Genomic DNA, 72,089 nt, shown 5'->3' with positions numbered 1-72,089 from the left:
ATGCACGCCTCACATCTCCGACGCATGGACATCCGAACATTCTGGAATACTCCAGGCGAATTTCGAATTTCTTGAACAAGAACGCCAAGTTAGTAGGATGGATGATTACACGAACGCAGAGTTAGCCGATATGCATTTGGCGTACGGGGCTGCAAATTGTAGTGGGCCAGCCGCACAGCGTTTGTACGCGGAACGATATCCGACGAGGCGTATTCCCAGTCATAATTTCTTTGCAAGACTGCACCAGAGGTTAGCTGAGAGAGGTTCATTTGAAAGAGCTGACAGGGACAGGGTAAGAACAGCACGGACTCCAGCCGTCGAACAGAATGTGCTGCAGCATGTACAGGGGAATCCAAGAAAGAGTACACGAAGTCTAGCAAACGCAGTCGGGGTTTCCCATTGCAGCGTCTGGAGGATTCTCCGAGAACAAGACATGCATCCGTTTCACGTGCAGCGTGTCCAGACACAGCAACCGGAGGATTATGCACCTCGTATTGCTTTCGCACAGTGGTACCTTGGAAAATGTGCTACAAATCCCCTTTTTCCTGCTCAAGTGTTGTTTTCCGATGAGGCATCCTTCACAAGGGAAGGAATTTTCAACACGCATAACGACCATATCTGGGCGGTCGAGAACCCGCATGCAATACGACGTCGTGCAGCACAGATTCCATTTTCGGTCAATGTATGGGCCGGTATTATGGGAGATCACCTCATCGGACCTTACCTGTTACCGTGTCGTCTAACTGGACCTATCTACTTGATCTTTCTGCAGCAAGTATTGCCACAACTTTTGAGAGATGAACAGATTTCTGAATCGACGCAACAGACAATGTGGTTCCAACACGATGGAGCCCCTGCCCATTATAGCGGAGATGTTCGTAACTACCTGGATGTCACATTTGGTCAACAGTGGATCGGACGTGGTGGTCCCGTGCGTTGGCCTGCTCGGTCACCCGACCTATCATGTCTTGATTTTTATTTCTGGGGTCATATGAAATCGCTAGTTTATGACACCCCTGTTGACAATGCTGAGGAGCTGGTTGCAAGAATCGCAGTAGCTGCCGAAGAAATTCGAAATTCGCCTGGAGTATTCCAGAATGTTCGGATGTCCATGCGTCGGAGATGTGAGGCGTGCATTGTAGCCCGTGGAAGAAACTTCGAACACTTACTTTAATCCATGTACCTTTTGCTTCTTTTCATGTATTATTAAAACGATTTCTCACTTACGGTCTCTTTTCTTTATGGTGCTTCTGTGTACAACACCGCTTCAGGAAAGCATTTCCGACCCCACATTGCTATATGATTTCGAGTTGTCAGGATGTACCCTACCCCTCTTAGAAGTTCTGAAACGTTTAACTGAAACACCCTGTATAGAAGGAGCAGATAATCCTAAGATTTTGTTGAAAGATGCTTAACCATTTCATAATGGATGCCATCTGGTCCAACAAAACTTGCTTTGGAAAGAGTGAGGACTCTTTTCAGTTCCTGTATAGTAAATGCCTCGTTGTAGGGATAGACGCTCTTAGACTTAAAATGAAGTGCCTGTTTTTCCAGTTTATGTTTCAGGACCAGGAACTCTGGGGAATACGAAGATGTTGCAGATATGTTAGAGAATGTTTCCCCAAGAGAATTGGCTATTGCAGTTGGATCGGTAATTGTTCATCCATTATAATCTAGGATTGAAGAAGGGTGGGATGTATATTTTCCCTTCATTTTCCGGATTTTATCCCAGACTACCTTAGAGTTGGTAGACTGGTTAATAGATTTTATCCCAGACTACCTTAGAGTTGGTAGACTGGTTAATAGATGATGTAAAACGGATCCACGATTCCTTTTGACTCTGACGGCGAATGTAGCGTGCTTTGGCTCGTACACGCTTGAAGGCTATTAGATTAACAGTGGTAGGATATCGGCGGAATATCCCCCACGCTTTGTTTTGAGCCTTTTTTGCCTCTGTGCATTGTGAATTCCACCAAGGTTTGGGAAATGGTGGAAACCGGGCAGATGTTTTTGGAACAGCATTCGCAGCTGCTTGGACGATAGTTTCTGTGATGTACGTTACTGCATCGTTGATAGGCTCCTGACTGGCAGTACTGAGGTCGAAATGTGCCTGATGTTGAAAGGCAGACCAGTCAGCCTGATCAATCTTCCGCCGTGGTAACCTGAAAGGAAGACACGGTCTCGCACTGTATAACGAGGTTATCAGAGGGAAGTGATCACTTCGGTATGGGTTCTCCTCCACTTCCCAAGTGAGTGAAGGGAGTAGAGAAGGAGAACAGATAGAGAGATCAATGGCAGAAAACGTACGGGTAGGCATGTGGAAGAAGGTATTTGTTCCAGTATTTAGAAGGGAAAGGTCATTGTCATTTAGCATATGCTCTATGACTCGTCCCCTTCCATTGATGTTAGCACTACACCACAGGGTGTTATGTCCATTAAAATCCCCAAAAAGTAAGAAAGGGGGAGGCAACTGCGTTACAAGATCATCAAGGTCTTCCTGGGAGATGTCAGTCCCAGGTGGCAAATAAATAGAGCAGACCGTTAATAAAAATCTCACTGTAAGGCGAATTGCAACAGCTTCTATGCTAGTTGTAATTAGCAAGGGCTGAACTGGGGTCTGGTTTCCCACAAGGATAGCCACTCCTCCATGAGCAGGACCATCCGCAATTCTATCCTTACGAAAAATTGTGGTGTTATGCATTGTGGGATCATCATTTGCCTTTAGGTAAGTCTCCTGCAAGCAAAAGCAAACTGGCTCGTGCTTTTGCAGGAGGGCCTTGATGTCATCAGTATTTCGCCGGAATCCACGACAATTCCACTGTAGGAATTGAGCCATTATTTTGGCTTGGTCGGTCCATCAGGCGGCTTCCGAGGTGCTGAGGGCTTACTTTTATCAGTCTTGGGTTTATCTTTTTTGGGAAAGAATGGACGCTGTCCCGTGTCCATTTCTTCCTCCGCAAAGAGTTCCAAGACTGAATCTTCGTGTACCTCCTTCTGCTCGACATCCATGTTTTCTTGGATACTAGGGGGGACTTCCCCTTTCTTATTCTTTTCTTTCATAATTACCTTTGTTACTTGTGGAGCATTAGGAGGTACTGATACAGGAGTGGCAGCTGATTGGGTTTTCTGTGCAGGTTTTTGAGAACTTAAGAGATAACGCGCGATGGGAATGAAAGACTCCTTTGGAGGAATGGTCATGTCCGTCTGTGTTCCGACGGAACATCTCCCTGCTACCTTCTGGGCGTAGGTAGGTTTGTTGATATTCAGGGGTTTCACCGATTTCCTTGCCTCCTGGTATGATATGTTTAGCTCTGCCTTCAGCTGTTGAATTTCATTTTCTTCTTTCCACCTCTGGCATGCTCGTGAGTAGGCCGGGTGTTCTCCCTCACAGTTAATACAGGTGGGTTTTGTGGCTGAACATGCGGTTGTTTCGTGGTCCTTTGCACCGCATCGAGCGCATGCAAGGACTCCATGGCAGGCCATTTGAGAATGTCCATACTTCTGGCATTTAAAACACCGTAAAGGGTTCGGAACGTATGGACGGACTGAACAATTGATGTATCCAGCTTTAATCTCATCAGGAGGTTTAGGAGAGTTAAAAGTCAGGATAACGCTCCTGGTTTTAACAAGTTTTCCATCCCTTCGCGCAGTAATTCTCTTGATGGCAATAACTCCCTGTGGTTTTAATTCGGAGCAGATGTCCTCCTCGGTTACGTCGAGAAGGTCCCACTCCGAAATGACACCTATCGATGAATTGAGTGTTCTGTGTGGTGTCACTGTTATAGGTATTCCTCTGATTGATGTTGTTCGGAGTAGATGTTCAGATTGCCTGTCAGTTCTGGTTTCAATTAAGAGGTCTCCAGAACGGAGCCTCTTAACTGATTTGGGTGAACCTGCTAACCCATCTAAACCTTTTTGAATAAAAAAGGGCGACATTTTACCAATCGGTGTTTCATTGGTAGAATGCATAATTAAGAACCTTGGGACAGGTCCTGATGGTAATTCGGTTCGCTGCCTCTTTTTAGCAATACCGCTATCTGTATCTTTCTCATTGATTTCGGATAGGGACCGGGTTGGGGCCCCTGAAGGAGTTAATTTATCAGGATTCATAAAGTTTTTATATGGTTCAGTGCCCGGGCTCCCCACCCACCACGGAGCCCAAAGGGACGCCCACTACCCGGCATGCAATAAATGCGCTCGGGAGTGGAACGCCAGGGCTACCCAGACACCGTACCCGCACCGCCGCCAGCCTGAATCCTGTCTCTCGGACCATGAGGGTAGGGGCGTGGCATTGACAAGGTTGACCCTCGCAGGCGAGCCTACTAGCCGATTGATCCTAGCCGGGCCTTCCAGGACCACCCTTCTTGTCGAAGCAGGGGCCAAAGTGGTGTATTGAAGCTGGGCCCCTCAACCACCAGGCTCCCCCTTTCCGAATTTCCACGGGTCGCAGCGCACGGCAAACACGCCGGATTCCATTGATGTAAGCCTGGAACCTGGGCTGTGGGCGTTGGATCCCAGTGATGCTAGTCTGGAAGTCCAGCAGCGTCACTGGGAGGTCCCCTCACCACGTACAGGTGCCCACGTCGAGGGGTAGTAGCCGAATGGTCAAGAGCGGGAATGCAGTAACACATGCCCTACGGCTAGACCTGGTTCAAGCCCCTGACTGCTAAATAACGTCAATAAGCCAATCCGCACTGGACCAGAATGGCAGATTATGATTCATTTCCCTTAACATGAATCACGAGGAGTCTTCCATCCTGTAATGGATTGATAATGGCTGCAGTTTACTTTTGTACTGAGTTTTTACCGGACATTTGTTTTCGTGTTTTCAGTTAAAATAACAGCGGGTGCAAAAGGCAAAAACACTATTATTATCATATACTTTACTATAGGACTGATGTGGTAATATTACTAAGACTTTTGAAAAAAGAACACAGTAAACCAAGTTACAAATACAGAAAATTTCTTGCTCCCATTTACAAAATGTGATGCTCATTTTTCGGTGAGTGTGGGTGTTTGCATGCTTCTCCTTAGCTAAAGAGTTGTGGGTTCGGGCTGCTGAAAGTGTCTATCGATGAACTCTGAGCCAAAAATAAAAGTTAGATCAACCCCCCCCCACCCTTTTTTGTAGTGTTTCTATCGATATAGTCCCTATACTCATGTTTCATTTTTAGATTGGTGACGAAATGATACTTAAAAAGAATTTGAATGCGAATGACTGGATTTTTAAAATGTTCACCTGTTCCATCTTTAGGTCGGTTTTGGCTTGGCACTTAGCAGAAGATCTTGGCAACTTACCAAGTTCTTTAGAGAGAGCACGAATTTTTCTTTATTTGTAACGTGGTTTGAAGTCCTTTTACTTTTTTCGTACATACTATTATTAAAATAGCTAATTTTAGAAAGCAGTGTTTGGTAAATTGAAAGTATGAATTAACAAAATCTGCGTTTTATTTTATGAGATTTCACCAAAAGTAATATAAATGCACTTAAACACATGACACTTGCTTGATGACAAATGCTTCAGAGCCTGCTTGTGAACAATGAAACACGCTTACTTGCATCACTGCCACTACTAATACTTTCCTCGTGGCATGGGTAGCATACAGAGAAGTAATCGTAGAAGCTACTAGGCTTTTTTATACCGACTAAGAAATACCGTTCAAGGCTCAGACCTAAATAATAAATATTCTGTTTATACTCCGGGACGACCAAACAGTCAGAGGAGTTAACAAGATAGACAGAATACAAGAAACAGCACCGTATTCAGCAGTCACGGACTTTAACCCCGGTCACTCAAGGCACGTGTACTTATGCACCCGTGCGCCTGACCTAGTACTAGGCTACGGTGGCCTTGGTTGTTCGATGGTTGTCAGAATGTAAATGGTTGTCAGATGTTTTAACAATAAGACTCGTCGCACAGAATAAAAATGTATGCGATGCAAATAAATTATCAGGTGATATAGAAGCCTACAGTAGATACAAACTAGTCTGAAATCAGATTACTAAAGAGATTAGGCAAGTTAAAGCAGATTACGGCAAGTCTCGACTCTCTAGCAAAAAATGCAAAGAAAAGTAGCAAGGACTTCTTTATTTATTATCTAAAGATTAGAAGGAAAGAGATGAATCATATTGGTTCACTGGATATGGATGGTTCAAGTGTTCAAGTTTCTGACAGATTTAATACGTATTTTGCATCCACATTCACACAGGAGCATTTTTTAGGGTTGGAGATGCCAAAAGTTTATCAAATTCTGACAGGGAGCTAAATTATTTTGTGACAACCAAGAGGAAACTGGAAGAGAAATTGTTTAAACTAAACATAAAACAAGCACCAGGATGGATAGTATTTATCCAATTATATTAAAGGAGGCTGCAAAAGAGGTAAGTAAACCTTCAGCCATGATCATCAGAGCATCCTTAGATTCAGGGGACGTCCCTGTGAACGAGAAGTGAGTAAATGTATCCTCCATTCAAAAAAGGAGAATAAAACAGTGACTTGACTAATTACAGTCCTGTTAGCTTGATTATATTCCAGGAAAAATTATGGAGTCACTTGTTAAAGAAGTAGTGTATTAATACTGCAGTCACGGCATGGATTTGTTATGGGATAGTCTACCGTCACCAGTTTGATTGAATACTACGATATAGTGACTAAGAAACTGGATGAAATTTTTTTTTTTAAATCATATACTTAGACTTCAAAAAAATAAAATTATGCAGGTATGGGCTGAGAAATGGCAATTGAAGTTTAGCTCTGACGTATGCAAAGTACTGCATATGGGTGGTAGTAAACCCAAATTAATGTACTCTGTGTGGTACATTAATTTGGGACTACCTGCCATTCATGTTAAAGGAGAATTAAATAAACCGGGGAGTAATTGTGCAGTCATATGTGGAATTCTCTGAGCAATGCAGACAGACTGCCAGAACAGCTCATTGAGTTTTGTCGATCATAAAAGAAATTTTGCCAGCAAGAATACGGAGGTGATTATCCCATTGTATACGGTAATGGTTAAGCCACATCTCAAGTATTGTATAAAGGTCTGAAAGCTTCGTCAGGAAGGGTGTGAATTAATTGGAAATAGTGCAGAGAAGAGCAAAGAAGATTAGTGAGGGAAACAAAAAGGTTTTTCTTACCAGGAAAGGCTTCGGTTCTCAAACTGCAGCGTCTGGAAACTAGATACTTACAAGGAGATCTGATTGAGGTGTTTAAGGCTTCGAATGGATTGAGTACGGGTGAATTTCATCAGCATTAGCTGGTGGAATCCTTCCTCTTGCCCAGACTACACACATGAGAAAGGATTGTTGCAGAAATTTGCCTTTAGCCTTCGGGGTAGTTGATTGTTGGAACAAACTTCCACCTAGTGTTGCAGATGCGGGTAGTTTGAATAAATTCCAGGAAGAACTAAACAAACTATTAGAGGGAACGGACATGGACAGGCAATATGGGTAGTTTGTTTGTTTGTTTTTTTATTTCTGGCTGATGTTGCATAAGCTTGCTTTCCTCCACCATTGCCACTGTTATTACTTTTCTCGACTAAACATTCTGCAACTTGGCTGGAGATTTTTTTTCTTTTATTTACCCAGAGGTTTGTACCAGATGTAAACGAGTAACAGACGTCATACATTTATAAATTGGGCGATTTCTGCTGATATATGTGATGATACAAGTTATGATACACGTAATCAGATGCTTGAATAAAGCGTGTTTGCACCAGTCAGTATTGGTTTTTGATTTTGTGCTTACATGCTTGTGCCTATTTAAGCATTCTTTGTCATTCGTTATATTTATAATTTCAGGCCAAAAGTCTAGCCGTATATGGTTTTTCTCCCTACTCTTAATATTTTAATATTTTATATTTTTATAATTTTTATTTTTGTGTTTGCGCACTTTCAAATATTTTTGAAGGACTACAAAGATCCCTGCTTTGGAAAAGTTGTGTTCGTTTATTGGTTATTGTAGTGTAGAAAGCTGCAGCTGCTTGACTCAGCTTACTTACTGGGTTGAGAAGATTACCGAAACTAAATTTGTTTCTTAGCCGCTGTTATGCCTTGTAGATTTTTGTGACATCAGTGGTCGAATTCACCACTTTATATCTTCCCAGGTATTGCCATTTTATTTCATACAAGATGCGCAATTTACTTCGGAATTATATTAGGTAGACCTAATTTTTACTTTCTCTAAATTTTTGATAAACATTTTGTGATAAACTTCAGTAAGATCATAAAAGAGACAGACCAATTATACAGGTACTTCTTTTTAGAGATTTTCCAATCCTGCAATTTCTTATCGTCATTCAGTGCATCATTATTTCAGTATATTCGTAGGATAATTTTTACTTCAAACTTGTTACAGCTGTTTATGATGAACTCTGAGGTGAAAATAAGTTAGATCCCCCGAGCCTCCAATTTTGATAAGCAGTGTTTCTTCCAGTATTATCTTTCCTATACCGTTGTTTCGTTTTTAGATCGGTAACGAAATGATACTTACAAAAAAATTGAATTCAGAATGACTGGATTTGTAAAATGTTCACCGTTCCATAATCAAATTTCTGTAGTTAAAAATGGCATTTTTTTGCATCTCTGAAGTTGGAAATTGCATTTTTTATTATTATTATATCTAAGTTAGTTAAAATGTGCAGTTTCAGGTTCACTGCTCGACATGAAATCGTTTCTAATATCTGTACAAAATCGTTGGCAGCAGTAAATAAAATGACATGTAAACGAAATGGACGATCACGTTACTTGGAAAATGAGTCCACCCGTAGAAACAAACCGGTCTAACGGCGATCTCAGGTTGCATTCATTTACTTGATCACTGCAAGCTGTATTGGATAGAAAACATACAAAGCGCTGAAAGAGTTTAAATGGGTATACAAATCACTTGGGACCTTTTCAAACATTTCACTCTCAGTATTCGAAGCATATTCCGAGTAGGGATATTCAATGTAGTGTTTTCTCACTTCCCATTCTGTTACTGCGTTAAATATTGTTAAAAGCATTTAATTTGTAACAGAAGGAACAGAAGTGAGGATAAATAAATAATGATATTTATTGATACCAGTAATACAAAGGTATGGTATACAATTCCTATTGAAAGGGCGTGGTGTCAAAATTTGCAGATGACATTAAGCTCAGGAGAATAGTTAATGATCAGTGTCAAGCAGCACTTCTTCAGGAAGACAAAAACGGGCATCTAGGATAGTCAGAGAGGCTATGATTTAATACAACAAAATGCAAGGCCTTACACTTGGGAAACAGCAACCCCACAATAACTTATACACTTGATGGGAATGAATTAAAAAAAGTAGATGACGAAAGATATTTGGTGATAACAATGTGGAGGAATGACGTTCGCAGTACAAACAGATAGACGGCAAGGAGGGCCTGGTGTCCTATCAATGATTTATCGAACGTTTACTTAGAGAGACAGGGAGGTCATAATGTAACTGTATAAGTCAGCTGTAAGACAGCATTTGGAACATTGTGTTCAAGTATGAAGACCGCGCCTAAAAATGATATCGAGCTTCTTTAAAGGGACCAAAGATGAGGCAACTCGTCTGGTGAAATCAACAAAACAGCGTTCATATGAGGAAAGACTTCGAACATGGGAGCTACAAACTTGGTAACTATGTGCCTTAGAGGGGAGGGACCTAGTGAGATCTATAAGGTTCTGACAGGAGAAAATAAAGAGGAGTAATTTTCACTCTTATAAATTATTCCGGAACTGGGGGAGGTATAAATTCAAATTATTACGGGAAAGAGGTTTATAATGGATTGAGGGAAGTTTTCTTTTAGTTAGCGAGCTGTTACTTACTGGAATAAGTTGCCTACACGGATGGTTGAGGCAGACAGCGTGGGGAAAATCTAATAATCTAGCTAGATAAGGTACCTATTTCCTTAATGACATTTTCCTAAATGTCATTAAGGAAATAAATGTAACCCGAATATTGAACCCTGAAGGAAGTCACTTCCTACATTGGTCCACCCTGAGCAAGTCACTTCCTACATTGGTCCACCCTGAGCAAGTCTATTTATGACTAGTCCTGTCGCCTACGCTTGAGCCAGCCTTTAATCCAAAAAAGGATCTTACCAATAACCCCAAATTTCTCCTGTAAATTGAGTGTAAAATAGATAAAGTAAAAGAGATGTAGATCTATTTTATTTAACTGTTTTACGAAAGTAAAATCATCTTATTTTATCTTACTTTATCCATTTTATAAAAGTGAAAACAGTAAAATAAATGACTGAGTGCATCTGAAGATATGAATTGCCATGCTAACTGTATAGCGTCCCAACTGACTCACATGGAGGGTAGCGGATCACGCGGATCACACGTTTGACAGCTTGCTTGTCATAAGAGAAAATGAGAAATAAAAGTGGCATTTTTTTAATTAAAAGTCTTCCAATTTTTCAGAATGACATTTACGAACACATGTGAGCCAATGGCACGGTGCAATATCTAGCTGAAAGACACCATCTCTATCAGGAAACAGCAGGAACATCGACATGTGTATGTGGTCGGCACTGATGATGTAATATATCTCTGCCGTGAAACGTGCTTGCACATGTATCAGAGGACCTTTGGTATCCCAGAAAAACATTCCCTATACTTCTGTCGGAATGATACAAAAGAAAACGCGATTCGTTCAATATCACACCTTTCTCCAGTCATCTACCCTGAAACCTCGTCAGCGACACCAGGGGGTTGATATCTGAGATTCAATCAATATAGAATATGGAGTCAGCCGTCTGCTTTGATACTCCATTCGTAAGAGAATACGTTTGGTTGGTTGTTTTGGTGTTTATTGGCTCATTGACAACGGAGATCATAGTGTGCCAGTTCATTCGTTATATTATGTTCTCTGTATGTGTATTTTATTCTCCGTATCGTGATCGAATGCTTGGGGTTAAATATTTTCTGTGGTTATATGCATTATATGAAGAATACGTCGAACAGTCCTGTTGGTAAGTGCTCTAGAGTCTAGACTGCTCACATCGCAATCATATCGTACAGTTGCCTCAAGGTGATAGCCCTATTGGTTTCCACGAGCTGCTGCATTCATCTCTCACCTAGTCCGTTCCCCCACCATCCATCGGTTTCGTGCAAGCTTATTTTTCAAGATTATTTTTATCCTTGTATGCTGCTCCTGGCTGCGCGTATAGCACAGTGGTTATAATCAATATCCTCCCGCGCCGGGTAGAAAATATTCTAATCCCGTCAATGATGAGAGAAATTTTTCATGTTTTTTTATTTTATTTTTTCACTTCGTGACTGAGTTAGCTGGTCTCGGGCGTGGATAGCAAGGATATTTTCTCCGGAAACTGGGGTTTTTCGTCCAACAAAACGAAAAAATCGACCAGCAAACACACGCGATTTATGGACATAATACACATGGGCTGATGAGATGGTTCTCTTGTGACCCTAATATGACAGTTTTTTTTTTTTTTTTTGTCTACAACTCCTGGTACACTCTCATAAAGATAGGTCGAGAACAGTTAACCAGGTGCGCTACCTCGAAGATGGAAGCACTTCTCCACCTTGCACCAACAATCATGCCACAGTGAAAGCACCAACAATCATGCCACAGTGAAAGCCTCGTGTCATGGCTTCTTGTAACACTACGTCCAGCTATACACGTACCCGCGCATCGACTTATAATCCCATATTTCAATAGTCAGTGTATAATAATGTATTTTTCATTGTATGGTCTCCAAAAAAGTATTCCCGCTTACATTCTCTACAGGAATGTTGATAGTATCCCAGAGAATGATTTTCATCGTCCCGCCCCCTCCTTTCAAACACCATTCGTACTTTATTCTATAAAGTACGAATGATGTTTGAAAAACAAGATAAACGGAATAGAAGAAACTAGATGGACACTACAGAAAGTATTTATTCCTTCATACTGTAAGGAAGCTGTAATATGTATATTAACTAATATTTTGCGAATAATCCGCAAAATAAAATAAATTTGTCCGGATTATCCGAAAAATGAAAGTGAAACTGGTACATGTTCAAAAACGTAAATTTATTTATATAAAAATTATATTCATATTTATAAAAGTATACTACAGCATAAGAAAATTTGACACAAATTAAATACTAATATTGTATATAAAATTTTTAAATAAGGAAAACAATGAAGTTCGCTTTTCCTCTTGATGAGAGCGTTGTACTCTCGTTGCCCCTGTAGTCGAGTAGAGAAACATTAACGTTGACAGTGTGGTTCTCAAAATTTGTCTTTACGGAAACAGAGTATGGTATGCTAGACTCAAGTGAAAGATGCAAATTTTATTCTTCGCTTGCCTGTTGCTCATCGTACTTCATATTTTCGAAAATGATAGATTTAAATTCAAAATATTTGTGGATAAACAGACTGGTTTTGAAATTTATGCATTTCAGCGAACTGTCTTTCCTTATTCCACAATCGGAAAAAAACAAAAAAGGATAATGATAAGACATCTAGAAAGTGTAAATACTGGCACGTGGCGAACACATACCATATCTGAAGTACAGTCTTATTTCCTCAGTATGGAAGGATTGCTAAAAGATGTTGGCGAGCTGCCAAAGTCACCAGGGAAAGCATACAAGGAAGACAATTTACATTATAGTAAATAAAGCCGTTCTTTTAAAGAGAAATTATTTTCGCACCGCAATACACAACCAGTCTGGGAGAGAACCTGATCACAGTTTTAAGAACTCATAAAAAGTTCACGGTTTGTATACGCGAATCAAACTAATCTTATTAAGAACTTTATTTAGAATGAGCAAGATCAAAATAAACTGATACTTTTATAACTAAATGTACTTATAGTTTCATGAACCTCTTCGTCGAGTTAATTTTATAACGGATACAATACCTATGTCCTCGATTCTGAGATCAACATGACCTTAACGAATTCTCTCCATCAATAACTGAACTATGAATAAATAGCAATTTGCCAAAGAGTGTTATCTCAGGTTCACTTGGCAGCCCAACAGAATATGGACAATGAGAAAAATATCGTTTTCTTCGAATGATATACAACGAAATACAGCACTGGATAACTCAATGCACAGCATTTTTTTTTTTCTTATTAGGTGCGTTTGCAAATGCGTAAAGCGCTATTGTCATCACCATGTCCATCTCTCCGCATTGAAAAAACTCGGATCCCAGGACACAGACTTTCATAAAGTTATATATTTGGGCATTTTAGAAATATTTATTGAGCCATCCCAATTTTTATAAAAATCAGACTAACAGAAACAAAGCAAAAATAAAATTTAAAAAATAGACAAATTTTATGAAAACAAATTGACAATTTGGTTTCATAAAATTTCGAATTATCTCTCTATATACACTTTAAGGGCAGAATTCATGGGATACCTGGTTCCTGGGCAACGCGACCTGTCACCCCCTCTCGCTAGTGGGCGAACCCACCGCTTGGCAGGTATATAGCTACACTGCATTCACGTAAGACGGGAATTCGATGTCAGTATGGAAAAACGTCATGAGTTAACCGACTTTGAAAGAAGGATGATAGTGGGTGTCCAACAAGAGTGTATCGGGAATACGCCATTTCCGGAATAACATCTCATTGTGAACAGCGCTGTGGGCGTTTTCATTTTTTTTCATTTATTTACACACTCAGATATTATGTACAATCTCAAGAAACATATACAATAATTTATATACAATTTTATGTACTTTTTCATTCTCATATATAATTATCCTAGCATATATATTTTTGTTCAGAATACAGTTGAGGAAATACAGTATAAAACATATGTGTGTGTCCTGGTATCAAGGGTGGCCACTAGGTATAGCCCATCTCCACCTAGTGGATCTGTATTGATTGTAGGACCTCTGCAAAGGAGCAGCCAACACCTGGGCAGCTGCTGCCTGGTGCCTGTCCCTAGGCACGAGTAGTCGGGCCTGGGTTTTTTTTTTATCCTCTTACATGCCAAAGTGCACAAAATCTCGCACCCACTGTGTGTGTGTGTGTGTGTGTGTGTGTGTGTGTGTGTGTGTGTGTGTGTGTGTGTGTGTGTGTGTGTGTGTGTGTGTGTGTCGGGATGGTTCCCAGGCATATGCCCATCTCCACCTAAATCATTCAGATAACAGAAAAACTGTAAAATGGGCCTGATATTTAGCTAAGAAATTAAAAATCCAAAACAAGAAAAATTTTGAGATGGTTACAATTTTTAAACAAATATGTCGAAAAATAATAATTGAAATTTTGTATAAAAAAGATTAAAAATGTATTATAGAAATGTTTGTGTGTTTAGTGTGATGTTAATGTCAGGTCACTTTGCCATCAGGAAGCAGCTGACATCTACAGCTGCTAACTGATGCCGTCCCCGGCACATGGAGCCGGACCTGCTTCTACTAATATATGCTGTAGTGACTAAGCACAATCCCGCACCCAACAGAGGAAGTGCAAAACTGCTGGGTGCCAACATTCCTAGTCTTAGGCCGCCCAAACCCAAGAGCCAAGAAGAGGAAAAAAACCCCACCGTAGTGGTACATGTTGAGGAACCATAGATCAGACATATAGCTTCCTGATCTGAAGCTCCCAACCCAGATGCATTCATGCATTATTCATATATGCTGCCAATTCCACTTCTGATAAATTTCTCAAGATCGTCCTTCTGGCAAATACAGCAGCTGCAAACTTCTGCAAGGCCTGAAAACTGGATGCATCGTTCAGAGGAATCTGCACATTGTCCTCAGTAATATAAGAAACTTCTTCAAAAAAGTCAACTCGGCTCAGATCCGTAGAAAGGGCAAAGAAACAATATGTGTGACCAAGACTCCGCTTCACCGCAGGAGCACCACGGATCAGGCTCCAGTCCTCTAGAATGTAGTTTTTCACGAAAGGACCCATGTCCTGTCAATATATAATTGGTAAACATCGAAGGATGAAACCATGACGACACTGTTTTTGACACTGCAAAGTCTGCTGATGGAATTATCTTCCTTGTTACCTCTCCAACCTCAGAAGAGCTCCACCGATTTCTTCATATTTCCACTAAAGAATTCCAAGTTCTAAGTTTTTCTTCTTTAATACTAGTTGTAAGGTCGATGGAAATGTCCAAATAACTAGTTGGAATTCCCTTTCTCAGCGCATACAGCATTCCCCAATACATTATATATAAGTCCAAAGGAATAGATCCCGCAATCACTTGTAACGCTGCTGTTGACACAGTTCTCGGAGCATGTAACAAAGCCAATAACATTAATCGCTGCAACGTCATAAGCTTGTTTCTAATTCGGACTTTGATCACTGCTCCCATCCACACTCCAGCAGCATAAGTTACAATTGTATTAGTATTAGTATTAGTATTAGTAACGGCCGTATGGTGCAAGAAAGCCTATGGCTTATGCTGCACCAGCCAAAAAAAAAAAAAAAAAAAATCCGAACAAAACAATGATAAAAACAAAAATTAAATAAATAAATAAATAATAATAATTAATAAATAAATAAAAATAATAAAATGAAATTAAAAATTAAATAAAAAGGAAATTAATCCTATCATCATATGCGCTTCCCTCACTCGAAGGTATTATCCAGATGACCTTTGAATTTCCCCAAACTGTCGGCCTCTACCACCCATGAAGGCAACTTATTCCAGTAATTTATAACTCGCTGGCTAAAATAAAACTTCCTGCAGTCCAATCTAAACATTTCCCCGCGTAACTTGAATTTATGTCCCCTAGTTCTAGCATCATTTATAATCTTGAAAATTTTGTCCTCATTCATTTTACTGATGCCTCTCAGAGCCTTAAACACCTCAATCAAATCTCCTCTAAGGTGTCTAGTTTCCAAACTCTGCAACCCACATATTCGAAGTCTTTCTTCATAAGGACGCCCTTTTGCCGATCTCACCAGGCGAGTTACCCTTCTTTGCACCCTTTCAAGAAGCTCGATGTCTTTCTTTAGGTGCGGTCTCCATACTTGAACACAGTATTCCAAGTGTGGTCTAACATAGGCCTTATATAATGGGATTATCACGTCCCTATCTCTACTTGCAAAAGTTCGATAGATCATCGATAGGACACCATGGGCCTTCCTTGCAACCTGTTTACAATGCTCAGAGAATTTCATGTCTGACCGTATCGTAACACCCAAGTCCCTTTCCTCCAGTACTGGGTTTAGTTGAACTCCACCAAGTGAATAAGTTATTTTGGGATTACTGTTTCCCAGGTGTAATACCTTACATTTTGTTGGATTAAAGCACAGCTGCCATTTTTCTGACCATTCTTGAAGTCTATCTAGGTCTCTCTGAAGAAGCTCAGCTTGACAGTGATCATTAACTACTCTACCAATTTTAACATCATCTGCAAATTTAGACATCACGCCCTCTATCCCTTCATCAATGTCGTTTATGAAAATTAAAAACAACAGTGGTCCTAATACTGATCCTTGGGGAACCCCACTTCTTACATCAACCCAATCTGAGGAATAGCCATTTATCACAACCCTCTGCCTCCTGCCCTGAAGCCATCCTTCTATCCATCTAAGGATTTTCCCAGTGATTCCAACCTGTTCCAGCTTATAAAGCAACCGCTCATGTGGGACTGAGTCAAAAGCTTTGCTGAAATCTAAATAAACAATGTCGAAATTATTCCCTAAATCCAGCTCGTGAGTGACCCTTTCGAAATAGCGAACCAGATTTGTTAAACATGATTTTCCCTTTACAAAACCATGCTGAGTATCCTTGAGAATTTCAATTCGATCCAAATGATCCTGAATTCCACCCTTGATCAATGCCTCCATGATTTTCCCTACTACTGAAGTCAGACTGACAGGTCGATAATTTCCCAATTCACTTTTAGAGCCACCCTTATGTATGGGAGATACATTTGCACTTTTCCAATCCAAGGGAATCTCCCCAGAGTCTAGTGATGCTCGCATAACCAGCCTCAGTGGTTCAATGCACTCGCTTGCCGCCTCTCTCAAGATTATAGGGTATATTCCATCAACTCCAGGAGCCTTACTAGTCTGTAGGCTTGAAAGTTTTTTCATTAAATAATCTTGTGAAATTTCAATATCATTAATTACATATTTTTTAACTTCGCTCCCACAATTTCCCATTGCCACAAAAGGCTTTTCATTTGTAAATATCGATGCAAAATAACTGTTGAGTTCATCTGCAACGGCAGCTGGTGTATTTATTACTATCCCCTTTCCCTTACGTAAAGGTCCGATCTGGTTTGTCCTGCTCTTCTTGGCATTTATATATGTGAAGAATTCTTTATCCCCCCTCTTTGCTCTGTTTGCTAGTGATTTCTCATAAACTGCCTTTGCCTGTCGAACCTTTTCTGTGGCTCTATTACACATCACCTTGTAGCTGTTATAGGCTTCAGTACTTTTTATTGCTCTGTAACGTTTCCATGCCACCTTTTTCTGCTCAAGTAATGTGGCAACTTCACTATTCATCCAACTTGGAACCCTTCTCGTGGAGTATTTTTTTAATGGTATATACGCATTCAAGGCATCTGTGATTAATGTTTTAAAAGCGTACCACAGTTCAATTGTATTCATTCTCTGCGCGATATCTACCCAGTTAATAGAGGCCATGTAGTACCTTAAGGCATCGTAATTTCCTTTTCTGAAATTAAAACCCATTCCTTTGCCTTTTACTTCTGCTACCTCTCTCGTCATCATCCACCGTAGAACTCCGTGGTCACTTCCTGCTACTGGTTCCTCTACTGTCAGCCCTGTTATGTCATCTGATTCATGTGTGATGATGAGGTCTAGGATATTCTTTTCTCTAGTACTTTCCCTGACATGTTGATACAAAAGACATGTTGACATGTTGATACATGTTGATTGGTTGAAAGATGGTTTTGTAATACAATGTCATATTTCTTTTATTAAGTCCCCATTCTTTCTTAGAAATTCGTATCACTGAGGAAGTGAATTTCTTAATTTTTTCATTTAGGTGTGACACATGCAAATGAAAACCCATCCTGTCATCAAAAATCACTCCTAAATATTTTATACTTAACACTAATGGAATTTGTTTTCCATTCAACAGTACTCTGGGCGGACGATTATAATCAAAGTGATTCTTAAACACCATGAAGTTGGTTTTCTTTGATGAAATTATCAGTTTGTTCAAGAAGGCCCATGCAGACAGGTCATCCAAAATATCCTGTATTTTTTGCTCCAGTATCATTCTGGATTCTCCAGGAACTCCCACAACCAAGTCATCCGCATACGCCACCTGCAGACATGAAGCGTAAGATCTGTTCAACCACTGGGCCAAAACAGTGTTCCAAAATATCGGACCCAACGCTGATCCCTGTGGACATCCTCGATTAATATATTTGTCAAACATCAAATGCTTCGCACAAACCTTCACCAACCGGTCACTAAAGTAAGAACGTATAACTCCATATATGTATTTGTCACATCCAGACATTCTTAAGGATCTCAACACACTCTCCCACCACACGGAATCAAAAGCACCCTCAAAATCCACAAACACTGCCAAAACGTACTTTTCAGGAGAGGATTTTATATAATTTATCAATGTCAGAATAGCCTCCTCAGTCGAGTGACCCTTCTTAAACCCAAACTGACTATCTGATATAGCATGATTTTCAGTTAGCACTTCAACAATCCTAGGAAGCAACAGCCGTTCAAACAACTTGCTTAGGTTAGCCAAAAGAGAAATTGGCCTATATGCCCCAGGGTCCCTCTTAGGTTTGCCAGGTTTATTGAGGATCTTGAGAAGAGCAATCTTCCAAGATCTCGGAAACTTCATCTCCAGCAAGCACTTGTTGTACATGTTTAACAAGATCTGTGGACAGAGGTCAAAAAATCTTAACAAAATTTTGTTTTCTATCAAATCTAATCCTGGGCATTTTTTGACATTTAGTTTAGCAATAGCTGCTCCAAGTTCCAATAAGGAAAAAAGACTTATCTCCGACAAACCCACATACTCGGTATTTTCCAGACGTATTCTTGACTATTCAGCCGTATCCAGCCCTGGTTCTTTCCCCAGAAAAAGCTCTCCAACTATATTTTAGATGGTATCATACCAGTTGTCAGTTTCCTTAGCATTAACCACGACAGTGTTATAGATTTCACCATGTAAAAGCTTGTCTCTTGAGATCCTATAAATCAGTCCCCAAGGGTCCGAATTGCCCACCTCTTTAACTAAATTATGCCAACACTCAATTTTGTCACAGGTAATTTGTTTATGATATTCTCTTCGTAATTTTTTATAGTTATCACTGAGCAGTTGTATGTCCTGCTCCGACAGATGTCTACTCCGCTGCAGCATTTTCCTAGCTTTCATCGCCTTAGATCTTAGCTCAGTCAAAGCTGGAAACCACCAGGGAACCGGGACCACTCTGAATTGTTTTCTTTTAGCACTTTGTATCATAGCCTGATATAAATGATACTCAACATGGGCTACTAATTCATCGGCATTAAAGTCTGGAGGTGGGCGGAGAAAAGGGGTAGATGAACGTGGCCGTCAACGTCTGTCTCGCATTGTTTCAGCCAACCGGTGAGTGACAGTAGCACAAATCACCGCCGACTTCAACGAGGGAGGTGCCAGAAAAGTCTCCACCAAGACCATCAGGCGATCATTAGCCGCAATAGGTTATGGGAACCGCCAACCCATCAGAGTCCCATTGCTAACACCACGACACAGGACCCTAAGCTTCAACTGGGCGAAAGAACATCGGCATGGATGATTCGAGACGGGTCTCCTGGTCTGATGAGTCCCGTTTCCAGTTACTTCGAGCGGACGGGAGGGTGCGTATCTGGAAGAAACCGCATGAAGCTATACAAACGTCGTGTCAACAAAGAACTGTGTTTGGGCAAGTGGACGGTTGGTAATGGTCTAGCGCGTGTTCAAATGGCACATGGATAGGACACCATGGGCTTTCCCTGCCCGCCAATTTTCACTGCTCAGAGAACTTCATACCACCCGTATCATAACGTTTTTAATTCAATCCAACCAAGTGTATTTTGGGGTTGCTTTCCACAGGCGTAAGATCTTGCATTTTTCTAAATTAAAACATAGCTGCCACTTTTCTTACCATTCTCACCGCCTGTTAATGTCGTCCTGAAGAAGTGCTGCTTGGCACTGATCACTAACTACTCTTCCAATCTTTATACCGCCTGCAAATTTTGATATCACGCTATCTATCCCTTTGTTAATGTTGTTTATGAAAATCGGAAACAACAGTGGTCCATATACTTCGTTATATTAAAATCACAAATGAAAATAATTTAAATTACTAAGTGTAAAAAGAGGAATAAATTTAATGAGTTTTAATGTAATGTTAATACACTGCTCTACAAAAGAAACAGAACACGTAGAAAACGTGGTGTAACTAGAGCAGCTTGCGATGAAGCGGGACAAAATTTGGTATGGTGATGTACCATAAAATAACGATGAACTAAAGAGGCAGGGAGAAATTTCGGACAGATATAAAAGGGCATTTTTAGGGGTTGTATAAGAATTACCAAAAAAAGGTCACATTACAGAAGTCGATATAAGATGATCGAAAATGTGGTTACATAACATCGGTACAGCGTGTGATCCCCTCCTACGGCTAAACAGGCTTGACAGCGGTAAATCATGCTCGATATAAGGGGTGTCTTTAAGAATCTGTGGCAAAAAATCCCATTCTTCCATCAGTGCAGACCTTAGTTCACCATATGACAGAGGAATTGACTATCGGCGTGCAATGCGACGCCCAAGGGCGTCCCACATATGTTTGATCAGATTTAAGTCTGGTGGCCACGGAACTCGTTGGATATTGTGTCAAGCTATTAAAAAATACACTGACAAGACCTTATCCAAAGGCAAATTGCCATACTTTACCCCTAACTCTGAACCAGATTCCAACTTCAGTCCAGTTAAATGGATCAACTATGTAGCCAGATTTCAAGACAACTATATGATTACCAACCAGACTCCATTTCTGGTCCAGATGATGGGCTGTTTTCCATTCAAATCGATCGAAAGCAGCTCTTTCAAGCCATACTGTTGGCGTGGATAAAGTCCCGCATTTCATCGTAAAGTGCCTCAGTCCATATATTCTTGATCTTCCGCTCTACTTGTTCAACTACATCCTCTCTTATAGAGTGTTTCCTGCATCCTGGAGCAAATACGCTCTCGCCCCACTACCTAAAGTTCAACTACCAAGCCAGCCGAAGCACTATAGACAGATATCCACTGCATCTACGCTCCTAAAGGTACTAGAAAAAGTCCTTCTTCCGCATATAACACGCCATCTTCTTCCACAACCACCAAAGCAACACCATTATGTTCTCCCTAATAGATCAACTGTCTCCAACCTTCTGGCAGTCCAAACGGCAATTCTAAATGCATTTAAGGCCAGATCAGAAATGGCGGTTGTTTATGCCGATATCGAAGCTGCTTTTGATAGCCTCAACATCACAGCCCTTCTGAACCTCCTGACCAATTTCTTCCGGATAAAAGGTGACGTTTTCGCTTTTCTGCACTCACCTCCTCTGTAATAGAACAGTGTACCTCACTCATCACAACCTCTCCTATACCCGATCCATCAATACAGGTGTGATGCAATGTGGCGTTTTATTGGGGCTACTTTTTACCGCCCTCATAATTCCGTTTGTAACAGAGATGACGTTATTACCAATGCCGACGATATAAAGTTCCTAACCGATATGATTAAAGCCGGCCCCTTTCAAAATTGACCATATGGTAGGAAATGGCATACCACCACATTATCTGATGCCACAGAGACCACAACAAAAACAACTCCAAAAACTCTGTTAACCAGATCCCGGATGCCACTGTGTGCTCTACAAAATTAAATTTAAGAAAGAAGAGGGTAAACGTGGCCACATGGAATGTAAAAAGTTTAAAAGAAGGCAAGATGGATATGGTTATCAATGAAATTGATAGGTATAAAATTGACATTTTAGGAGCAACAGAAGTCATGTGGACAGGACAAGGTCATTTCAAAAATGGAAATGGGTTTTTGGTTGTTTTTCTGGAAGTGACCGAGTAAAAGAACATGGCATCGCTGTCATTTTGAATAAGGAACGTTCAAGGTCTCTTCTTGGATACAATCCTATTAATAGTAGAATAATGAGGGTAAGACTTCAGAGCCAGCCAGTAAATCTCACAGTTTTAGTTGCATATGCACCGACATCAACATCCACAGACGAATATATGGACGTTTATTATGAAAATCTCCAGTTAGCTCTTGATCTGGTCCCAAAAAGGATGTTTTGATACTCATGGGTGATTTTAATGCAAAAGTAGGCAACACAGTTTCTTCTAATCCGGAATGCGGTAGGTTTGGTCTTGGCACTAGAAATGAGTGGGGTGAAAGTTTAATTGAATTGTTGTCATCTGAACAGTCTTGTCATATGTAACACCTGCTTTCAGCAGCACCCGAGAAGGCTCTACACATGGAAACCTCCTGATCATAAAACAAGGAGTCAGATTGATTATATCCTTATGCAGCAAAGGTGGCGTTCCAGTGTAATCACAGAAAAACACTTCCTGGAGCAGATTGTGGCAGTGATCATCAGCTACTCCACATCGTTCTCAAGCTGAAGCTGAAAAAGATCATGAATAAGATTTTCCCTAGACGATTGGAGGTAGAAAATATTCCAACGATTATATGCTTGAAACATGCAATCGTTTTCAAGCTCTATTAGAACTAGATGACGATATGCTGCCTGAGGAAATGTGGGAAAATACAAAAAGCATTATTAAGGATTCAGCAAATAGACACATTAGAGAAAGGTCAAACATCAGGAAGCCTTGGATTACAGAAGCCACTTTTAAACTTATTGAACAGAGAAGAACTGCAAAAGCCCAGGGTGTACAAGGAAACGAAGAGTATCAGGAACTAAGCAAAGTCATCAAGCGCTATTTAAGCCAGGACAAACAGGATTATATCAATCAAAAGTGTAAATAAATTGAATACCACAACAAACAAAACAACACTAAAAAGATGTATGATGTTATTAAGTCCTTAAGACAAAAGTTCCGACCAAAACTTAATGTAATTAAGGACTCCGTAGGGGAAATTTTAACGGAGGAGAACACAATCAAAGGAAGGCGGAAAGAATACTGTGAGCAGTTCTTCCGAGCACCTGCTGACACTAATGATCTGCCACCCCTTTTTCAAGGGTGTGATCTTGAACCAGTTCCACTGAAGGAAGGAGTCGAAAACGCCATCAGAGAACTAACGTATTGCAAGTCACCTGGAATTGATGAAATCCCAGCGGAATTGATTAAAGCTACAGGTGTGAAGAGTGCCGAGGTTTTTCATAAAATGATTGTAAAAATTTGGGAAACGGGACGGTGGCCATCAGGTTGGAAGAAATCAATTTTCATTCTCTTACCAAAAAAAGGAGATCTGAAAATTTGCTCAAATTACAGGACTATTAGCCTAATTTATCACGCTAGCAAGATTCTTCTTAAAATCATATTGAACAGAATCTCAAGAAAACTTGGAAGAAATGCCAGAAGAGCAAACAGGTTTCAGAAGGGGTAGAGGAACCAGAGATCAGATCTTAAGCCTACGACTGATTATAGAAAAATGCAAAGAATTCAATGTTCCAGTCGTTTTGTGTTTTATAGATTACGCAAACGCATTTGAATGTGTTCAACATGAGACATAGAAAATATAGGAAACAATGACTATTATGGGTTTCTCAATCCACATAATTTAGCTGATTAAGCTACTGTACCAGGAACAGGAAGGAACTGTGAGAACGAACATGGGAAACACGGACTTTTTCACAGTAGGTAATGGTGTCTGGCAGGGCTGTATTTTGTCACCTCACCTTTTTAATCTTTATGCCGAAGATATCATGCGTGAAGCTTCGGAAGATTTAGAGACTGGAATCAAAATTGGAGGACTGAAGATAAATAACCTTCGTTATGCAGATGATACTATGCTAATTTGTAATTCTACGGATCATCTTAAAGAAACTCTGAGGAGAGTATGTGAGGCAAGTAAGAAAAAAAAAGGATTGTTTCTGAATGTATGTAAAACTAAAATTATGGTGATTGGTGATAATGCTGATTCCAGTGTGAGGGTTAATGGCAAGATATCGAAGAAATTGATGAATTTGATTACTTAGGGTCAAGAATAAATAAAAATACTGACTGCTCAAACGATGTAAAGAGACGACAGGAAATTGCTAATACGTTGGTCGCTGATCTGATAAAATTGTGGAGAGATCATGATCATCCCCTAAAGACGAAACTGAGAATCATTAATTTGTTAATTTTTCCAGTTGCCACTTATGGATGTGAAGGATGGAATCTGAAAAGAGCTGACAGGAAGAAAATTGAGGCATTTGAAATGTGGTGTTACAGGAGAATACTGCGCATTCTTACTTGGATCGAAGAACAAATAAGTGGGAATTGAATAAAATTGGCAAACCTAAAATTCTTCTTCATAGCATCAACAAAAGGAAACTCATGTTTTTTGGTCATATAGTAAGATGGGAAAACTTTCTGTTGAAGAATATAATGGAAGGGAAAACAGAGGGGAAGAGGTGCAGAGGAAGACCTGCAACTAGGTGGAAGGATGGGATCAGTGGGCATGACACTTATGGGCATGACACTTTGCGATGCTGCTCGTATAGCATACGATTGATGCAGTTGGAGGAATTTGTTGGTGGCCACAACAGCTCCTCAGGGAGCTATGTGACTGGAAGAAGAAGAAGAACCGAAATACCACCATCAGCCGACAGAAGAGTGATCACATCGGAAATCTGTAATAAGATCATAGCTCTCTCTAACCAACTCAACCATTTCGGTCTTAAACTGAACCCCCAAAAATTCGTTATTATGGTTTTTTCTCTGAAGAAGTGTCCCACAGTCATGCAACCCTCACTGGAGGGCGCAATTATTCCAAGTGTAACTAAACACAAAGATCTCGGTGTGACCTTCGGCCCAAACCTTAGGTTTAACTGTCACATCGAATGTGTTCTACGCAAGATCAGCCGAATGCGCTGGATTGCCCGTCAACATCTTCTTCATAACACAGATGCAAGAACTACAATCAGTTATCTGCAAACCGTTGTGTATCCTACCTTTCTGTATGCCTCTGAAATATGGGCCTCCGCGGTACCTTCTCTCATGAAACCCATCCACGCCAGCGAATACTGGGATACTGAAGGCAACCCGCAAACATCGACTCCCCCCACTAACAGAGGACCACCAGCATGGCCAACCAACTTCAAATCCCACGGCTGCCTTGAATAAACCGCATGAGGAGAATTATGACCACTATCAAAATTCTGGTTGGCAAGATCAACTCCCCTGACTTCTGGGATATATGTCAGTAGCATGTTCCACTACCTTCCCTAAGAGCCACCACTCTTCTTCAGCTACAGCAGAACAGGCTGAAGATCAGTGACAGATTTATACCCGGCCATGTACTTCCTATAATACAAGCCCTGCTAATGATCCGAGTAGACCTCCAGAAATTCGTTCGGATCGCAATTACTGGCGCACGTTGGCCGAACTTTTACCGCTTTTGTTTGGCCCCTGATGTCGACTCATACCGATAACTCCACCTGCTATCTGCTATGAGGCGCAGAACGGCATGTCGCACGCCTGTGAAAACGTCGCACACGCCTGTGAAAAACGGCACGCCTGTGAAAACGTCGCACACGCCTGTGAAATATTCTGACTTTTAAGCATATATGTTCTTTATACATATGAACGTGTATATACCTTGGTGTACTGTCTGCCTCAGAACTATGTATATACTCATATCTATAGCATGGTTTAATGCCACGTTTTTAAGTTAATTTCATATTATGTTATCTTTTTGTTATACTGTACATGTTTTTATATTACCCCATAACCTTGTCAAGCCCCTAGCCTCCTAGGGACTTGACAAGGCTGTGGCTGGCACATTATTGTATTTTTACTGTACAATAAAGATTTCTTCTTCTTCTTCATGATATTTCTCCACCACTTGAGCTCTACGTGCGGTGGCGTTGTCGTGCATGAAAAGAAAATCTGGGCCAACCGCACTCCTAAAAAGTGGCACATAGGGTTCGAGGATCTGTTCTCGATAGCTCTGAGCAGTTGTGGCCCCCCTATCAAAAACATGGAGGGTGGGGCCGTTGATCATTATTTCGCCCCACACGAGAAAACCGCCTTCATCGTAAGTGTACCTTTCTTTCATGTTGGAGGGATTGTACCGCATTTCTGGTTGTCTGCAGATGAAATGACGTCTAGAATCTGTTTGTAGGCTAAAATGAGACTCATCAGAGAACTATGCGCCATTTGTCAGGGCTCCAAGTCACGTGTTCATTGCACCAGTTTCGACGATCTCTGCGGTGGTTTGGGGTTAATCGGATACAAACCACTGGCTTATTTGCCTACAGTCCACTTGAATTGTGCCTTCTTAATACAGTCCGGTTGGAAATGTTTTCACCTGTGGCTGCAACAATCTCAAGGGACATTTGATTACAGAATATTGTAGGGTTCCGTCTTGCTGTTAAAGCTAGATAGCGGTCTATTCTGGTTGACGTAGCCCTCGGCTAGCTCTTCTTGTAATAGTTCCTGTCTCCTGAAACTGATTCCATAGTGCCGAGTCGACATAGTGTGAAATATTAAGCAATGTATATGTATGTGTATATATATAATCTTGTCGTCGGTGGCACCCAGGCTTACGCCTATCTCCACCTCTGTTCAGTATATACAAAAACAAAAGAAAATTCTCAACCGTATTGGCCTGGCCTGTAAGGATATTAGCCCTCTCTACCACCAAGGCACAGCCATCAATTAGACAAACGCAATCTGGCTCCCTTTCCGGGCACAAGGAGCCGAGCCTAGGTTCAGTATCTCATTCTGTGCAGTTAAAAGCAATCATCCTGCACCCACCTATGAAGTGCAAGACTGGTGGGTGCCAGGACTCCCGCTCCCAGGCTGCCCAAACCCGGAAGCCTTTAAACAAAAAAAAAAAAAAAAAAAAACACGAAGTCATACACATACAAACATAATATAACAAATAAAAATAAAAAAATACCTTCCCATTTCACCCATTCGGTCACTCAAAATGTTTGTCTAGTTCAACCTTAAATTTATTTAAGCTATCAACTTCCACAACAGATGGAAATCTGTTCCAACAATCAACTACCCGCTGGTTAAAGGCAAACTTCCGCACATCTATTCTACAACTGTCTTTCCTCAATTTGAATCTATGCTTCCCCCCAGGTTCACACACACACAACAAAAAAAAAAAAAAAAAAAACACAACGTAGACATACACCAACAACATAACAAAATATATATATATAATAATCAACCCCAACCAAAACAAAGCAACAAAAAAACTTTTACCCCATCAAAAAAACTACAGTAAGAAACAGTAACCTTTAGTATTAATGCGTAATTGCAAGGCTAATCTAGTGTCTTCTCTTGAACACTGCAATACAATATTGTTGCAATGCTTCGAATCTAAATTTACTAGACAAGTAAGTACTTTCGTTACCTTGGTTAAAATCCTCAATATCAGAGACATCAAACTTTCTCTTTGCACAGTATATAAATTACAGTCAAAAAGAACATGGCTTTAAGTTTCAGGCAATCCACAAACACACAATGGAGAACTTACCAAATAAAAATAATACAACTTAAAGTTTAACGACCCATGGCCAGTAAGGACATATGATGTTTCCATTGCCGGAAAAAATCATTTATTAATTTTATTAGAAAAAGTAAAAGTGATACTGGGGACAAATAACCTTCGTTACCTCCCCAGTTTCACTAGAATCCCACCTTTCTTGCCATTTACGTATCAACTGCTGTAATACATATATCCTTTCAGGCCGTGGCCAAATCATTAGTTAGATCACAAGTAATGTTCGTGAACGAGACAGTCACACCTTTCTTAATAAAATAATAATAAGCCCGATAAAATATATACAAATCCAATGGTAAATGGCCAGCAAGCAACTGCATAGAATTGGTTGAAACTGTGTTCTATATACCGTACATTCATTATAGAATAAAGCATAGACATCTCAACTGGCAGCAATTTCTGTTGAAACATTAAACTAACGTGCACCTCCGCCTGCGACTGTCCGGCTTCAAGTAGTCCATCTCAAAGATTCATCCAAACCAGTGGCGTCCAACCTACGCCCCGCGGGCCGGATATGGCCCGTGAATTATTTTTATACGGCCCACGCGAAAAGTGAACTTAAACAGCATTTTAAATTTTGTTAATAATCAAAAAAAAAATCTCATTAAATGTTTTGTTCAGTAAATGTAATTATGTATTGTACTTAATAAAATTTTCGAACATTTTCAATTTTAGGTGTATCATTATATTTATTTATTAACCTTAATATTGAAAAGCAGTGATCTTTTTTCATGTTGTAAATTTTCTAAAGTGAGCATTTCAAAGCAAAAGTAAGCAATATTTTTATAATTTTAATAAAATCTAAATAATAAACCACTGAAATAGATTTGTTGCACATAAAAGTGTTGACAATTTGCATTTTTTATATATAGCCTGAAAATAAAAAATGGTAACATGAAAACAGAAATTTCCTTTTACATGTAACAAAATATGGAAAATGTCACACTAATTTTGACAAGAAGAAAAACATTTTCTTATAATAATTTTGTCGAGAACTATATAACGGACATACGAAAGGGTTTTAAAAGAGATTGGTATTCACCCAGAAGTAGTTGTGAGAGAAAAACAAACAACACGTAATACACTTTTTCAACAGTCACCAGACAAAATTACACTTTTTTGTCGCCTCCTAATACACTTTGGCAGACCATTTTGTAGAAGTCCTCTGACTGTCCTTCAAACTACAGCTCGGCACCAGAAATCACCTCATCATCAACAACAGCAAAGTATTTTCCAAGAAGAAAGGACTTCAAGGCAGGAAAGAGGAAGAAATCCGATGGTGTAAGATCGGGAAAGTAAGCAGGATGTGGCGATATTTCAAACCCACATAAGTGGCATACCTCATTGCACCATGCGACGAATGCGCAAGAGCATTATCGTGGAGCAGGACACACCTTTTGGCAGCTTTTTCCATCTTTTTTCTTTTATAGCAGCACATAGCTTCATGAGGAGGTTGGAATAATACTTCGCTGTCAAAGGACTGTACAGCCTTGTACAGTCCTTTGACAGTACAAGGTGATCTCAAAAACTGACATCATCACCACCTTGCCAGCACTTAAATAAATAATAAATAAAATTTCTGTTTATACTCCAAGACGACCACACGGTCAGAGGAGTTCACAAGATAGAGAGAATACAACAAACAGCACCGTATTTAGCAGTCACGGGCTTGAACCCTGGTCAATCAAGGCGCGTGTACTTATGCACCCTCGCGGCTGACCACTCGGCTACGGCGGCCTTAACTTAGTTGCACCCTTGCCTATTTTTTTGGAGGGATTGCTAATCTGCATGCTTCCATTGTTTTGACATTTGTTTAGTTTCGAGATCATAGCGATGGATCCAAGTTTTGTCCATAGTGACTAGCCGTGGAAAAAACTCCTTTTCCTTTTCCTGACACATCGACAACATTTCATGTGCACATTGTGCCCTTTCCTTCTTCTAGTAAGGTATCAGTAGTCTGGGAATCCATCTAGCAGACACTTTACAGTACTTATATGCAACCGTTGATGGATGATGTTCTCCACAGACCCTACACTTATTTGGATCTATGTAGCTAGTTCTTTGACGCTAATACGGAGGTCATCCAGGATTAATGCCTCAATTTTTGCAACACTCTCTTCTGTTACAGCAGGTGCTCGGTGTCCTGGGATTTCTTCATCATGCACAGAGGTTCTTCCACATTTGATGTGTTCATACAAATGTGCAACAACGTTGTAACCTGGGCAGTATTTCTCCATAAATGGCGACCATCTCTTCGTGAATCGTTTTGGGTGTTTTTCCTTGCATACAGAGAAACAAAATCACTGCTCTGTATTCCACTTTACCCACCTCACTTCATTCAGTGCTGAAAAAAAAAAAAAAAAACAAATGAATTGTCAGATCGAAACCAAATTTTCTGTTAGTTGGTATGGAAATTACGTTATCAAAGAAAAAAACATCATATTTCTATCACAACTACTTCTGAGTGAATAAAAATCTTTTTTGAGCACCCCTCGTATATTTGCAGTATAGAAATAAAAAAAAAATTCAATCCCATTCACACCAGAGAGCAAAATCCTATTTCACAGTTACACAACGTGACAGTGCATTGCTGAGACATCTCCTGACAGCTACAGTAATTAAAAGCAAGTAGGAATTTGAGTGTTACAAATAGCATCTGGCCTCTTCTACTTAGAGCTGTTTTATCTAGTACCTCTGGATATATTCACTGCTTGTCATAAAGGTTGTTAATGTTGAGAGAACCAAGGTATGAGTATATTTACAAATAAATTTACTTGGTGGTCTCGTTAAAAAAAAAAAGAAAAGAAACATTATCACTAACAGTATAATAACGTTTGGGAAGCGAATAAAATCTGCTTATTAAAAGTTAACCATCCTGCGATTTTATGATAGATTTAAAAAAAAAAAAAAAACATACCAGAAATGCAAATCATATGATTAACCATGTAACTATGAACCTGTCATCATAATAATAATTTCACTTTTAAGTTATATTATCACCTCTTTCAAAGTAAGCAGACCAATAAAAAAAAAAAAGTGATCATTAATGCTACGGCACTTCTTGCCCAAGGGATGCTCAGAAACCTGATTTGAAAACTTGCCACTAGCGCAGTGCACCTTTTTTCATCCGGCTAAATGCAATAACCACAATCTACTGTTAAACATGTGGGTTGACAGTGGAAAGAAAAGAACGAAAATTATACCGTTACAACTTTGTAGTAATTTTCAGGATTGATGCGATCTAGTTTATTGCATATCCTCTAAAACAGTGGGTGTTACTGTCATCCTTAAGTTGGAAGGGCAAAGTATGATGAGACACAAGGAATTTGACTTGTTTCATCCTCTGTAGCCATTTCAGTTTACCTTGCAGCTATTCCAATATACTTTGTACACTAAAATGACTGCACAGGATGCAACTTATTACAACAGGTTACATACAATTCAGCAAAAGGCGAAGACCGGGAACTGTGGGAAAATTTAAAGGGAAGGGATGTATTTAAAAGTGAAATAAGTTGGCCAAAGATTAAAGGAAAAGAGGAAAATGTGAACAAAATCACCTTCTACAATCATATCTTGAACTTCCTCTCTCTCTCTCTCTCTCTACTCCCCTTCTATATCTACGTTCGTTGTTCCTACTTCCGGTTATATACGAGTTTCTGTTCACTGAACCTGATATCTTAGCTTAAGATAGTTTTTATTCTGCATTTTCCCCGGCTACTTTTCATAAAGGGGTGGGTCAAAGAAAATGGCTGCATTCAACCATGTTAACAAATCTGAAACTCTCATTTATAAATAATTTTGGTACAACACATTACCCGTATTATTACTAGGGTGGTTCAAATATGAATGCCATTTTATTAGCTTAAATAAATAAATAAGTAATATAATTTATTGATCATCAAGCAGCAATGGACAGAGCCAATATCAGGCAGTTCAAAGTAATTTAATAAATTAAATAACGAGTAAAATTCTGATTATTTTTTATTTTTATTTTTAATTTTATTTATTATTTGATTTAAAAGAACTGCTTTGGGCTGCCTAATATTAAGATATGCCCGATATTAAGTGATGCGAAGCAGTGTGATGACTTGATCAGGTGGATGGATAAATATTAACTACAGCACCAGCATGCACTCGCAACAGCATATAAAGTCACTGTGGGCCAGAGACGCGAAATAGATTTGTGTCACAACGGAGATAATACATTTCGTATAATTTCTGCATCCACTAGGGTGAATTAGAAGAAGTACTGGAGATAATATTGGAAAATGCTCAGTGTTACAGCGAATAAAACAAAATCCAGCACAATTTTCTATAATTCCCATATAACCAGTCAGATCGTGTTAGTTCAATAAGTCACTAACATTAGAAATTAATTAATAGTCATTAAAACTCTGTGAATCGGTTACGCCCAAACAGCAATAGTGATTTTACTTGCTATCGACAAGTACGGTTTAATCAGCACTCGCTGTTATGTCTGAAAAGGAAATGCTAAGGTCTGTTACCAAGCCCACGGTAAACGTGAAAACGGCCCAACTTTTTACCAGACTTGAAGTGCTGTATGATAACGAATTTTGATTACAATCACAAGTGTTATAAGCAGCGAAAAGCCTTCCATGAAGTTTGCGAAAATGTGGCAAATGAGCTCCATGCTCGGTATCGAGCTCATTTGCTATTCTATTCACGATAAAGTCTGTGAATAGAACAAATTAGTTATTTGTACGTAGTGCGTTACATTTCAGGCGCATTAGCAAATAGTAATACTAATGACTTATAATGAAGTAATACCATATTATTTATAAAGAAGAACGAAAAAGAATGACGTTTATGCATGAACAGAGAGAATTTCGTTTCTGTGCATCCGCCATATAGCCTATTCCTAATCAGCGCATAGAAACAAACGTAACCATTGCTTCAGCTACAATATACGATATCCTATGTGATATGTATGAAAAAAAGAAATAATAACCAACAGGTTTTTATTGGTCTGATTTTAATAAAATTTGGTGAAGCTAAATGAATCGTTTATAAAAGAGACAAATATAATATTTCATAAAAATCCATCAATTGAGCGTTGAGTTATTACATGCGGACAGACGGACAGAGAAGTAATAATTGCCAGATTTCTCTTTGTCCGATTTTTAATGAAATTTGGGATGGCTCGACCAGGTTTTCTAAGAGAGCTAAATATAAAATTACATTAAAATCGATCCACTAGTCATGCGGACGGACGGACAAAGAAAGAATAACTGCTATGCTTCTATCGGTCCAATTTTAATGATAGCATGACAAAATTTGCTGAATGAGTGAAATATAAAATTTTATCAAATCCATCTATTAAGTTGTTATTACATGTGGAATCCATCTAAGTCGTTATTACATGCGGACCGACGGATGGCCATGGTGAAGACAATAAGCGCTTTATGCATATATGCTAACGCGCTTAATGAAGATGATACCTGTTTTTAGGTGTCATCTTCATTGATTTTCTTATGGAGCGGAACACTATTAATGCAGATTACTATTGAGTTACAGAAGGATAAGGTCGCCATAAATACTGTCAATATGTATGGAGGTCAACAGTCCAAAGACATATTTTATATGAATGCCCTATTTACAGTGATTTACGGACCACTTTGTCATCTTGTGTCACTTCTTTTGCTTCTGGAAATGAACAGGGCTTTTTAGAAAATCGGATTCCTTTCAAGCGTACCAAAATTTTTCATATCTGCTCTTCTCTGGAAGAAAAACTCTACAAACTTTAACTACGCAATTATCAAATCAGCAGACGTCAACGTAGCACGGAACTACTAAAATTAATTTCCTGGACCTTTATTCGGGCTATTTCAGAACTACAGAATCTTCATAATGATCTAGACTTCACTACTGGACTGTACTATTGCACTGCACTTCACTATAGAACTTTCTAGCCTATCTTCCAGATTATGAATAGACACATCACTATACTCATTTCTGGCCAATTTAAAGAGCTATATATTCATCACAGAAAACCACAAGGGAGTTTAACTAACGTTTAGGAGCCGATAAACATAAGACAAAACACATGTGCATATATCAGTCCAATGGCACCTGTTCCCACCAAGACAATGACAAGCAATGTTTGAATTATTGATATTTAGCGTCAGAAAATTGTATAAAATAATTTTCAGTCGTGTATCTGAACTGCCCTCGTATATGAGCTTCAGTTACTAGCGGATTTTCGTTTAAAAAAGGTAGGGTATTTCATCTCACGCAGTCTTTTAACCTGGGACCAACAGTTCTAATTTGAAACATGCCATTATAATTTTGCACATAATAACAGTGAAAAAGTGTACTGCAGCTGATTTTAAACTATTTTACTAGCAGCCAGGGGCGTATTCAGGGTTTGGCAGAGGAGGGAATACGTCCCCTAACCCAAAAATTTGAAATTAAAGAAACAGAACGCATGAGGCGTTAAAAAAAAAATAAACCCAAAATTCTCGTCGCCATGATCCCCCTTACGATGTAACCTGGATACGCCACTGCTAGCAGCAGTAATTAAAAATTGACTATTCAGTTTTCTTGCTCTAAGCTAATGGAGCAAAATAATCCCTACGATGAGTGTGAGAAACTTTTACTGGAACTCTTCCCCAGTACACTGTGCTCATTTATGATGTGATGGATCCTGTCCCCCCCCTAAAACTCGGGATTTTCGTCCAGCAAAACAGGCAAATCGATCAGAGAACACACGCAAATAAACACAAAGGTCAAAAGGGTTTAAGAAACGCTTATTTTCTTAAATCTTTTAACCTTGCCCCTTAGAGTAATATTATTGTTGTATTTGCAATAATAAATTAAATACATTTGTTTTTCAAGCATAAGGAAATGAAGGGAAAAAATAAGCAAAATTCACTTGTTCATATTTTACTTTTAACTTATATCACAAAAATTAGGATACTTTTTTAATTTAGAAGACTTTTAGGTATAAAATTTAAACATTTGGAAACAGGGATGTTGGCAGATGTGCGCCTAAAATAGAAATCAGTTTGGTTTCCAAAACTGTTTATGTGTGCAGGCCGTAGAATGGGCGTGTCGCATTGAGAGGCTTTGACTGTGTTAACTGAATGGTCTGATACTTCATACTCCTTTTAAATTGTACTGGTGCCACTAGTGCCTACATCCATCAGTGTTCTTAAAGCAAAATCAAAATTATTGTTTACTACTCGTACGAAACGCCCTATAGTCACCAAATTTGGGAACGACATTAGTCATATTTACATGAAAGGTAACCAAAATAATTACAAAATATGTAACTTCACAGTAAGCAAGTAGCATGAAAATCAAAAAGTAATCCTAAAAAAATATTTTATTTGTGTGTGTGTGTAAGAGAGATTTCTAACACTTGCAATTGCTGCTTGCTCTAGTACAACAGAAGGGTCAATGGCATCAACATTAACCAACCCTTGGGTTATGAAGTGGCGGTTAGGTGTTTATAGCGCCAAAGAGAAGTCGAACTAGTCACCTGAGAGGAGAGCTGCCACCTGCCTAGAGTCCGTGCTTGGAACTGTTTCACGAACTTGTAACGCCGTGATTTACAACACCAATTCTCGTGACGTTTCTGTGACTTTTGAGAGGCCTTTAGATTGTTAGCTTAGGGTCGGAGAAGGCCGAAGTGATTTGTTCATAGAGAAAAATAAGCGCACTTGCTACGAATGAGTGACCTGAAGACATGCACAAATCCAAAAACGTGCATCTGTTTAAACACAAAAACCTGACAGGTGTATGTACGTGCATTACTGCTCCTATTTCTGTGCGTACTCAAGGTGTCATTGTCCTAAAGGGAATGATAAGGAATGCCATTCTGTGGTAGAAGTCTCAAGTGTATCGTAAAAGTTAGTAAATCACCACTAGCGGAAGAAGGGGATGGCTTGTACAATGCTTACTCTAAAGTGAGGCCCCCTAATCAATATTTCGAGATTTTTTCTCCAGAGTATGAATTTTGGCTTTTAGTAGTTCATCCGAGTTAAATATCGTTTTCATTGTTTGTTTACATTAGAATATAAATTCCTTCAAAAGTCCTCTCTGTCGCTAGTTAGAATTTCGTTATTGTCGGAAGTCACACTTCACGTGCATTTCAATTGTGTCCGAGTCTTATTAGATATTCACATTTATTTCTAAATGGATGAAAAGTACCACTTAACCAATTGAAAAAATAACTCCAGCCATTTTGTGTGTATTAGACAGGGTGTGGAGATTTAGAAATATTCTTTTTATGCAAGTATAACATCTTAATATCCAAACGATTCTTCATACAACTTTTTGGAATACCCTGCAACAAAAAAAAAAAAAAAAAAATACCAAGCCTTTCCTAAAAACTATACTCTTCATTGAACGACCCAAATTAAACTTCCCTATTTGAGCTGCCCTATGGAGAAGCAACCAGTTATGCGATTTGATCAATATTTGGCATGTACACATTGTGGACGATGCGGAAGCAATTCCTTCCCCCCACCCTAAGTTCATTTTTGTCACCCGGTAGTATTTATTTAGCATCAGGCATAACACGACCCACATAACAAGGAGAAAATAATGGCTGAAGGTTAGGCCATTTAATGCAGTATATCCCTGTTATTAAGTACAATTTTAAACCTACTAACAGCATGTAATCACTGCATGTCCATCTTGCACATGAACTATTATTCCAAAAGTGATGGGAAATACCGGCTGTTACGAGCTCCAACATCTGCAACTATTTCTGAAGCACCAGGGTAGACTATCTTTGGATATCCCATAGCCAAATGTCACAAGGATTGAAGTCGAATGAAAGAGCAGACCGCATGGAAAAAGTGCTCATAATAATATTATCATTGATATAAAAAAAAAAAAAAACCTGGAAACAGCAGTTGTTTAAATAGGAGTTCCGACATGGAGAGAGCACCAACTTGCATGAAGATGGTTTTCTCAAAGCAGAACCACCCCTGAACTGCAAATATAATTAGTTTGAAGCATGGGAAAAAAGTACTTACCAACCGCCTTCACAAAGCTTGCAGTAACTTCACGCCAAACGAATTTAGAGAGTATAGCGGTGTTTTTGGATAGCCAAAGGATTTTTATAAGTGTTTTTATTAGATAATTGTAACTAAATCCCCTGGCATTTTCTGCCGTGAAGGGAATTTGTCACTTACCAATGTAAACCTATATTTAAATTTGGTACGACAAATAAAGATTTATCTATGTTCCTGTTTAAGCGGAAATAAGTCTCACTTGCGCAAATAACGATCCACAGGAACTCAGAATCTAATTGTGCACATGCAAAAAATCTGGTGGCAAACAAATGTCTTGTTAGTAACTTGTACTTGTTAATATCTATTTCAATACTGTCTACACAAGACCATCGACACTGATTTTATCACTGCAGATGATCTTTTATAGACAATACTGCATTGTATCAGTACTTTGAGCAACTAAAGACAGTACTAAAAGATGTTCTTCAGCATCCGACAAATCGCGCACTGGTGCTTCATTGAAGATCTCATTTTCCATTGCCTTCTCCTCTACTGCCAAAGCCGAATCCTTAGAGAGCTCTCAAGACTACGAGTGCTGTTGTTCTACATCATATGGAAAAGACCTTGGTTCAATCCAGAGGTGTAACTATAAATTCAGTTCCCAGCCAGATTTCCGAATGTCCCTCCGCTCTACGTGACCTTTGGCAACCACACCATAATATAGCAACAGTAAGGTCACCAGACTCCTCAGCAACCCCCCCCCCCCCACGGAGCTTGCGGTATGTCAGTTTCACTACGATTCAATCACTTTCTCAATAAGGGACTATTTTCCACCACCATAGCCGAATTCGTTGGTCTCGAGAGGAGGTAACATGATGGCGTTTTCTCATAGAAAAGGCTAAATCATTTTATCTCGTTTCATAGAACGCCAGTATGAACAGCAAGTTACTTATCGCTGTACAGTATTGATTTTTAGGACAAAGATAGATTTGCAAATCAGTTGTAGAATACTATACAGAATAATTCACAGCATGTTGTTACATAATATGATTCTTTAATTCTATTTATACAGTTATATGTATAAATTAGCAACAAAGAACTATTATCTTTCCACCAAGTTTTAAGTTATCTCCCCCCCCCCTCTCAGAGAGAGAGAAAGAATCTTTATTGCAAAAATTTGTAGGCCAGAGGGGAAAATATGTACAGGGTTCACACATCGAACAGCCCCCGTAGACTTGTCATTTAATAAAATCATTAAATGACAAGACGATACTACCCTCCAAAAAGCATATGGACACCTTTCCGGAAAAACAAGTGACTCAGATAGGTATACAAGGAAGGCTAACACGCCTTAGTTATTCATATTTAGTTGTTCTTGTATGGCACGTAGATCCGAGAAGGCTTATTTTGAGAGGTGGTGTTATTGTCGGATGTTTCATTACAGCTTGTCGATTGGTGCAAATGCTGACAGCCTGTGTGATCCAAAGTTGACCATTGTCGACTTCAACCATGAGTTTAAGATGTCAGCAGGGGTTGAGGTGTGTATGAACACATTACGTACGTAGTTGCACAGCCACAATTTTCATGGAAGAGCGACGGCGCATAAGCCAAATATTACCAACTGCAATCAGTTCTCTCCTTATATACGGCAATGAACATCGTGATTGACCCATAGAACATTAGAAATCAGTTCTGTGGAGTGACCAATCTCTCTATACACTAGTCCAATCAGATGAATCAGGTGTGTCAGGAGAATGGCTGGTAGTGTGAGGAGGCCTTTTGCTATAGATATTGTCATAAACCCCTGACCTTGTAACCGTGAAGAGCTTCGGAGATACCTGTTGTAAAAAGGCTGCGTTCTGTATAAATTTATATTCTTCGATTTTTGCTGTTACTTGTAACAACCTATACAGCATCAAAATCACAGCTCCACAAAAATCTCAGCTACACCCCAGCCCAGCACTGGACATATGCGCGGAAGCTCACAATGGCACTTAGTGCTTCGCTGTTCACGACTTCATTAACATCTGGAAAATCCCGGGGAGAGCTCTCAGATACCTTTCAGTGCAAACCTTCAGAAGCTCTCTACCTTCAAGCGGCACTTCCCAATACAGTAGTATCATCGACGCACTGAGCTCCGCCGACATAGATTTCGATCTGTGGACCAGAGATTCAGCCTACAGAGGAAAGAAGCACAAATCCATATTCACGTGCCGTCAGCATTCCTGCAATTGTCATCAGAACTAATACTAACTCTCAATGAAAGATGTCCAGACTGTCTCAAGCTGTTCTACCATGTTATACCTAGGTCGTACTTTACTGTGCGGCCCTATATCCTCATTATTGAAGAAGAACCTGTTCAAAGTGTATTTATCTATAATTCAAATCTGATAATGTTACTTTTGTTTCAAAGTATAAGTATCTATAATTCAAATCTGAGATAATGTTAATTTTGTGTTGGAGAAAACGATGTATGAGCAGTTTTCTATGTTAGTTAATATACTGTATCCAGTAAGATTGTTAGATTCCTCTGGTTACCTGTAACAGGAATCGTGTCCTTGCACATTTTTGTGAATAAAGAAGAAGAAATAATAATGATTGTGTGATGATTAAATTTTTTACTGTGATCACATGGCCAGCCTTCATAACAATACACGTCTTCAACCCGATTTCGGCCAGCCTTGCCTCAAAAAATGCTCCGGGAGACGCTTAAACATTCCGTATGCAGTACAGATTTCCAGAGCTGGGACAAGATTGTTGTGAGTGAGTCATCTGCCTCGGCCAAGGCTGAAAGAGGCACAAGAGTTAAGGAATTTAATGATGTAAGTTCATATAATGTATTTAGCTGAGGTGAAAGGCGCGCCCTTCAGAGTAACTGTCTCGAGCAAGAAATTAGTTGCCTCGACACAGAAATACCTCGTCTTGGTCTTGAAAATTTGTTACAATGTCACTTATCATCTTCTTTTTTTTTTTTTTTTTTTTATTATTTTAGGCGCCTTCGCATATATATACACTTATCGCCTGTTGTCTTCACTATGTCTGTCCGTCCATCCCCATGTAACAGAGGGCTCCCACTGAACGAATTTTCATGAGATTTTGTATTTGGACTTGTAAAAATATTTGTCAAGCCAAAACCAAATTTCATTAAAATAAAAAAAATGGAAATCCGGAAATTATTTCTTTTTTCTGTGCTTTTTTTTTTTTTTTCATATGAATTGTACAGAAAAAAGAAATTCATAGATTAAACGTAGTTTTAATGCAGTATTGTTAGATTTAGACAGTGTATTGTTATGAAAGACTCGTAAACGTGACGTCGCTTGTGAAGAGATACAGAGAGAAAAGAGACAAAAAAAAAAAAAGGGTAATACGGTAGGAGAGTAATAAATATTATACAGTTGCAATTAAATTAAATTTCTAAGTTCACAGAACGTAAATCTATTTTGTTTTATTACGTGTTCTATAAAGTTATAATCTTAGTAATTAATTAATACGGAAATAACTATATTTACTTTTCATTCTGCCAATCGCAGAAAAAAGGGAAAAATCATTTAATTTAAATAAAAAATAAAACCACCTGTAATGTAACTGGCTGCTTACGTTAACTAACTTTTTTTTTGTCCCTTTAAAGGTTGCTTCATTTCGGATGCTGAAGTGAAAACAGTCATAGAAGAATTTTTTTAAAGAGGTATAAATTTGTGAATCAATAAGACAAGTCTAAATCCTAAAATGGTGAAAAAATAATCATCGTATAACGTGATTAATATTAACTCATACGAAATTGAAACCACTATTCCAATAGTGATTTCAATTTCAAGAATAGATGTGCGGAAATTTGCCTTTAGCCAGCGGGTGGTTAACTGCTGGAAGAAACTGTCGTTGTGGGAGTTGATAGCTTAAATAAATTCAAGGAGAAACTGGACAAACTTTTAGAGGGAATAGTTGTGTCTTTTTTTTTTTTTTTTTTTTTTTGGCTGATGCTACATAAGCTCATACGCTTTCTTTCTTGCATCACATGCCACTATTACTAAAGCATGTGGATATTAACAACTGTATAAAAAAGTCGTATAACTCTAAACTACATTATATAATTATACAAAACTATATAATTCTAACTTGCATAAAAAGGTATATATAAATACAGTAATAACTCTATCATAGCTTCTAGAACTACGCCTCTATTTTTTTTTAATTTATGAATTATTATTAATCATCTGTATTTTTGTACAATGCTACAAAAACTAGTACATGGGATATATTGTTATTATTTAATCCCAGTTATGGCTATTGTTATCAGATCTATGTTCCTAACACTGTACACCACTCTAGCAAACAGGATGTTCAAGGGGGGCGGGTGTGAACCAAAATTTTTAATAAAACTGATTTAATAACAATTATTATCATTCTGTTCTCCCTCTCCCTGCCAGTCCATCGATGCATCCATCACTCCTTTTTCTTCTCTTCTTTTTAGGGTTTCTCTCCCAAATTATTATTACCAATAATTCTTTCTTCCCCCACTCTCCTCCTCTTCCTCCTCCTCCACACAATAACGTCTGAGACAGTTGAATTTGTTTTTAACTAGCAAATTCAGGAAGTACGCATAACAGACTGAGCGCGGGAGCCCAAGGTCATTAAAGTCTGGATGTTCTTTGTAAAACCTGTCGCTTAAGGACAGCCCAGCCTTGTTTAAACTGGTACTAGGAACAGTCGGAAGTTTTAATAGGTCTGCTCAACTAGACGACAGTGTCCGTTTGTATCCCGACGAGAGATGCGTTATCAGGAAGCAATAACTGCTTTACAACTTCAGCTGGAAAGCCGGAAAGCATATACTGTGTGATACTACCATGCTAAGGGGAAAATCACATATAAAATAAACGAACTTGTGCATCAGAAGATGTAAAACTAGTCAGACATTACAAGTGGCGTAAAATGAGATTTCACGAATGTCATTACAGTACTCACGAGTTACTGTGATGTTAATTCTTTCAGTACAACTTCGAGATCCAAATATAGCAAAACAGCCTTTTACCCTTCATAATATACCTCTTTCCTCTGAAACTGTTGTAATTCGCTTTGTTGCAGATAATTAAAATGATTCATAGTTCGGTAGAAAGGCTGAGTAATGTCGTAAGTCACATTTATGACTGCCTTAATTGAAAAGTAAGGATTATTAAGCAGAAAAAATTACAACCCTTAAGCACTAAAGTAGTTAATTTATAATGGATGGCGTTCCTGATTATATCCGCTCTATGCATATCTCAGAAGGGACGGGGAAGATGAGTAGACATATATATATACACTGCCTTTTAACATATATTGGGATGGCGAAAATTTCAAGTGGGCGTAAATTTTCCGTATCAATTTCCCCTTTTAATTTGTCAGTCAACTAAAGTATGCGAATTTACTAAATGAGGACAATCGATTCATATTCCTGGGTATTTCTGTTCATCAAATAAGTTAATAACATTACAAGACATAAGTAATGCAGTAAGTAAAACCTCATTGTCATGGATGCGTATACATTCATGACTATGGAGTTAACCACCAGCAGATGTTCAGTATCTGACGTGATCGCCTAATCGCAATAATTCTTGTTTTATGTTTACTTACGGCTAGACTTGAACATTTACTTGAATCTGATCAGTAAGATCAGATTCAATAAGATATGAATCATTTGCGGTATGTTTCTGTCCGTCACATATAACATTGTCATCTGCATATATCGGGGTTCGAGCCCGTGATCCACCAAATACGGAGGATGCGGAAAGGTCAGGGAATGACTATCGCATATCCCCGGAGCAATATGGCCTTAGTTGCTAATGCTCCTAAAAACCAAATAACTAACTAACTAACTGCATATATTTTTAAGATTATCATCTGCATATATTTTATGCAAATATGTGCAGATTATGTTATCTGCATATATTTTCATGTCAGAGACTACTGTAAAAATATCATTCAAGAACACATTGAAAATGAAAGTTCTGAATGAGTGCCCTGTGGAAAACCTCTGTAAATACGGAATTTTTCCTACTTTATTATCAATACTGACTGCAAATTTCCTACATGTAAGACAGCATTGTATAAGTTTACATAATTTGTCTCTGATTCAATAACTGTATAATTTTAAGCAACAGCGATATATTAATCGTGTCATATGTTTTAGTTAAATTTAAATATACAATCAGAATAAAATTATTATGTTTTAGACGCAATGTAGGCTTCCGTAATTTCTTTAAGTATAAACTGTGCGCTTTTAAACTTCCGATAGCATATAAATTTGAATTCAATATAAAAATGTTGTTCAAATAATTACTAATGTCATCCATGATATAATTCTCCACAACGTTGTTTTAACATAGATGTATAGATATAAGCCTGGATTAGAGTAGTCCAAATGTGAACATATTTTTAAATAGGGATAAGTTTAAATGAATATGGATTATATGTACAACTTCCAATCTACCAACATGACAGTAATGAGTTCAGTCAAGAACTTAGAAAAATATAATCTTTATTATATTTGACAATCACAATAGAAATTTTATCCAGTAGTCCTGTAGAATTTTTATGTTCAAAATTATCTACAGTTAGCGTTACCAATGTTCTCAATGGTAGACCTTAAAACTAATAATCATAATAAGAAGAAACACCCTGTGTACTTGATAGCAATACCCGTCACGGAGTGGAACCCCCCAGTCAGGAAGAAAATAAGAGCAATAATAATAATGAATACAGTTCTTCATTTGGTATCATTTGAGATTTAGTACATTTTAAACATGTTATGGATTTGCAAACCTTTATCAACAAGTTACTGAATTATATTAAGAAAATATCAATTTAGAAACATTAGACTTCATATCCCGTTGGCAAAAAATAAATAAATAATAATATTTAATAAATTCTAAGTTTAGTAAAGTCTAAACAATATGTCTGTGATTAATAACAGAGTTTACAGAAAGCACAATTCACAGTAAAACTGTGAATTCTACTTTGTACAAATTAGGTTTTCTGAATTCACAGTTTTAGTTAAATTAACACATATTTTTCTTAAGTGAATCTGCTGTATTTCTGGTTATGTGTGTACATCAAGACCAACGTTATTAATTATCCTTATTCCAGAATTTGGTGAGCAATGATCCAATTTCAGCGTTCTTTTCAGGCTTGAAATTAACTTGGGAGAATTCTAGAGACAGGTTTGTCGAACTCTAATATCAACGAAATCTCAGATATTAAAGTGGAAAAATCACCGACTACTTTTGGCGACCCCTTTTGCGACTTGAAATTAGTGACCTTTCTATGGCTTCAAAAAGACGTTCTTTGGTTACGAAATTTAAAAAAAAACGAGGAAGGAGAGAAGTAGCATGAAACCAACCTGTACATTCATATCTCTTTCTTTTTCTCTAAAGTTTGTATTGCGTAAAGTACTAAACTAATCGTTGTAGAAGAATGCATCACGAAAATCGTTGAATGGTCAAAATGTGCACGCAAACGGTGGTAAACACTTCCACTGCCTACGGCTATTTCAGTGTTCTTTACAGAAAGGCATTGTTAGAAGAAATAGAACGAAAATTCCTTTTTCCCCCTAACCCAGGAAAACTGCCACGATATTTATTTGCTTCAGTACCTAACTTTAACTCCTCCCTATTCTCTGCTCCAGGACTGCCCACACCTTCTCCGGAAACAACAAGCCAAAGACGCGGTTAACGTGACGACGCATATTTGACCTTGACTTTGACAAAGATTTGTCTGATAACAGGTCAAGTCTCAGACCTAGTTAATCATCCAAATTGCTGATCTTGAGGTCCACTCCGCTCTTCAATCCCACATTTAGTACAAAAAATAAGAAACACATGCATTTATAAGTTTAGGGACACTAGACAAAATATTCATAGAAGACGGGCCCCAAACGGTTATTTTTTTTTTATGAAACCCCCAAGAGAGGGTATTAGAACCTACACTGGTGTTCAAAGAAAGTGCATCACCTAGGAATTTCGCATTTCTAACCCTTTTTCGCGATGGTATGTTACATTAATGACTAGAATCACAAATAGAAATATAAACAAACGATATTTATTAATCGTTAAGGCAAAGCTAAGTAATATTTGACAGGTGCTCTCAAAATATTCCAAAATGAGCATTTGCAACCTTTATACAACAGTTTTGGTAAACACGACAATTATGGCTGAAATGTTATCAGAAGCCCTCAATTTTATCAATTTGCTTCAGTTTATCATTTTAAATGGAAAACAAAATGAAAAGTTCACCAGGTGCAAACTAATATTTAGTTTAACCGCAAATGGCCCTGATGACAGCAGCACATCGTCGAGGCATTGACAAGATCAATTTCTGAAGAAAATCGACTGATAGCAAGTGGTTCAAAACACGAATTATGGCTAACTGAAGTTCACGAAGGGTTTCTGGTTTCTTTCTGGCAACTGTAGATTCCACACGATGCCAACAGTTCTTTCTCTATAGGATTCAGGTCCGGCCGGGTTGTTTCCTGGCCAGCTAACAGTTGTAATGGACCGTTCTAACAAATGTAAACATATTACTGTCGAACCGCTAATGCAGAAATGAAGCTAAACTACAGAAGTGCCTACTTACACTTTTTTTGCCCGATGACAAGGAGAAGAGTCGTCCTGAAAGATGCAGTTTACTTGGCAGGTTGAAATGGTCTCTAATGGTTGACAGCAATTTGCCTTCCAATACAGCCAGGTACCTACTGCCATTTACGGAACCTTTTATAAACTGCAATTTGCCTTCCAATACAGCCAGGTACCCACTGCCATTTAAGGAACCTTTTATAAACTGTAGGTTACCTACTCCGCGATACGAAATGCATCCCCATATCATTTGGCTGGTAAGGAATTTCACTGTAGACACCATACAATCCAGATGGTATTCTTCACCACGTCGACGGCGAATCGTTTGTCTTCCATCAAAGCTATGGAGGTTGAATTTCTTAAGAAATAATAATAACGTATATATCCAGTAAAATATAACTTTAATTAAATTAAATTATATTAAATTAATTTTTTACTCCTATACGTTGAATTTCTTCTCAGGAGGAGCTTCTTCTTAGGACGATGGGCTATAAGTCTATTTTTGAAGAGGCATCTTCCGACTGTTGCTGCACTTGTTACCACTCCTGTATGTTCTTCCCATTCTCTTTTCAGCTCAGACGAAGAAGCTTCACAGTTTTTAAGGCATAAGCGCTTCAAAACGCAGTATTGTTTTGGCGTAGAGACTCGTTTTCGTCTGGTTTCTTTTTTCCTATCAGCAGAGCCAGTATTCTTACATTTGGAAAGAAATGTACTCACTGTCGACTGATTGCAAGACACTCAAGCAATATCACGGGAAGAACGTCCTTCCTCAAGTACAGCAAAAATAGAACTCTTTCTTCGTGGCGTCAATTGCACGTAACTTGCCATCCTGACACAAGCAATGAATGACTGCCACAATTGCAGAGCGTGCTTATATAGCTGAAAGTAACAGCTGATTCAATTTTACGTCATCATCTAGGCGTGTCAATCTTATCTGATGCAATCTGTAAGAATATTGCCATATACTTACGTTATTCGGACGACAATTACAGTTTTAAGGAGTGACGCACTTTCTTTGAACACCAGTGTATAGTACTTAGTACTGTGCATGGGTTGGAGGTTGAGAAGACGAAAGAAGATATTTGTTGACTTTAGACTTGCACTTCAGTAGACTGTAATTTTCAGGAAATACGTACACTGGTGTGCAAAATTTAACGAACAGCCGGGCTGTCACCTGTAGCTTCTCATAGGAGTGGCTTGGATATGGGAAAAGCATACCAAAGGAACCTCGTGAGGTACAGAAATGATGATGGAAACAACACCGACACAACAACGGAACAAAACGGTACAGAGGTACTTTATTCAAAAATGGCAACATAGCACTGGCTGCCATGATACAGATGCATCACTGCCAAAGATAGAACAAAGGGAAGAGGTGACCCTCAGTAGACATATGTCCACCCCTAATGTCGATGCAGGCTTTGCACCGCCTGTCCAAACTTAGAACAATCTTATTGATAAGTTCTTGCGGTAACATCGTCCATTCCTCTATCAGCGCCATCTTCAGCTGGTGAACATTTTCTGGTGGGTGTGGACGTGCCGCTATGCATCTCCCCAGAGCGTCCCATATGTGTTCGATGCGATTTAGATCGGCAGAACGGGCAGGCCAATCCATATGAACGATGTACACACTTTCCAAAAGCATATCAACAGCTGCAGTGCGATGGGGTTTTGCGTTATCATCCATAAACATGAACTCGGGGCCAATGGCACCTCGGAACAGACGCACATAAGGAAGGATTACCTCAGTATAGTAACGTGCACCAGTTACAGTACCGCCTTCCAGTATCTGGAGTTCTGTACGTCCATCCAAGATAACGCCTCCCCAGACGAGAACACCTCAACCTCCATAACGATCCCTTTTAGTGATGTTTTCGGGGTGATACCGTGTGGCAACCTCTCGCCAGATTAGCTGAAGTCTAGAATCGCTGCTGAGACTGAATTTACTCTCATCAGTAAAGAGTGCCTTAAGTAAAGATTTTGTGGTTGTAACCTTTAGAAATAGTGTTGGTCCTTAAATTTTGCACACCAGTGTATGAGGGAAGGTTGTTCCAGAAAACGGCAGTTGAATGAATAAACTAAGGAAGATGAAAAGATGGTTCTGTGAGTTTGAAGTTGGACAGTAAATGGATGTTGACTGGTGGCGGCACGTGTTCGGGCTATTTTGAAAGAGAGAGCAAGAATTATAGAATTCAATTCAGAAGAACAGTGCCCATGGAAGTATCTGTAGAAAAAGCATGCAGCAGAAACAGTAGGTCTATGAGACAGAGAGTGGAGAGACTCTGTTAGAGATGAGTCATTAATTAACCTAACTGCCCTCTTCTGAATAGAATCTAGAAACCTGAGAGAGGTTTTGGGGGCAACGTCCCAGATGTGGGAACAATATTCTATGATAGTGCGGATTTGCGATTTGTACAGAGTGAACAACTGTTTGGAAGAAAAGTAACGCCAAGAGCAAAGGAGAAAACCAAGTTTTTTTAGATGCAGAGTAAGCAATATTTGTAATGTGCTTGTGTCAAAAGAGATTAGAAATCAGGGTAATCCCCAAAAGAGATATATCATCTTGCCTAGAAATCGGAGTGTCACCAAAGAAAATCATAGGAGCAAAAGAACCCTTTTTGCGAGATATAAGATAGGACTGAGTTTTAGAAGGATTGAAGTCAACTGACTTGTCTTTGCCCCACTGGAGAATTACCTGGAGATCGGCATTTAAGGAATTGGTAGCTGATAATCGAGAAGTTGAAGCTGATTGAGCAGGGCAAGGTTTCTCAAACTGGAAAGTGGAATCCAATGTGCTATCATCAGCAAAATTATGGATAGGATTTCCGGTCAATGGAAGAAGATCATTAATATACAAGAGGAAAAGAGTAGGGGAAAGAATTGAACCTTGGGGGACACCGGCATTAGTAGAGAAGTTAGAAGATAAGAGCCATCTACCATCACCCTCACTGTGCGGTCAGAGAGAAAACTGGATAATCAATTATAAAAAAACAGTTGGCAAACCATAAGATGGAAGCTTGTTTAGAAAACCTTTATGTCAAACACGATCGAAAGCCTTTGAGATGTCAAGAGCAACTGCTTGTATTTCACCGAACTTTTCTATTGAATTTGTCCATAAATGGGTAACATAAGCCAGAATATCACCAGTGGATCGACACTGACGGAATCCATACTGGCGATTGTTGATCAGACGGAAGGTTTCTAGATAGTTTAAGAGTTGGCGGTTAATTGATTTCTCCATTACTTTAGAAAGAGTAGAAGTAGTTGCAATGGGACGATAATTGGATGTGAGGGATTTGTCACCCTTTTTAGGAACTGGCTCGTATCCAGCCACATATATACTTATGTGCTGGATATGAGCAAATTTCCAAGCGGAAGGAAAAACACCTTTGAAATTAGAAATTGAAAAAAGGCGCCAAAGAATAGTAGTAAGTTCAGGGGCACAGGTTTTGAAAGTATCTATATATTAGTACTAGACAAAATATCTGTGCACGTCAACCCCCCCCCCCCCCACACAAAGGGTACCTCACTACAAGGTAAACTCTTTTTTGTCAGCATAAATTCGCCTTTGATGAAAATCTTTTACATAACCACAAATAATCTGTGAAATTAAGAGCATGGCTACACAGAAAATTCTGAATATTTCTGAACCTGAGTTAGAAGACGAGAACTTAATACAAAACTCAATACAGTATATGATGTCCTTGACTGTAGTTACTCACGTGGCGAGAGTTACTATCGCCACATGAACCTGGACCTCTTCAACCCAGTGTAGGGAGGACGGTGCTTATACAAGAACTGTACTACCGCAAGCAGGGGCGTATTCAGGTGGGCAGAGAGGGCATTTCTCTCCTTTAACCAAAAATTTGATATTAAAGAAAAAGAGTGCAGGAGGCGTTCTATAAAAAAAACTCAAAAGCCTGGTCGCCATGTTCCCCCCCCCCCCTCCCCTTACGATGATACCTGGATATGCCACTGACTGCAAGGGTGAGTGGTTAGCAAAAGTACAGCAGTACATGCTTTTAAGTTGACCGAGATTCAAATCCACATGTTTATGAGATATAGTTGATGATAATATTCTTTTCAAATGATTAGTTGCAAACTCGTCTGATCTATGTGGTCGTATTAAACTATATAAACAGAATATTACAGAGGCTTCGTCACTCATCTGTTTGAAGGAGGTGTCTGTCGATGTACAGAATTCTTGAACAGGACGATAAATTTTGTTGTAGCGAGAACTTTAATTTTTTTAACAATGGTGCATTAATCCAAAATTGTGAACCAGAAAGCTAATCTTATATTCTTGTTCGGTTCTTTTCTGATTTTGACGCCCACAGACAAACTTAAATGAAATAATCTGTTCCCATTAGTGATGGCAAGAACATGGTTAGGCGCGAGGATGCATAAGTGCACATATTTTGATAACCGGAGTGATTCAAGCCCTTGACTGCTAAATACAGTGCTGTTTATTGTATTCTACCCTTCTTGTGAACTCCTCTGACCGTATGGTCATCCCGGTGTATAAACAGAAAATTAATTCATTTATTATTATTATCTAAAGGATTTTCAAACAGAGAGGAGTTAATCCATGTCGTGTTGTATTCAGTTTCCCTCCAGAAAACTTCGGTTTATTTAATTCCACAAACAGGCAATATACTCACACATGGAAAACATTCGTTCGGGATTTCAATAGACCCGAAATTTTTATGTAGGGTGTTTATATACTAGCATTTTTTTTTTTTTTTTTTTTTTTTTTTGCGTGGGGTGTTTACATGTTACTGGGGTTTTTGTAGGGGGAATGGTTATATGTTGTGAGGGGGTTCTGTGTTAAGTGTTTATATGCTTATGCCGGAGTTCTGTGTCAGGTTTTTATATGCTTTTAGGAATTCTGTGAATTCAATCATTATAGGAATGCAGGTCAGAGGATTACATAAGCATAGAGTATATTCTACAGCTAAAAATATTAGAAAAGTTCCTATAAACATATTCCAAAAAGTCTTTATTTCCGAGATATTAAACGTTAATTACAAAACAAAACATTAAAAAAAAACTGATATAAATCTCTAAAAGGAAAACATCAAAAGCAACTGTTCAAAGTGAAGTCCATTTCGTTCAATGTAGCACTCAGCGCGACGAATTTACGATTCCATAGGCATGTCTTGCGTGATAATACGCGTAGAATAGACCATGGATTTCACGTGACCTCAAACAAAATCATCTGAGAGTGTCTTGTCGGCTAAAAATGGTAGATATTGTAAAGGGAAATTCCAATCAGTCGATCGCTTATTGTACTCCGTATTTAAAAAGTCAGAAACATCACCGGAAAAGTGGGCTAGCGCATCATCGTGTATAATCCTCCTGGAAAAGTGGGCTAGTGCATCATCCTCTGCCCATTTTCAAGGGGGTGCATGTACCCCGATAGTTCCCACAACTTGTTCCACAGAACATGTAGCTATGCCGTTCCTGAAAGCGTTGCTGCTAAAAATAAGGACCAATCAGACTGTCCCCAAGAACACCACGTCAAACATTAAAGAAAGAAAAGGTATGTTGACAATGAGTACTGACAATCGTACGGGTGGTTTCTTCGCTTCAATATGTGTATCTCTAGAGTCGAGAATTTCATTTCTTATAAAACTTTCCACATCAGTAACTCTAGGACAGAGATTTCCAAGAACTCCTTCTTTAAAAGAACTATGGTACTCATGAACAAATATGATCTGAATATGGCTATGAACAAGAAAGAGTTTCACAGAACTATCTGGAGCATGTTGACGGATGTGTACAAGATGAAAGTTGTTTATTCTTTTAATTGTGTGTGTGTGTGTGTGTGTGTGTGTGTGTGTGTGTGTGTGTGTGTGTGTGTGTGTGTGTGTGTGTGTCCTGCTTTCTGGTCCTCTAGGCACCTCAGATCACAACTTAGTGATGGTCTCTTCTAAAATGCAAACTTTCTCTCATGGCTGCCATTTTCAGCCTCATGTTATTTGGCATTACAAGAATGCAAAATGGGATGACCTGCGAGATTTCTATTCTTTTCCTTGGTTGGGTTACTGTTTTAAATCTTCTGATGTTAATGTTTACTCATATCATATCACTGAAATTCTTATTGTGTGGATGAAATCCTTTATTCCACACTCCACCTTAATATCTCGTCAGTCATTTATGTAATAAACCTTGATTTTCCAATAACTGTGCTACAGTTGTTCAAGATCTTGCTCCCAACTCTCCAGGTTCATTTTCTGCCTACACTAAAGCTTGCAACAGCTGTAAAACTGTCATTAATCAGTCCAAACTAGATTTTGAACAGGCTAAGAGTAGCAAACTTGCTTCTTGTCCAAATGGCAGTCAAGCATTCTAGTCTCTTGCCAAAGTTATTGGCTGAAACTTTTGCCCATTTCTATGCCCATTTCCACCTGTGGGGAAGAAATATTATTTGGCTTGTTTTTGTTGTGTTTGTTTTGACTTCCACCCTACTGAAGTCACAAGCCCACCCCCACAAAACGCAAATCTAACTGCAATTCCCAGTAAATTCTAGATTCTAGGGTGTGTAAAGCGGGTGTTAGCAGAACATTAAAGACATTTTTTCAATAAAAATCTCAATCTTTAATGAGCATCATATACAGCATTTTCATAAAAAACAAATAATTACATACAAGCATACCAATTTCCATATATTTGAACCATACTACAGTACAATACACTATCTCTCTCTCATCAACTATTCTCAATTTACAAATTCTTAACATCAGTTTGTATCAGTTGTATCTTACGTATTATGAATCCTCAATATTTACTCTATCATTCTCTTCAATTGCCAATTTTTATCATTTACATCAGTAAAACTCATTTCAGCTCTTATTACTCTTTTTATATTTTTTTCTAACCTTTAACACATGAAATCTATTACAACTGGTATCATCTTACCTCAATTCACAATTACCTCATTCACTACAGATCACCCATTCTACCTTAATTACTCTCTAGTTATCATCTTAGTCATCCCCTTTATTCAAGAGGTTTCTTAATTAATAAAACTTCTTTCTCTTTACACCTCATCTGATATGTTATCTTGGTTGGCACCTGGCCTAATTTAATGATATAGGTTAACATATCCTTAAAGTACTACTCCTATGAATATAATTTCTTTACTAATTCCTTTATACTTTTACTTTCTTTTTATTTCCCCTGTACTATCCTTAAATTATTTCATAATCATTAGCATTCATAATAAATTATCTCAACCTTAGTAACTAACTTGCCTATTTCAAATTTAATTTCATTAGAAAGAACTATCAATCAATTTCTTACAGAGTTCAGATTATGAGTCCATGAGTTCGGGGTTCAATAAAAACACAGGAACAGACTTAAGTTCCGAAATAGCCGCTACTTCCAATTCCCTTACGCTGAAGGATTCCTTCGTAGCAGACAGGTTTTCTTCCATTTCTTGGGCACTCTGCTTTCCTTAGTGGCGGACAGGCTTTCTTCCATTTCTTGGGCACTCTGCTTTCCTTAGTGGCGGACAGGCTTTCTTCCATTTCTTGGGCACACTGCCTTCCGATGCCGGACCAGGCTTTCTTCCATTTCTTGGGCACACTGCCTTCCGATGCCGGACCAGGCTTTCTTTCTCTTCTCGGCTCATATATCTGCACAACTGGCCATTTCTCAATGGGCCGGACCCTAGACGCAAGTGCAGTCTCTTACACGACAAAACTTCGGAGGTACATCTTGCGATCACGTTGCTAGGGTCGCCGATCATCCTATCGCTGTCCTCCGATGCCGGACCAGGCTTTCTTTCTTGTATGTTTACCTTAACCTTAAACTTAACCACCGCCTTCACGGCCTATCACTGCCTTCCGATGCCAGACAAGGCTTTTTTTTCTCTCGCGTTTTCTTTTTTTTTATTTTTATTTTTCTTCTTCATCTTGCTACCACGAGATGTGAACTCTGACCACCAAAAAAATCTACTTCCACTTCAACCCGCAAACTCACGACCTTTCTCTCCTTAGACCATAGAGAAGTCAGATACAGAGTGGACACTTGCTCAACTACTCCTCCCAAACTTTTTTCCCTTAAGTTTGGAATTCCTCCCCCAAGGACTTGCAACCAATCTCTATACTCTGTTTAATTTTTCATTCTTTCCTATTTGCTAAAACGACAGCCATCTCCCTAGCGCACAAACCAACCCTTCTCTAGAGATTTCTTATTTTTTTTTTCACATGGCAGTATGGCCCTTTCATGTTTGTGTCACCTCCCAAACATTCAATTTCCTGTTCACATCTTCTCTGCTAAATATGGCCAACTTGCCAAAATATCAGTCACTCTGACGCCTCTTTCTTTTGACGCGAACACTGGACGTCCACTAATTTCCTGTTTACTTCCTAACGGTGGCTTAGGTCAAAAGAGACGCTTCATAATCCCGTTTCACGGTCCCATCGTTCTTGCCCTCAGCAATCGTTTCTCGCCTGTTCTTATATGGCACCCTTCCCTAGTGCTAACAGCTGTCCCTCTTTGCTCTCGTACATTACTCGAAATTACTTGTTTCCATTTAGCCGCTATTTAACATATATACTTCTTTAACTTTCCCATCCCCAAATCCAGTGTTTTTTTCAAACTTTAACCTTATTTACATTAAAACTAAATATCCAATCTTAATACTTACTATTTTTAAATTTAATGCTCCCTTTCCATCTCCCTTCCTGGATTTATTTTAGCAGAACAAATATTTCTATTATATTTGTAAGATCTACATCTTACACACTTCTGTTAAAACTTGATGGATCTACTGCCTCTTCAACTATAGCCGACCTGCGCATCCTACTTTTCTTCTAACGTATTGATGATTTAGCAAACTACCTCCTGCCATTCCCATTACGCCTCCTGTGGTCTTCGGGCAAAAGGAATACAGAAAAAAATTTGAACACTCTTGATGCTAAGGTAGTTTTAGGTTTTGATGGTAGTTCTCCACCTGGTCTTAAGGTTACAGGATTGGAACACTTGTTCCAATCCTGTTTTTTCTTCCTGGAAATTTCCTGATATCCAACCAGTTCCTAAAAAGAGTACAAATCCCTCCTATCAAAATATCGTCCCATTGCACTTCTACTCTTTCCAAAGTAATGGCGAAATCTATTAACAGCCAAACTTCTAAACTATCTTGACACCTTCAACTGATCAATGATCACCAATATGAATTCTGCCAGTGTCAGTCCACTGGTGATATCCTGGGTTATATTCCCCACTTATGGATACATTCAATGGAAATGTTTTGGGAAAAACCTTTCCATTGAATATATCCTTCCATCTTAGGGAATATAAGCTTCCATCTTAGGGAATACTGACTGTTTCTTGTAAGTGGACATCCATTTTCTTTCTCTGACCGTTCATTGCCGGTGATGGTATATGGCCCTCTGCCTTCTAACGTCTCCACTAATGCTGATGTTTCCCAAGGTCCAGTTCTTTCTCCAACTCTTTTCCTCTTGTATATTAATTTCTTACACGCCGACGATATAAAGTTCCTAACGGAACTTCTAGCCATCTCAACCATTTCGGTCTCAAACTGAACCCCCAAAAATCCGTTATTATGGTTTTTTCTCTGAAGAAGTGTCCCACATCCATACAACCCTCACTGCAGGGTGCAGTTATTCCAAGTGTTACTAAACACAAAGATCTCGGTGTAACCTTCGACCCAAACCTTAGGTTCCACTGTCACATCGAATGTGTTCTACGCAAGATCAACCGAATGCGCTGGATTGCCCGTCAACATCTTCTTCATAACACAGACGCAAGAACCACAATCAGATATCTGGAAACCATTGTGTATCCTACCTTTCTATATGCCTCTGAAATATGGGCATCCGCAGTACCTTCTCTCATGAAGCCCATCTTCGCCAGTGAATACTGGATATTGAAGTGGGCAACCCACAAACATCGACTCCCCCCTCAGCAGAGGACCACCAGCATGGCCGACCAACTCCAAATCCCGCGGCTGCCTCAAATAATCAGCATGAGGAGAACTGTGACCACAGTCAAAATGCTGGATGGCAGAATCAACTCCCCTGACTTCTGGGATATATGCCAGTGGCATGTTCCACTTACTTCCTTACGAGCCACCCCTCTTCTTCAGCTACAACGGAACAGGCTGAAGATCAGTGACAGATTCCTACCTGGACAAGTACTTCCTACAGTACAAGCCCTGCCAATGATCGGAGTTGACCTGCAGAAATTCGCTTCTGATCGCAATTACAGGCGCTCGTTGGCCGAACTTGTTCCCCTTTTGTTTGGCCCCTGATGTCGACTCATACTGATATCTCCATCTGCTATCTCCTATGAGGCGCATAACGGCACGTCGCAGGCAAATCGACGAACTGTCTCACAAGAAAATGCAATACCGAACATCAATTTGGCACTGTGAAATATTCTGACTTGTGTGAATATGCTTAAATATGTGCTTTGTACATATGAACGTGTACATACCTTGGTGTACTGTCTGCCTCACAACTATGTACATACTCATATCTATTGAATGGCTAATGCTACGTTTTTAATTGTTATGTTATCTTTTATACTGTACAAATTTTTATACTGTACATATTTTTATATTACCCTATATCATTGTCAAGCCCCTGGCCTCCTGGCTGTTGCGGGCACATTATTGTATCTGTATCTTTACTGTACAATAAAGATTTTCTTCTTCTACCTTCCATTGACTGGAAATCCTATCCACAGTTCTTCTGACGATAGCACATTGCATTCCATCTTCCAGTATGAGAAATCCTGCCCAACACAAACAGTTTCAGCCTCTCGAATACCCACTACCCATTCCTTAAATGCTGGATTCCTTAAATCCAGGTAATTCTCCAATGGGGAAAAGTTAACTTCATTAATTTCAATCCTTCTAAAACTCAGTTCTGTCTTATATCTCTCATAAAGAATTCACCTGCTCCTATACTTATCGTCGATGACACTCAAATTTCTACACAAGATCACATCCCTCTATTAGGGATTACTTATAATCGCTCTTGGCATAAGCACATCACAAATATTCTTCCTCTGCGTCTAAAAAAATGGGTTTCCTCTCTCGCTCTCGGCGTTACTTTTCTTCTCTGTACAAATCTCAAATCCACTCTACCATAATTTACTAATCTAACAGAAGTAAATTTCCCGTAGTCTTAGGCTTTCAACACTAAAACCTTTTTAGTCTTTACTGTCGCACACCATCTGGCATCTCTCATATTGTAGTTATACTTCATAACTAGGTCGTCACTCATTGTATCACTAGGGTACCTTACCTACCCGCCCACCGATGAGAGGCCAACATGCTTCGAAACGGTGCCGTCTGGGTGGTGGTATCCGCCGAGAATAAGTAACATCAGTCTTCTATACTGATGAAGCGTTGCTTATTCGAGGTAGTGTAATATCAGGGCAACTCGTTGTGAAAGCATTCACAATATGAGATGTAACAAAAACGACGCCATTTCACCAACTTCGGTGATTTACTACGAACTAAAATTATGCTATGCGCTAGCTTGTTCGATTTGCAATACAATAAATAAAGCTATTTAAGTGGAAGTACTGTATAAGAATCAGCTTTCACCGCTTTACAGATTTCAGGAAAGAAAGAACACTAATGTACAGAGAATATAATTCAATTGTCCGGAATTAGATAGATACAGATGCACTTAATGAACAAAAAGGGTAGAATATTTAGGGAAGACAACATTAACACAGACATATCATATTAGAGAAAATGGTTCATTCAGCAAGTTGTTCCTCTAAAATAGATACACCTAAGTAAAGGGCAAAAGGGTGGCGGAATTATGTCAAAGGGACAATACAACCCAGCTCTTTTGTAATTTAAAAAGTAAGAAGAACTTCTTAAGACAGATAAAATTACAAGGATAGTATTGTAATACTGTAATAAAATTACAATATTAAAAGGGGTAGAACAGGGTCAGGAAAGTTAATCCTTAACCTTTCACTGATGTAAGGAGCCGACTACAAGTGTGTTTGGCGAAGCTTCAACAAAGTAACCGTTTGAATTGGCGCGGAAGGCAGGAAGCCGTTTAGGGTGAACACAAAATTTTCCGTTTTGAAGAAGTAAATAGTAATCTAGAAAAGAGCGCGAAACTTAATAAGGCGACAAATGAAAAGAAAGCTTTTGAAACACGATCGCACTAGCGGGTAAAACCATAACTAGCAAGGCGGAAATTTGACATAAAATAAGTTTTTGACCAAAGAATGGGTGTGTGGATGTTGACTTGAAGCTGGGGAGATTTGAATTGATGAGCAGTATTGAGGAGTGAAATAAAAAAAAAAAAACATTAGGCATGTAGTGAAGGGTGTGGTAGTGCTATATTTATGAAACTTTAACACTACGACACTATTATACTGTTAGCAACGCGAGGAATGAAGTCAGAAAGTCGGTAAAAAAACATATCGAAAAGCCAAAGTGATGTGTCAATTCTGCCGTCATTCTGGAAGTAGCATTGTTCAAGAGGAAGCCAAGAGAAGTTTCAACTTATCAGCCGGCAGGCAGATTCCAGTAATCATGATGATCCAATAGTAGAACATTGAACAATCGCACTAGTTCCTGATTCTTACACCTACTGTGAGAGATAATTCTGGAAATTCAGAGCACTGTCCCAATAATGAGTCGACGCTGAGTGAGCTATATAGAAGAATAACCAAGTAGAAACGCCGTCTGAAGTTCGTGAGAGTGGAGGAATCCCCTAAGGAATAGAGAAAAAAGAGAAAGGAAGGGCAAATGCTTTGGTAGTAGTTTGTATCCTGAATGAAATTATACATCATATGAATGGTAGGAGAAAAGTCTTTGTAACTCAGCCCCAGGGAAATAGAAGAATATAATTATAGTTTGCAAAGAGTGAATATTGAACTAGATAAAAAGAGAAAGATTTCTGTTGTATTAACAAGTACAATTGTGAGTAGGAGCGGACATATATCTTATTATGTGAAAATAATAAAAGTGTGGGGGGGGGGAGGTCATGATGTCTGCCTGAGTTGGAAATAATGTGTAAGATTGTACTGAGAAGTGTATCATTTTATGATGTAAAACTTAGTACCAGTAGAAAAATTGAGATTATATTAATACTGTAGGAAGGGACGTTGTAATAATCATTTGATTAACCTGCAATAATATTAACCCGAATTCAATTTGGAATATTGCAGGTTAATATTATTAACCTGCAGTATTCAGGATTCAATTGTAAAGTGACATAAATATTCATGTTATTATTATTATTATTATTATTATTATTAGCTATATAGTGCAAGGAAGTCTGAGGCTTATGCTGCACCAGCCAAAAAAAAAAAAAATTCCCTAGTAACCCTGTGATACAGAGAGAGAGAGAGAGAGAGAGAGAGAGAGAGAGAGAGAGAGAGAGAGAGAGTCAAAAGTAGAAGGGAATCACCAAGAAAGAGAAGAATGATGATATCCAGCTCAGGACCCTGGGTGTGCCAAGCCCATACTCACTAGATGTGAGCCCCTGGGGTAAAATGCTAGTATGGAGCGTTTTAGAATAAGATGATTATTTGATAAGGCGGAAGCTAAAGTGATTAAGCCAGGAGTAATAACTGTAATTGAAAGATACGATCAAAGATTATTTTAGAGTGATATTTATAGTTATAATAAGATTGAATAAAGTTGCCTGACAAGAATGACATTAATGAATGTCATAAATGACATTAATAACGATGGTATCCTAGATTAATTTAATATGCAAATAAGAAATTTAACTAAAATTTCCTTATTACGTATGTATATATAATGTATAATAAATATATAATATAAAAATAAAAAAGGGAAATTGAGTCTTTATTCATAAGAAACTCACATGCCAATATAGAGAATTACAGACGTATAATTCTAGAGGAAAACCCCTCAGTCCCAAGCATACCCCTGAGGTTTTGTGCAGTCAAGTGGCTAGTGGGGCTTTGAGAATTGAAGGATCTGTTATTTTAGTGTACAGAGAACAACTGCAAATTTGGCAGTTCTAAAGTACTGGGTATAAAATTAGAAATCTAGGTGCAGAAACTCATACCTCCCACAACAGTCTCCTAAGCATCCAGTATTCAGAATCCAAGTGTTCACCACCGACACATTCAAGATAATGTTCCACAATGTTAGGAACATTACCGTTAATATTTATTACGTTACGTGTACACAAAAAATTATTGACAGAATCTTCTCTTTCATAATTTAAATGTACTACATCTAGGAGAAACCTGGTATGAGCTACGCTAGAACTCACTTATCTAATCCTAGCAGGATTATGCAGATATCGGGTCGCCCGTGAACACCATACAACGTGTGGCAATCATCTTTGACTCTGACTTATTCTCTTTCGTCCATTCTTCCTACATCTACGCATAATCAAAGTCAGGATGAGATGTGGTAACGAGAAAAAAAGAAAAAAAATGTGGGAATGAGAAAAAATATATTACCCTAACTTACTTAGCCAAGCTCTGAGAAAAAAAAAAAAATACCAAACTATTATTTTAAGCCACCCGAATAATTAAATTCATCTGCCGTGCACTGTATATTATGTCTGTAAATTGAGCGTGTTCTCTGGTCGATTTTCCTGTTTTGCTGGACGAAAACCCCGAGTTGCGGGGGGGGTGGAACCTTGTAATCTACGCCTGAGACCGATTAACTCAGCCACGGAGTGAAAAAAGCCCATTAAAGTTCCTCGCGTCATCGACGGGATTCGAACCCAGGCCTTTTCCACCCGGTATGGGATGGACGGTGACGATACCACTGCACTACTCGCGCAGACCCTCTGAGAAAGGGCCATAAAAATTCCTCGCATCACTGAGGCGATTCAAACTCAGGTCTTTTCCACCCAGTGCGGAGAGGACGGTAATTAGAGTAGCACCCGCGAAGACGGCTAATCTCCAGTCTTCATCCTAATGTTGTACATGTTATGGACGATTATTTCAACCTGCATCATGCCTATACATTACTACATAGGAAGCCAGCTGCCTTCTTTCGCTCCTTTGACCAAAAACAATCAACAATCCGTTCATAAGAGAGGACAGCTCTTAATCTTGCCTTCACCACTGTTGTTTAACTCAAAGTTGATTGGATCATCAGCAAAACTTCATGTCTAACGCTATACTACCAAAGAATTTCAATGAAAAAATCCGGAAAAGATACCTTGTCGAAGGTTCCGAACCTACAGCGGCGCTTATTGCATTCTCCATATAAAATATTATCTGTGACCACGCAGCATATATTCTCTCCAGATGAAGTGCTTCAGACAGATGCTCAATGTTCAACTGCTAAGACACGGACCACCACATACTGCAAGTAGTGATCCACAGAACTAAATCTAACCAAAGCAAATTAAACCTAGAATTGTCCGCCGTGTGGAAATCATCCCAAAAGGTTGACCAGAGGATCGCTTTCTTCCAACACCGAGCATTCTTCAATTGAAATTAGTCTCCTGCGATAACAAATAAATAAATAATAAAAGGGGCGCGATTAGTCCAGTGGTTATGATGTCGGACCACCAAAACCATAGAACCGGGTTCGAATCTATAGCGAAGGGAGAAAAATCGCGAAAGTTGCTTCATCGAACCTACTACCCCCAAGGTAGAAGGTACGGCTGAGGCAGAGGGGTCGGCTCGAAAAGTCAGCTCGAGACAGTCTGCTGTGGACGACAGTGGAGCAAATGGTGCTGTCTCTCGTATGGCTTTCACAACTGAAGGGCAAAACCACCCAACCCAACCAAATGAAAGTACATCCTGCGCGACTGCGACAGTGACCACCCAGGAAAGAAGAAGCCAACACATGAAGTCGAGCATCTTAATAAATATATTCATCATGAGAACATACTACGAAGCAACGAAGCCAGGGATAGACATGACAATGAACAGGTCAAAACTACACACCAAGTCGTTGGAATAGCTCTCGACTGTTCAGGTCATCGAACAGTGGATAGAAAACCAGAGACGAACTATCGTCAAGAAGAACCTGATAGCTCCTGCAATCTTGGAAAAAATCTACCAGAATGTAAGCAACCAACTACAAACAAAAACGAATAGGGACACAATGCAACCAAAACTGGAAGAGAAGCAGCAAGTATAAGAACTATAACCTGGAATAGCCGAAGTCGAAACATAAAATCGCGATATTCAGAACAGAAGAAGAGGGGAAGAAAGCGTTAGCAGAATTCAAGAGAATGTATAACACAAAGAACCACACCATACCGAAACATAGAAACAAGAGAATTCTGTGGCAAGTCCCACTCCACCTCAATAGGCTAATACTACCCGATTATCTTAACAACAAATAACACTAGACATCCACTCACCCATTCACTCTGCCGTTGTCACGGCCAACAGGATCGATAGAAGGGAAACCAGAGAACAACGCAAAATCAAATACAAGGAACCACTAGCCTGGGAAAGAAAGCTACAGCAGAAAATAGAAGAGATAAGAATGAAGACAGGCTAACTAACCCAGTACCAACGGAGTAACAGAAGAAGCTGATTAGAAAAGTGAAGTCAAGAAAGACAACATCCATAGCGCCCAGAGTGCCCACAGGAAAAAAGACAACGGGATATTTGATGAAAACCAGAGAGCCTTCTACAGGAAAATTGGACAAGAGGAGAAGGAAGGCAACATCCCCCCTCCATCCAGAAGCACTTAAGGAGTTCTGGGGAAACCTGTGAAGCAGCGAATAAGCCATAACAGCAGAGCCCGCTTGATAAATCTAGAATGGAATAAAATCTAGGAAATACAAGAGATGATAGAATGGGAGATTCGGGAGGAAGCAGTACAACAGTCGATCAGGATTCGACTGTTCTACTTCTGCAAGAGCCGATCACGATTCGACTGTTGCAATTCCTAGAGTTCGCCACAAATAACAAACCCCAAGAATAGATAACATCCACAACTACTGATACAAGAAGTTCAGCTGCGCACACAGTCACATGGCCGAGAAGTTCACCCTGACACAATGAAAAAATCTCTGGCTCAAGGAATCACCTACCTGAAAGTCAGTAGCGCTGCAGCTCTATGTGCCGCCAGTAGGCGAAATAAAATTTGTCGCCCTAAATGTTGAATGCTAATAAACGATAACCAATCAGAAAGCAATGTCAAAAATATTTTCGGCGTCCCCCTGAACTTCTGCCCGTAAACGACGCCTACCTGCCTATCCACTTGCGGCGGACCTTCTGAAGGCTAAGGACAAAGACACCACAAACCTGGCAAAGTACAGACCAATTACCTGTCTCCCAACAATGGACAAGTTTTTGACCAACTGCATAACTAAGAAGATTTCAGTTCACTTGGGAAGCCAGAACACCGTGGCTGAGTAGCAAAAGGGATGTAAGCAGATGAGAAAGAGTAATTGACCATTGACGCTGCAGTTATGGAGCAAGCCTACGAGAAGCACTGCAACCTATAAACGGCCTACATCGATTACCGCAATGCCTTCGACTGCGTACCCCATAGCTGGCTGATAGAGATACTGAAGCTCTACAAAGTAAACCCAACATTGAAACACTACCAAGAAGCAACCGTGTTGTCGAAATGGAGGAACACCAGACCGGTACCCATCAGAAAAGGAATTTTTCAGGGAGATACCCTGAATCCACTATAGTTCTGTCTAGTACTCAACCCACTGTCAACCATTCTGAATAAGGGCAAGTGCAGATATGCGCTAAACGAAAGGAGGAAAAACCCGTACGCCTTCTCTCACCTGATGTACATGGATGTCATCAAACTCTATGCTGCAAATGAGAATCAAAAGCAACAGCTACTCTTGTTCACTGAAGAGTTTAGCACATACATTAGGATGCCATTGGGCCTAGACAAATGCAAGACCCGTGGATTACATCAAGGACATCTAGTCGGGCAAAACTACTAGCTGAAGACCGGAGAAAAGATTAAAACCATGACTGATGGAGACACCTACAGATATATGGGGATGATGCAGGCTCACCAGTTAGTACACAAGGAAATCAAGGCCCGCCTGAGTAAGAAATGCTATCAGAAACTGACTGCAAAGCCTGCTAAAAATTAAAGCTGAATGGTAGAAACATGGTCACAGCTCTAGACACTTATGCAGTCCCAGTACTAACGTGCTCCTTCAGACTCATATGAGGATATTATGAGATATTATAATGATTGTGAAGAGCCGCCAACACCACCCGAAGTTGGCCATTGAGAGATTGGCCATAGCCAGTAAACAAGGAGGAAAGGGATTGACTGACCTCATTGAACAAGAGAAGAAGGCGATTAAGAACCTGTGGCATTATTTCCAGAAAAACCCAGCACCATTACCATATCCATGGCAGACATTACAATGACCTCCATCACGACTACATAGATAAGATGACTTCCAACGCTTGGCTACCGAAATGAAAACTCTTCCCCCAGACTGAAGGCTTCATGCTTGCCAACTAAGATCGGGTAATCAATACCAAGAACTACAGAAAATCCATCACCATGACTCCAGAATAAACATTAGGTATGAATGTGGCACCTCGATCGATACCACCTCGCCCCAAAAGCAATCTAGCACATCACCAGAGGACCCAGAAGGAGGGCACTCAGAGACACGACCAGGTGGCCAGGATAACACATCAGAAACAAGCGTAAAATTGCCAGCTGATCAAAGAAAGTTTACCGTATTTGAAACTTGAACCTCAGGTCATATTAGAGAACTCTATCACAGATTATACTGGGATCGTGCTCTAAAACGGACAAGACTATCTCACACAACAGACCAGACACAACCCTCTTTGACAAGAAGGAACTGGCTACCTACCTGATCGATATAGCTCTTCCCTATACCAGAGACCTCCAGAAAACATACGAGGAAAAGATCGGGAGGTACACAGACCTAAGACAACTAGTCAAAGAAATGTGGCATATGAAATAAGTAATGACAACACCGATCACAGTGCCCTAGTGGGTAACACAGTTGGTAGAATTGCCATCCTCCCCACACGGGACGGAAAGATCTGGGTTCGAGTCTCGTTGATGACTGAGGAATTTTTATGGGCCTTTTTTTACAACGTGGCCAAGTTAGTCGGTCTCAGGCGAGGATAGCATGATTCTTTTTCGCCCTTAAACTGGGGTTTTTTGTCCAGCAAACAGAAAATCGACCACATAACAGTATACACGGAGCAACATGACCTTAGTCGCTAAAGCTCCTAAAATCCTACAATAACAACCGATCACTGTCTCAACAACAGCAATGGTGCCAAAGAGCCTTCATTAGAACCTAGCAGCAATATGCCTCGAACAGAACGCTTACATAGAACTCCAGAAAGCCACGATCCTCAGAACCTGTAGGACAGTACGAGAGTTCTTCGACCAAAAGTAATAATTGCAATACCAATAGTAACTGGACACAACCAACCACCCAAATCAAAAGCCTGCCTGGACTTCACAACAGACCCGGACGCTAATCGGAAAACAGAGAAAAGACTGAAAGCGCACCTAATACAGGTGTGGCAGGAGAGATGGCAAAACTTTAATACTGGTGACATCACGAGAAAATTCATACCTAATGTGACTCGGGTATATCCCACGTAACCCAACTGGTTCTCCCCTGGCTTAAAATCAACCTATCTATTCACAGGCCATGGGGCCATTAATACAAAGTTATCACTCCTTGGGATCCAAGACGACCCCCACCTGTGTTTGCGGCGGATTAGAGAGCTGGCAGCACCTCATGTATGACTGCCAGCGCTATGACGAGCTACGCAACACCCTAATCACCAAGATCAGATACCTACCAATAGGCCTTGAACAACACCTCCTGGACACCAAAGATGAGTACCTAACGTTCACTGATTTTGCCCAGAAATTGTTTGCAAAACGGAGAACCAACTACGCCATCGCCCACAAATGACAACACTCCCAGGATAAATTCAATCCTGATCTAAGCTCCAAGGCACATACCTTGACAGTAACCAACGAGAAAAGCCTGGAACTGCTCAGGTGAAATGATAAAGAAATCCCAGTGTCCTATCACAGACGAGACCCCGGCTGAGGACAAATGTCAATTCACGAAGCAGGCGAACAGCCTTCTACTATAAACACAACACAAGAACAGATAAACACTGGGGGATTGCCCGCATGGACGACACCCCGACTAAAAACAAACCGGACTGGACCATAGGTACATGGACCGTGACAATGAAGAAGGAAGAACAAGAATTGAACTTAATAATGAACATCCACGAGGTACACGACTAGTCGCCTACAACCACAAACAGAACCTGAGGACATCCACGTAGCTGGAACAAAGGGATCCTTGCTCCTGTTCCAGGACAAATACCGGACCGACAACTCGAACGGAGTTGACGTGTGAAACGCAGCCCAGCTGCCGACGCCACATTATGATCTGAGCCGGGAAACCTAGCCCGACTCTCTCTAATTCCTGGTGTGGGAGAGCCCACACCCCTCCTTTCCTTCTGGTGAGGCATGTGCATGCCTCACTGATCTACTGGGGTCGCCTACTCTACTGTCCCCATACTTCTGCCTTACTCCCCCCAATCTACAGTCTCCTCCCCCTCTATTTTTACGCAAGCGTATGCCCCTACACCAAAACTTTAAACAGCTCCAAATTAACTACGACCACTTTCGGCCTTTTTACATCTAAGCGATATTTTCCCACGCAATTGAAGACACGCATATATGTACATATTACACACACATATATATTTTATATGTGTGTGTGTATATGTATATATTTATATATATATATAATTTTTTTTTTTTTTAAGGTCCTAGCCGCTGAAATCTCAGGAAATTGGCCGGACCTGCCAGAGTAAAATTAGTCTACTGGGTTCCTGGTCTGCCTCCACGGGGCGTAAGTGGGGCAACGTTGAGCCAAAGCAGGGGTCTAGCGGCTGAACGACCAGATGAACAACGGTACACGACATAACACAAATTCGATACCCACACACATTTAAATCTCTGGCTTTCCCAGAAAACTGGCCCGCCCACAATGTAAGCAACGCGGAGATGGGAGAAACCCCTGGTGCCGCTAGACATCAACACACTTTACACTTTACATCCAATGCACTTGATACCAGTACCCGTCGCGGTGGAAAAAAATTATAATAATAACAATCGATGCCAAGATAACCATTACTTTCGTCTACAACAGAAAAGGTATGCCATAAGGCTCTTACCAAAAATCCGACATTCTTTGCTTCCATAAGAATTCAGACCAATTGCATAAATAAAATAAATGTCACACTAGGGTTATATGGATCATTAGTTCAACTATCCAAGTGTATTAAGTTCGTGATCTTTTGTCGAAAAGCTTCTTTTTTTAGACTAAAAATCCCAGTTTCCGGGAGGGCGGACCCTTGCTATCGACGGCTGACACCAACTAACTCAGCCACGGAGTGAAAAACGCCCATAAAAGTTGCTCGCTTCATTGACGGGATTCGAACCCAGGCTTTTTTATTTCCACCCAGTGTGGGGAAGAACAGTGATGATGCCACTGTGCTACCGCGCAAAGACCAATGATATGCACTTCTAACCTCAAAATTTTGTGGAATGCTGGTTAGTTGTTGTAGGATTTAAGGTGCATCAGCAACTTAGTCCATACTGCGCCGTATACAATATGTTTAAAAACTGCATGTTTTGTGTGGTCGATTTGCTGATTTCTGGACGAAAAACCAGAGTTTTCGGGAGAAAAAACCATTGTAGCCTCGCCTGAGACCGACTAACTCAGCCACGTTGTAGGAAAGGTCCTTAAAAATTCCTCGCGTCATTGACGAGGATGGAACTCAGCTCTTTTCTACTCGGTGTAGGGGAGGACGGCGATTCTACCAACTGTGCTGCCCAAGAAGGCCTTGGAGAATGCCTTACTGTCTACCATCAGTATCAGATTCTCCCTAAGAGTCCTTTCCAGATTCACTACACAATACTGATTCCCACTGCCCAACAAATCCTAGCAGCCTTTAAACCCAAAGAACAGTTTGCTATCCACGTATCTCAACTTTCAAGAGGCCTTTGATCTGTTGGGCTCCTACCAAAATCGTTGAACCTTCTCCAATTTCACTACCACATTTACGGAGCTATGTCCTAGTTAGCAGCACTGCTCTCTAAAACAACTCATATTCTTTTCAATAAACAAAAAAAAAAAAAAAAAAAAAATTCTCACTCTCCTAAATTATAGCTGAAGCGTTACAAGTTGGGGGCAGTTCAGGGAAAGAAAGGAAGTGTGGATGGTATTCACTTCCATTATTATGCCATTTCTTGTTAAGAGGCAGTAGAATCGCCGTCTCCACCCACCCCCACACTGAGTGGGAAAAGATCTGCGTTCGTCCCGCGGATGAAGTGAGGAATATTTATGAAGTGAGGAAATTTTTTTTTCCAGATTAATCAACACTTGTACATAATAAAAACAATAATAATTCAATATTAAATTATTAAATATTAAACAATATTTAAGCGGAGTGCAGTGTTGTTTAATCTCTTGTTACACTTCAATAATAATTATTCGGTTTATATAATTAAAATATAAATCTTTAAATGTAGAAATTAAACGCAATTAAATGCGATTTGATTGCCTTACAACGAAAAAAATCTAAGAACAATATACTGAGGACATCATGTTTCATTTTTTTCTGATATTTATTTTTTTCCTAACATTTTCAGAGCTAATGGAATATGAAAACAATGGAATAACAGACTATGCTAGTGGAATTGCTGCACTGTTTGTAAAGGCTGTTATCATGCAAATATATTAGCATTTAAGAAAGGAGTTTCATCAAACTTCTAGTGACAAGCACACATGTATGCATCTGTGTCACAGCTTGAACCATTTTAGTATCTCCACAGACCTTAGAAAGGAGAATGAACGGGGGGCGCCATTGGGGTTCAGACGTAGGTATCACGCCACCAAGAGAGAAGGTGAACGGCCTTCACGTGTCTAGCACGTGGTCCTATATCGTGGTGCTACTTCTAACGTAGAAGTCATGAGAAGGAAATAAAATAACTCTGCTCAAGACCTAGGCGTCTAGCCAAGACAGATAGCATTCCATAACAATCCTCCAGTGCTCGTCAGTCTGATTCGGCAATTTAGTAAATAAATTATTATAAATTCAGAAAACAAATCTGGCAGGTATATCATACAAGTGTTTTGTACAATTACACTACTATGCATTTTTTCTCTTTTGTTTCCATTATGTTTCCATTTGTTTCCATTATGTCAGGTTTTTTCAAATTTCATGAAAAGAAAATTTAATTTTTCACAACTTTTTATTAATTTTGGCAGAATTCGTGCATTACAATTATAAAAAAATGCAACTTTCACCAAATATTTATATATAAATACATGTTGAAAACACTATTAAAAAGGGCAGTTTGGTAAAATGTCATTCTGACCGATCGTCAATCATTTTAAGAACAGATCGACGATGGGTAAAATTTTAGTTTCTTTGATTTTCTTACAGATCCTTCTACTTTACTGTTCCTCTTAAGCATCCAGCAATAGACAGCCATCATGTTGACATTCCACCTACCCTGGTACCTCATCTCCATATTTTTAATATCCTGGTTCTTCAACGTTCTTCACTAACGCTTCCTAGATTTTCTGGGAAATAGTCGATGTGGGTGTTTAAAAAGTGTACCTTGACACTCATGTTGCAGCCCAGCTTCTTGAAGTTTGCCAACATATTTTCAACCACATTCTTGTAGTCTGGATCCCTGTTGTTCCCTAAGAAGTTCTCAGCAAGAGACCTGAATCTAATCCACGCCTGTTTTTCTCTTTTAGTCACAGTTTCCTAAAAATCTCGGCCCCCTCATCAGTTTGTGAATTTGAAGTCCAACAAAAATACCTTGTTTTAGCTTCACTTGGTTGATCGATGTGAATTTAGTACAAAGGTAATTGAAGCAGGGAACTTCTGAGGTAGAGCTTTCACAAACTGTTTCATCAAACCCAGTTTTATGTGCAAGGGAGAAGAAGGACAGTTTTGGGGTCTCTTTGGCTAGACCTTGACATCCCAGTGCTTACTCCTTGCCCGGCTGTCACAGTCACACAAAACGCAAGGCATGTTTGAGTTTGTGTAGCCAGATTGCTGTTCAAACAACATGCTTGTCATTTTAATGTCAGCACAGACAAAACAACCACGTTCTTCATAATATTTGTCAACAACTTCTTCAAGTTCTCATATGTTTCTTTCAAATGCCAGAGTGAGCTACTAGAATTGACCCAAATTTACACTGGTGTGCAAAATTTAAAGACCAGTCAGGTTTTCACCGGTAGCTTCTCATAGGAGTGGCCTAGATATGGGAAAAGCATACCAAAGGAACCTCGTGAGGTACAGAAATGATGAAGGGAACAACACTGACACAACAACGGAAACAAAACGGTACAGAGGGACTTTATTCAAAAATGGCAACATAGCACTGGCTGCCATGATACATATGCATCACTGCCAAAGATGGGACAAAGGGAATAGGTGGTCCTCAGTAGGAGATATGGCAACCCTAATGTCGATGCAGACTTTGCACCGCCTATCATTACTTAGAACAATGTTGTTGATAAGTTCTTACGATAACATCGTCCATTCCTCTGTCGGCGCCATCTTCAGCCGGTGAACATTTTCTGGTGGGTGTGGACGTGCCGCTAGGCGTCTCCCCAGAGCGTCCCATATGTGTTCGATGGGATTTAGATCGATGAAATGGGCAAGCCAATCCATAAGAACAATGTCCTCACTTCCACAGCCTTGGGATCCCTGCACGTGCTTTCGGTATATTCTAGACCGGGTGCCGACATCGCTATAGTAACAAATCTTCAGACAGCTCTGGATACTCTTCCTGGCGCTAAAATTCTTGTCGCTATGGACGCTAACTGTCGCTCTCAACTTTGGCACAGTACCACACCTGACCGGACTGGGACACGTAGCGGTGAAGACCTCGGAAATTTCATCACAGCATAAACCTTCAGGTACTCAATCGGCAAGGAAATCCCCCTACCTTTAGCTCCACACTTTGGGAGAGTATAATAGATATCACTCTGGCCACCGCTTCAATAGTCCCAAAATTTACCAAATGGAAAGTTCAGGAATCCTGGCAACGTCCGACCATCGAACCATTACCTTTCTCCCTTGGTCGGACTGTTGACAGAGCTCCACCTATGCAGCAGGATAATGTTCGCTTTTGCAGGAAGAAACCTAACTGGACTCTCTTTCAAGAAGCCCTCAACAGAAAACTATCTGAAGATACTCCTCTTATCACTCAGGATCCACCTGAACAATGCATTGCAACACTAACCAAAATGATTCAAGAAGCATGCACTGAATCCATCTCTAAAAGGAAGCCCTTTAGGAACGCAGCTCCTTTGTGGAACGCAGAGCTGGATAATCTCAAAAAGGCTGTCCACCGTTCCAGAAATGAATTCCAAAGAGCTCGAGCCACACTACCCCAGACAGAAGTGGATACAGCCAGGGAAGTTTATAGAGTCTGTAGAAATACATATACTGAGACAATATGAAAAAGAAAAAACAAAAGAGCCTCCTGGAAACAATTTGTCACTACTGCAGGAAATAATAACCCCTGGGGACTCGTGTACCGAATTGTCATGAACAAACTCCCCAGAGGGGAAACTTTAAATGCAACTACAAAACCTGATGGAACTACTACCATGACTTGGGAAGACTCAGTTGAGAATCTTTAAAACATGCTCTTTCCCAATCACAGTGACTCTCTGACATTCGACCAAAATGAAATTGTCACCATGAACAATGACTACTCCTCAGATAACGTTGAAGAACCATTCACAATGGATGAACTACAAGCTGCCCTCCACAAGACTAAGGAAGGAAAGACTCCAGGCCATGACCTGGAGTCTTTCCAGAGATCTAGAGGTAGATATCATTAAAAATTGAACAGAGTACTACCCTCTGCAGCTGCTGGCCACCTTCAATAGGTGCCTCGAGTATGGCGAGTTCAACCTGGAAGAATGCACACCTTAAATTAATCTTGTAAAGCCCAGACAAACCACCAGAAAACCCAAAATCGTACCGTCCGATAGCGCTGATATCGATAGCCACTGAAATCTCAGGAAATTAGGTGGCAGGACCTGCTAGAGTGAAACTAAAACTACTGGGTTCCTGGCCTGCCTCCAAGGGGCAACGTTGGGCCTCAGCAGGGGTCCAGCGGCTAAACGACCAGAAGAACAACGATACACGATACTACACATGTACAGTATCCATACATTTTAAATCTCTGGTATTTCCAGCGAACTAGTACACCCACAATGAAAACAACGCGGAGATGGAGGGAAATCCCTGGTGCCTTCTTACACTAAATACACCTTACACCACCTTACACCGTCCGATAGCGCTTCTCCCCATGGTAGCTAAATTATTGGAGAGGAATAACTGTTGACTTCGAGGGAGCATTTGATAGGATATGGTGGCCAAGCATCCTTAGGAGGCTCCGTCAGATCAACATCCCAACCAGCTTATATAAAATCATACAATCATACCTAACCTACAGAAAGATTACTGTTGCTGAAGTTTCAGCGCTTCACCAAGCAAGTTTCACAGGGCTGCCCTCAGGGCTCTGTCCTGGGACCATTCTCTGGTCCATTTTCCTGAACACGAGTTCCTGGGGACGGACCTCGAGCAAGCCTCCTCTATGGCATTTGCTGATGACCTCATCCTGATAGTCCATGCTGAGACTAGGGCACAGCTGGAATCCAGATCCAACCATGCAATCAGAAAACTACAGGACTAGGCTGCCTTACATCAACTCTCCATTCCGGAGAAAAGACCAAGTCAATCCTGTTGAAGGAAACTTTGCAGATTTCAAGACCTCCAACAATCAAGATCGGAAACAGACCAATCAGGTTCTACTCTGAGATTAAATA

This window comes from Mastigoproctus giganteus, chromosome 11, assembly GCF_048544385.1.
Source record: "Mastigoproctus giganteus isolate SK-2022 chromosome 11, ASM4854438v1, whole genome shotgun sequence".
Lineage (NCBI taxonomy): Eukaryota > Metazoa > Arthropoda > Arachnida > Uropygi > Thelyphonidae > Mastigoproctus > Mastigoproctus giganteus.
The sequence above is the reverse complement of the archived record's forward strand: the minus strand, read 5'-3'. Positions refer to the sequence as shown.